We start from the raw sequence: 72,089 nt of genomic DNA on the forward strand, positions 1-72,089 counted from the left end.
CAGTCGTATTTATTTGTGTGTGTGTGTCTTTGATTTTTATTTTTAACTTAGCATTAAAACATTTTCAGTCCTATCGCTACAATGTCTGCAATGTGGCGTTTAATATTGATGTCTAACACTGGAACTAGCACTGGGACAACATTCAGCAGACATATCTTAACACGAATATATTATTACTGAGCGCCTCGCGCGACAGCTGTTAATGCAATTTTGAAAAGGCTTTGGTGTGATTCAGCCGTGGCTCAAACCCGCAACATTCTGCATCCGAGGCGGACGCTCTAACCCCTAGGTCACCGGAGCAGTCAAAGATTCGTAAAGATTGGTCAAATATTTGTTTATCTGTTTGTGCACCGCAGTCGAAGAAATTATTCCGTAGTTCTTCAAATAGATAGCCTTACGCGATAAACAGAGACAATGTGTTTTCATCTGGTTCTGCAATGTTCTTACCAATTTCACTTTCTAGACATGAAATCGTCACATAGAATGTATTTCGAATTCGTCATTCTGAATGTATCGCCAAGCTGAAAAACAGTAATTCCGCTAGACAGATCTCAAAATAGGAATGAATAATTTGAATCTAAATAACCTTGGTTGCATCTTTTGGGGAACAAAAACCTCAATCATCATAATGAATTAATAACCGAGCTATAACAAAGACGTGGCTCTTTACTTAATTATTAGCTAATAATTTAAATCAATATGAACATGTTGCTTAGAAATGATCATTTTCTTAAAATATAATCTAAAATGAATGACTTCAACTAGTTACGACATATCTTGTTTACAAATGGTGATTATATTCTACAAATATGAAAAAATTAGATATGTGATATGATTTTTACAAATTAAAACAGTCAAGAAACTTAAACAAAATTCCTATACACAATATGGAAATGCATAATAAAACTCGCTTCCTTTTCGGTAATGGCACTAGAAATATTACTATTCCAATATGAAGTTATTACGAAAGAAGTCTTAGCACGTATTCCTTATATATTTTCAAAATGATCTTTTCCAGACGAAAGTATATTTAAAAGGTCTATTTTAGATATACATACAGTTTAAGCTTTTGGATAATAACCAGTCTGCTGTGATAAGATGTTTATTGAGAAATCACTATCAAACCATTATTTATGTCATGTTTATAAGGAAAAGCTATTTGCCACTATTTCTTTCAACATTCATATAATGAAATATTCCAGATTACAACACTGAAATACTATCTCGAGCAAAAAACAATATCAAGTGGGGGTAGTAGCTTTATTTCCTCGGGGGTAGCTAGTCCACCTTTGGTCTCCACTTGGCGCTCAACTCTCACCTGTGGCTTCAAAAAGTTGTAGCATGCGGAGGGGCCACACCACGGACAACGGCTTCGACTGGCCGGCCAAACCAGGTTGAGTGTAACTGATGGGTTTCAGACCCCCGGTGATCCAGGGATTGTCTACCATTGCATGTGAAGACTGGAACCGGTGGACTGCGCGGAGGAACCATCAGCTGTTCAACGGGCATAAAGGCGGACCCAGCAAAGCGATGTGGAGCGCTAAGAGCACGGCACGACACGTAGGACGCCTTGGTCATCCACTGCATCCAGTCTTCATTTCAGCCGTCTTGACCACGTCTTGCAACTGGACAAAGTAGAGCCTGGACGAGAGAGTGAGGTTGACGCAGCGGAACTCTTCCTCACTTTAATCCAACTGACGCGCAACTCATTTATGTCATCACCCGTACCCAAGTCATGCGGCGATGGGCGAGCTGCAAAGCGGCAGGTGTGGATACACTGGTAGCCGTAGTGGCGGACGTGTATGCAGGCGGCTCAGGCCATATGGTCGTATTCTATTGATCTGAAGCAGAAATGGATGTCGCAGCCGTCTGAGCGACTAAGCAGACCTCTTCAGGATAGAGCTGCATACCTCCATAGCCTGAGGAAGGGGCTAGAAAATGTGCCCTAAAATATGCCTGCTTCATCTACCCCGACCAGCTTACAGCGGTTGGAAGGAATCCCATTCTTGCGATCGAAATACAAAGAAAACCCAAACTTTTCCGCTCATTCTTGGTGCGTGGAACTTAGGCACTCTATTGGATCGTGCATAGGCTGACAGACCAGAGAGAAGAACTGCCCTGATTGCAAGAGAACTTGCTCGCTACAAGATAGAGATAGCAGCCCTAAGTTAAACTCGCTTGGCCGACGAGGGCCAACTGACTGAAGTTGGAGCTCGTTACACCTTTTAATGGAGTTTTCGTGGCACCGATAAACGTCGGGAGTCTGGAGTTGGATTCGCTGTCCAGTTTAGTTTGGTGAATAAGCTCTCCATCTTACCAAAAGGAATTAATGACCGGCTTATAATGCTGAAACTACCATTACATGGAAAAAAGCGAACCACACTCATTAGTGATTGCGCACCAACCATGACCTACTCGGAGGAAGCCAAAGACAAGTTGTACCAGGATCTGGAAACTGATAGTTTCGGTACCAAAGTCAGACAGGCTGATCATTCTTGGTGATTTTAAAGCCAGAGTTGGAGCGGACCACACCACGTGGAAGGGAGTTATTGGTATACATGAAAGTGGCAACTGCAACAGCAATGGATATTTACTCTTGAGAATGTGCGCAACATTTGAAATACTGGTCACAAACAACATCTTCCGTCTGCCTAACCGCAATAAAACAACTTGGATGCACCCACGGTCTAAGCATTGACATCAGAATGACTACATCTCAGTTCGCAGGAATGACAGTGTGACAAAAGGCCGTATTTTGTGCTGACTGCTAGACAGACCACAGGCTACTGATCTGCAATATGAATATAAAAATTCAACCTCCCAAACGCCCACAGGGAATTAAAGTCCCAAAACCACTCAACGTCCCCACGCTGAAAGTCTGTAACAATGAGCAAGCTGTCTGAAGCTTTGACAAGCCAGCTAGAAATCACAGACTCTGATACCAACGACGTAGAGAAATGCTGGATGGCCTTCAAACATCTGTTGTACTCCACTGCATCTGAAGCCCTTGGCGTCACTGCGCGAAAGCCCCAAGACGAGAAGCATCATCTCCATCGTGCATACAACATCGATCCCAGGTCCGCTGCAAGCTGTGCAGAAGAAACTACGCGAGATGCAGGACAATTGGCTGAGCCGAAAGGCTGATGATATCCAGTCCTTTGCCGACAGACACGACCTGAAGAATTTATATAGTGCTCTTCGTGATGTTTGTGGCCCAGTAACGTCAGACACAGCCCCACTCTTGAACTCCGATGGCAGCACTCTCATAACGGAGAAGGAGAAGATACTGGATCGTTGGGCGGAACACTTTGATGGTATCCTCAACAGAAAATCTTCAATCAACGATGAAGCGATCAACCGTCTACCACAGGTGGAGATCAACGATAGGTTGGCTGACCCTCCAAAAGTGCCTGAAACTCATAAGGCATTTGAGCTCCTGTCTAGTAAAAATGCTCAAGGATCATAGATCTACAAGTCTGGTGGGCCTAAGTTAGTGGGAAGACTAACAGAGATGTTTTGTGGCATGTGGAATATGAAACGCATGCCCCATGAATTCAAAGATGCATCTATCGTTCACCTTTACAAATGCAAAGGAAATCGCCAGTCCTGCGACATCCATAGAGGAATCTCTCTACTCTGCATCGCTGGCAAGATCCTAGCCAGGCTACTGCTGAACAGACTCACATAACACCTTGATCATGGCCTACTGCCAGAAAGGCAGCATGGCTTCAGAAAGGAGAGAGGCACCATCGACATGACTTTTGCTGCCAGGCAGATGCAAGAACAATATATTGAACAAAATGTCCAGCTATACACCACCTTCGTGGACCTGACTAAGGCAGTCGACACTGTCAGCCGCGAAGGCCTTTGGAAGATCATGGCCAAATTTCGATGTCCAGAAGTCTTCATTGAAATGGCGAGACAGTTTCATGATGGCATGTTTGCCAGAGTCCAGGACTAGGGTAACTATTCCAAACCCTTTGCAGTTACGAATGGTGTGAAACAAGCATGCGTCTTAGCCCCTACTCCATTCAGCCTCATCTTCTCCGCAATGTTGATGGATGCTTTCAAGGACAGCAATGTTGGAGTAGGTCTCAGATAGCGTCTGGATGGGAAGTCGCTCAACCGGAGGAGGCTCCAAGCCAAAACCAATGTCCAAGTTGAGAACATTCGCGACCTGCTGTTTGCAGATAACTGTGCCTGTGCACAGAGGCAGGCATACAACATAGAATGTACCTTTTTTCCACAGCGTACTCCAACTTCGGACTCACCATCTCTACCAGCAAGACCGAGGTTCTGCATCAGCCAGCTCCTGGAGAAGATTACGTATAACCATCCATCTCTGTTAATGGCCATTAGCTCAAAAATGTAGACAGGTTCACATACTTCGGTAGCACCCTCTCACAAGCAGTCCACATAGAAGATGAGGTTAACACTAGGATTGCCAAAGACAGCATAGCAGTTGGTAGACTCCGCTCAAATGTCTGAGATAGCAGAGGCATCAAGCTTGCAACCAAACACAAAGTCTACGCAGCGGTTGTTCTCCCCACCCTCCTCTATGCTTGCGAGACATGGACTGTGTATAGTCGCCATGTTAAAAACCTGAACCACTTTCATATGAGCTCCTGATGAAACTACTGAAAATCAGATGGCAGGACAAGGTACGAAACACAGAGATGCTCGCTAAGGTCGGCATGACAAGCATCCACACCAAGCTGTGCAAGGCACAACTCCGATGGGCTAGTCATGTTGTCCACATGCCGGTAGAATTTCCTACCCAAGAAGGTATTTTATGGAGAGATGCAACAAGCAAAAGGTCTCACGGTGGTTAAAAAAGATAAAACATGTACATCATTCCATTAAACACGCCATTTTATGGCCAATACCAAGGTCAAAGAAAAAGTTCAAACTTATCGGCATAGCATAGATTAGGTAGCTATATAACTGCTTTTAAATTATGATGTAAAGTCCCTAGTAGTTCTCAAATCTGAAAATTGTGTTGTGTACCTGATAGATTATGTTGAATCAGAGAAAACGAGACTTATCTTTTAATTGGTAGTAAACGCTATACAAACAATACACATGGAAAAGGAATTGCCATTTAGGTCTGTAGGAATATGTAATTTGTATGTGAGTATATGAATTGTATGTGTGATTTATAAATGTTATTGTAAGTTTTGTCCGTAGCAATTTCGTGTCTGTATTTATCTCAATGTTGATCATCTCAGAAAGGAGGAAAAATACGGAATAAATGAATATATATATATATATATATATATATATATATATATATATATATATATATATATATATATATATATATATATATATATATATATATATATATAAATGAATGAATGAAGATCTATTAATCTATCTATCTGTCTATCTTTGTATGTATCTATCTATATATCTATCCATCGATAGATAGATAGACAGGTATGCATTGTTGACGTTATTTGTGGGTAAAATCTATGCAATTGTAAACTTTAATTCACTGAATTCAATATCATAATTAATCAATGTATCGAAAAGCATGTTTGGAATCCACGACGTTTGTTTAGGAACGAGTACATTGCCTAAACGTCTCAGTACGTCGAGCAATGGTTCACACAACGTTATAAGTAACAAACAATCACTCCCAGAATACCAAAGCGAAAATACACGCACAGACACACACGCAAACATTTCTCGTAAAAGAAACGTAAAATAACAAGAAATGTGCTTAACTTTATTTGACGTTGATGACTGGGTCTGTATTCAAAAGGAATTAAAATTTTTAAAGAAACAAGAGAAATGTACTTTGGACAAGAAATCGTGTAAACGTCAAAGTGACATTTCACATGAAAAACAAGAATAATAGATGTAGACGTTGGATTAGTTATTCAAGCAAATTTAACACAAAATTATATAAATCAACTTACAGTCGACTTACTGTGCTAGAAATTTCTGACGTTATCATTATACTCTAAATAACCGATATAGTCGTAGAATTGCTTTGTCAAGTAATGATTTAGGCTTGCTCTGCATTAGCGTTGTGACGTGACGTGTAACGTAATCAACGTAATGTAACAAAATACGCAGGATTGCGAAATACACTATTATAAGAATGATTATGTATATGGAATGTCATTCAAAGAGGTGGTTGAATTATTCTCACATGACATGAATTCCATCCCGAGATATAATTTGTGTAGGTAAACAATGTTTCTCTTTCTCCTTAAGATGATAAGCGTTATTTGTTTTGAAAAGGAGGATATATTAATAAACATCTTTAAATCTCCCTGCATCTGCATGTACCTTATACTCAAATAAAAGTTTATTTCTTTTTATCGCATTTTGCTTTTCACTATTTCTTCTATAATAAATGCTTGTATATCATTTGCAATAAAATGCTTTCAATGGACTTTATATCTTTTGAGTCATCCGACTACGTACTTTTCATTGTTTAAGTTCAGAACATTCACATTGTATAATAAAAACAGTATCAAACTATGTTGCCTTTAAATACAATGGCAACATCAGCAGCAATAATTTCAAATGTGATATCTAACAGTATAGCATGCAATTGGAATAATGGAATATGGTACACGTTACGTTGAAAACAATCTCCTTACCCAGTCACATAACAGGGAATGAAACATATCGGAGAACAACGGCAGCAAAAGGTGTTGGGGTATTGATATGGGTGAGTAAACGTCGTGCGCAAATTTCCTTGACACATCCCGTATATGTAAACACCACACCCTTAGTGAAATAGTAGTTGTTGTTTCTTACTATGGTCTTTTTGTGTCGTTTTGTGTGGGATGAGTTTTCTTGTTGTAGGTTATGATGTTACTCTTTACAAGACAGCTGTTTTAATAGCTGCCTTCTTTGGTTTTGTGGAAATTATCAAACTCAAATGACGTTATTGTAAAACATAAGGTGAACTAGTATTGGACTACTTTATTTTGCTTGTTAAATATTTGTTTTAGATTTTATCGAATGATCTGAAGCCGTGATGATATAAGAGTGCATGTGCGCATAATATTGCATAACCTTTCAATGTTAGGTTCATTTAAACCAGATATATTTCATTGCGCATATATGTGTACTGGTATTAATGCGGAATAACTTTATATCTAAATACATTGAAGTCAAACTTTTTGCTGATTCGTGCGAAAGAAAATAGAAATGTGACATATGTTGAATCATGAAAATAGAGATTTCTTTTATTTCCTTTGAAATTCAAGATAATGACGACCACAGTTGCTATGTCTTTTCTCCCAGTTTCTATTTATTTTTCCCAACTATTGCAAGGTCCGTAATAACATGTCAGTATATATGATGATGTACGAAATAAAACATTTTTACATGCATCATATCACAACACGGACGCATAATGTATCCACTACATTTCAGATGCGTGAGAGTTAAGGGAATCAGGCTTGTTTTAATTATTTGTAACATAGCAAACGCCAATAAAAATATTTCTATTTCAAGTAACGGACAAATTAACTTGTGAAAACTACATGATGTGACGACAGAAAGCTGTAAATATATGTAATTTAAAAGGACATTGTTCGTTGAACTGGTTTTAGTGCTTCAGATAATCGTGCGACCATGCAAGAAAGAAACTTGCAGCATAGTTTCTGATTCAAATTTGAAACTCGTTTATTTTACCATCTTGAAATTGAATAAGCTTATGATTTTATATCAGGTGTGTAAAAGTTCCACCAGCTCAGTGTCCCATTCAGTCAGTAAATTATACCCAAAAAGATTGGGGGAAATATAATTACGTCGCCATCAAACTTGGAAGGTTGTAGAAGTGCCCTTGATTAAGATGCTGATGGTATTTTACTTCAGGTTGTTGATGTTCTCCTTGTAAATTCTGGTCTACATTATTTATGACTGGTTGGCTGCTTAAGGTCATGTCCTTGTTGACAATTTAGAATGTTCTGGAAATGAAATAACGAATCTGATCCTGATATCTAATTGCGAAGTTGTTTTTATATATGGCAGTGAGCAACATAGTTATTTATTTCGTTTTTAAATATCGGTAGAGGAATCGGTGTTCTGGATGTTTTCAGTTATTGCTTGCGATGATTTTTGAAAATTCTAATTATTCATTTGACTGCCACTGTGTTCATAAAATAACTATGTAATCAATAGGTTGAAACTTACTGTTAATACATTTAAAGTCATAGTTAATTGTGACTTTGTCATACATCAAGACTGTTAGCATATAAACACTGTACAGGGCTGATGTCAAATCAGCACATTTAAGAATGGACTTACATCGGACGAACGCTTGAAGTCTCTTGGGATGTACATATGCTTAAAATTGTGATATCACCTTTAGGACTATTTGGAAATTAATTCACGATACTAGTTAACTTCTAAGTTTTAACTTTGTATTTTAGACAAATACTGTATTTATAATATTCTATAAAACTTTTGGGTATTCCTTTTTCATTTACTTAGTTTACAAACATACATACATACATACATACATACATACATACATACATACATACATACATACGTACAACATACATACATACATGCATACATACATACATACATACATACATACATACATACAACATACATACGTACATACATACGTACATACATACATACATACATACATACATACATACATACATAGATACATACATACGTACATACATACATACATACATACATACATACATACATACATACATACATACATACATACATACATACATACATACATACATACATACATACGTACATACATACATACATACATACATACATACATACATACATGTTTGGTTGCAATTTTGAATTCTGAATTTGACAATCCGGGATGACATCACGAAATAGATAAATTTGAATGCATACCTTATTCATTTAATTAATGCATAGTTAGATGGGTTACTTTGAAAACATGATGATCAGACCAATGTTCTGGTTCTCAAGACTTAGTATCTAATTTGCAGGATACGTAACGCTGAATGTGTGACCTGCCATATATGAACAAATGATATGTGTATAAGATGTACTTCCGTTACAATGTTGGCATTAATAGTCATCAGAGTAAGAGAGATGGATAGATAGATAGATAGATAGATAGATAGATAGATAGATTGATAGATAGATAGATTGATTGATACACACATAGATAGTTATATAGAGATATATAGACAGATAGATCGATAAATAGATAGACAGATCTATAGGTAAATAGATATATATATATATATATATATATATATATATATATATATATATATATATATATATATATATATATATATATATATATATATATATATATATATATATATATATATATATATATATATATATATATATATGTATATATAGATAGATAGATAGATAGATAGATATATAGAGAGATAGATAGATAGATTGATAGATATACACATAGATAGATGGATTGGCATGAAGATTAATATAAGAATTGTAGAATTAAACCAGTTTTAATGAAAAGATACAGAGTTTCTGAACCATTCTCGTGTAAATGATGGTCGAGTGAATTGGTGGAATATAGAGGATTCGTTTGAAACTGAACATATTTAAATAAATTGAAAATCCGTATTCGCATTACGAAATAGAGAGAGGAATGTTGTCGCTTTGATAAATGCATACTACATTGTTTAAATTACCGAAAACTTGAGATAGCCATTGTATGATTGTCAAAGTTTAGTAGGTTCAAATGGGAAGGTCTAAAACTAACATTATTACTTACTCCAGGTGCAGGATTCCAATTTATTGTAACATATGTAGCAGTCGGGTATGGAAGATTTTAATAATCTCCATATACTTGATTACATACTATATTTGATTTGTGTTTAATAGAAAAGTAAAAGTTTGAGCATAGCTAGATGCAGAATTCATATTTATAGTGACATTTGTAGTAAGTGGAATATTGAACTTTCGACCATGATCTGATACAGGATTTCCAGTTATAGCGGCATTTGTATCATTTGGCACTGTGAGAGTATGACCAGTCCAGACTGTACAAATCCGTATTAATGTAGTATTTGAAGGAAATGGAGCATCAAAAGTTACACCACCCCTTGATGGATGAATCCAAATTATTAAGATTTGTCAAACGTGGCACTGTAATATTTTGACCGACTCTACATTCGGGATTCCGAGTTATTGTAGTATTTGTAGGTAGTGGTACAGTAGAAGCTATACTATTCCTAGGCTCAGCATTTGCAGTTGTTCAAAGAATTAGGTAACATTTTCTGCAAGTCGCAAATGCAAATTGCGACCTGATATTTGACTCCGAGTAGAAGCAACGTATATTATCAATGGAACCGAAAACGTTAGACAAGTCCGAGCTTTATAATTCCCAGTTCTTCTAGCATATATGGCAAGTTATACGGTAAAACTACAACCCTCTCCAGATAAAAGAATACAAGATATTCCACCATTTGTGGCTAATTATAAAAGTTCGACCGTCCCAGGACGTATATTTCCAACTTATCTTAGCATATGTTGCAATCGGTAATGAAAGATTATGACCAGCTCCAGATAGAGGATTTTAGATTATAGTAGCATTTATGGGATACACGATTCCGAGCTTTCGAAGAATTATTTAGCTAGTATTATTGTTAGATTCTTTTACATTCGCAGATACAGGAATTCTAGTTATAAAAGCATTTGGTGAAAGTCGAACAGTAAAGGTTTGACCATTCCCAGCCGTAAGATTTGTTGTAGGTGGATCTGAATTATTTGAACAAACTCCGGATGCATTTTTCCTGATAGAGACACAGGTTATACTGACACTTGTCGAAGTGGGAACAATACATTTATCCAGCTCAAGATGTATGATTACGTTCCATTGTAGCATTTGTAGCAGATGGCACTATAAGAAAGAGTTTGTCCTGCTCAAGCTGCGCATGCAGGATTCCGAGAGATTGTGGTATTTTTTAGAAAGTTGAATAACAAAAGTATGACCAGCTCCAGATACAGGATTTATAGTTATATATGCATTCGATGGAATTGGAGGAGTAAACTATAGACCATTCGCAGATGCAGGATTCCGAGTTACTGTTTCTTTGTAGGCGAAGGCATTGTATGAATGCGATCAGGATCAGAAACGGTGCTCATTCGGCTTGTAGTGGGATATCTAGTATATCGAACAGTAGAAGTTTGACCAGAGCCAGATGCAGGATTACGGGATGCAACGGGATTTCTAGTAGGTCTCTCTGTCAAAGCTTTTCCAGCTCCAGCTACAGATGCAGAATTCGTAGATATTGCGGGATTTATAGAACTGGATATAGCAGCATTTGTACTATTTGGCACTCTAAAAGTGTGTCCAACGTCAGTTACAGATCCTGGATTCCGAGATATAGTCTCAATTGGATGAGGCTGAACTGTCACAGATGGACCATTCCTAAATTCTCGAGACGTGGTTGCAGAAGTAAAAGATATATGAGGTATTGTTATAGGTAGAGAGGTCATTGCTGGAGTTATACTGCCAGACGAGTTTGCAGTAGGCCCAGATGTCGATTTGAGCGTTTCATTTGCAGCTCTAACAAGTCTTTTTCCGATACAGTTTCTTACATCTCCGTGGGCTGTGAAAAGGAGACAATCTGAAGAAGAAAAAGAACATTGTTTTTACTAACCTCTTGTTCAGCTGCTTGACAAAAGATAACAGAAGGACATTTACACTCATTTTTCACAATTACCGGTGTCATCGGCATTTGCTCGTCAAATCCTGATGACGACGAAGATTCCTGTCACCATTCAATAGTCCAGTCGAAAAGAAGAACAACACTGACTTATGTAAGATGGACGCGACGTTTTGTAATTTGAGAATCTACTTAATCCGAGGCTAGATCTACCGTAAAAGAGAGACAACCTCCTCCTTGTGTATCACTATGAACAAAATACGCTTGCTTCCGCTAATATGCAGCAGTATCTTAAAGCAAAACCTTTTTGTATATTATAGTATTAAGACAGTTCTGGTGAAAAACATGTTCTTACATTTTAATGTTTTGATGTATCATCCGGTTGGAGACTGAACTGATTTTATCGGATTCAAGACAATTGAAAACAATTCGTTGGAAAACGACACTAAGGCGGAGAAAATACAAGCATTCGTTTTGTCTTCCCTTTAACAATCAGCTTAGTATGCATAGCACTGAGTATATCATATTGTTGAGCTTATAAACAAAATCTAACTAAATAAATTTTAAAACATTGAATCAGAGACTAAATAGTTGTGAACGGTGTCAACACATGTTCTAGGGTACATTGTAGCTAATTGAGCATGTCTTGCAATAGCAAGCATGGAATATGAAGGCACTATTGTTGTTTGATAAATATTGTCACTAGTGCAAAACGTTGCTGCTAGACAAGTTGTTTAAGAACACTAATCTGCTAACGAGTAACAACCAGAACGAATTACCCGATTAAATAAAAGTCGGGAAATTCATGGGTTTTATGCGATGCCTTCCATACTGGCTCGGACACTATGCTCCAACGATGATAATATAGGAGAACAGTTGTACATGAAGACATCAGTAATGGACAGGTATTATATGGTATCAATTACTATTCGTTATTTGCTGGGTTAAACTCACCAAACAAATTGATTAGTGTAGTGAAAAAAGAGAATCATTATGCTAGAACAGTTGACCGAAAATTTGATATTCATTTTTTTCTCGGGGAATGTAATGTTTTCATGGACGAAACTTAATTAACATTTGGAAAACATGTCAAGAAGGCAGTTTACTTGTAGATTGCATTGACAAATAAACATACTACATATCATCAATGATACGAATATATTCGGAACAGCATGATCATATTAAGACTTCCTTCTTAATGTAAATACTGTTTAAATGTTTTTGACGTTATACTTTAATCAAAAGACAAAGAAAAGTGGACACGAGTCTAATTTGCATGAATACAATACGAGGCATTGGCACTAATTTACACCAGGGTGTCTGCTCTTTGCTTATAATAACACTATCAAAAGTCTACTCATTCAGCTTTCTCCAATGATAAATATTCTGCTTAAACTTTAGCATAAAGAAGCTTGAAAGTTATAATTAAAATACAGACATGACATCATTATGTTTGTTTACAATTGTAATTCATAACCTGTTACATGTCCCATAGTGTAAAACTTTGATGCAGACGTGAAGACATCTCTATCGTCTGTCTTAGTATGTTGGCTAATCTGCTGGAATAAAGACCAGTCTATGAATTACATTGAAATATCACTTGCTTAGCAAATAAATCAGTGACCAATTACGTTGACATATTCATATATTTCTATTGTTTCGAAGTTAGCAGCAAATATAATGCCTTGGTTCTGTTACAATACATCATTGGTGAGTTCTAAACAAATGTGGTTTCTTATCTTCAACCGAAAACTGGATTTGTTGATAACGATATTTGAAACATGTTTATCTCTAGGATCTCCTCGCTCCCACCCCTCACAAACTAATCTGGCCAACCTGATCCTTTGTACCTTTGATCAATATTCAGTATAGACATATTATATGAAGGACATATATTCCTAACGCTAGTACAGATAAAGATACAGACAGACGGAAAAAGCAGCCTACTGGAATGCTTACCAAGTGATTTTGCCAGGACCAAACTGGAACTGGTCACCGTCAGAGAGAGGTACACAATGATCAGAGTACGCATTTTTTCTGTTTTTGTCTGAAAATAACAAATCAATAATTTGTTCATATTTGAGTAATATTACATCTTGGAAAAGTGACACTGGCTATTCCGAACAACCCATTCAATGCCTTTAAGCGAGATGCAGTACGTTTGAAGCTGTATCTCTTTGCACAGCCAGTTGTAATCGTAAGTAATATAGTTTGCGTTGTTGCTCAAAACCATTCGAAACCAATTTCTTACCTGCAAATTCAAACCAGATCGGATACATTTCGGCTGACTCACCCAATCCATCTTCTGTCCGAAATTTCACGAACCAAATATAATATCTTCCTAATGCAAAGCCAACTTTGGTGAAATCAGACAGGATATAATTTCCACCAATGTATTTATAATGAAATTACTTCCAAATGAATCAATTATTTATCACTTTCTTCGTAACGAATTTTTAAAAAATATATAATGGCTACTTAAAATGAGCTTGAGTCTATTTATTTTAGAAATAGCATTGTGTATGGCAACGTGCAATGTACTTGTGCTTGGTTATTTCACGGTTACCTGTCTATTATTTATGGAGTTTATGCGTGCAGATCAGCAGAGCGGAGATCACTGTAGCAAATATGCATAATAACTGGTTTCCTATACGATTGCAAGAGCCGGTGGACTGGCGCGTTGTTGATGATTTCGGATCATTTCTATGGAAAATAATTTTGATGATTCCTTAGCTGAGATTCCTTGTCGTGCCATGCCCGTATTGGATTTGATATTTGTGCCTATTCCTTTTATTGTTTTAGGCAATGAATGCGGTGTTGACTAGTAGAACAAATGTGATTTTCCCCGTACTATTTATATTCCATCTATGTAGTGAGAGAGTGAAAGAAAGAGAGAGAGAGAGATTTCACAATAGTTTCTTCGTACATTTAGATTGTTTAATCTAAACTTTAATAAATAACATATTTTAACGTAATAGTAGAATCATAATGCAACTTGTAATTAAACATCTTGGATCATGCAATCTTAATACATTTAAAGTAAGAAAAAGAAACAACAAAATCTTGTATCTACAAATGTACCGATACATTGAAAATGAGCTTTCAGTGTTAATAATAAAAACGGAAACTAGAAATGATATCTAATTAAAGTGAATAACAGATCGGAAGTACAACTATTGCAGCCTATATATAAACTTACATTGATTTTTCAGTCGCTTAGCAGGTGCTTACTTCCACACTACGACGTTCATACTCTCAGACGGAGCTTTTATTTTGTGATCGTAGGGCAAACTGTTACTCGTTAATGACCGTTTTAAACCGATTAAGTTGGTTGGACTGTGACTAATTCATTAGATAATACATGGCTTATGTTTCACTAATTCCAGCTTTGTAAGTCTGACAATGCCAGATTATATAGTACCATCAGGTTACAACACGCAGGACTTGAATGAATCTATTAGTATTTCACTTTGCATGCATATACCTTAGCATTGGACGATATTACATTTTGTTATCAACAAGATCAGTTTAACTCCCATTTACAGATTGTTACGTTATTAAAGTCATTGCTTCAATGGACTAAATCCTTTTGAACTCTCTAGAACATTTGAAATGGTGAAGCTATCTTATCTTTCCTTTCTCTGAATAAAAGAAAGGCGGAAAGAACAAACAGTACATTAAGGAAATACGCTTCGAAATTAACGAAAATGTTAGTTTTTTCCGTTCAGTTTTGAACATTTTCTGATTGTTGTCTCGTAAATGTTAAGGGCAGGAAACATGTCATTGTTTCCGTATGCATACATTCGTGAGTGATTTCTTTTGCATCATAATATTTACATCTGGCTAGCTTACATTTTCTCCAAATATGGCTTACGATATACTTTATTGTGATATATTTGTTATTCTTCCTATTAGCAAATATTGTATTAGAATTGGTTAGAAGAGATATGTAATTATCTTTGTCTATCAGTATTCCTAGTTTTTCCCACGTTGTGTAGTCTCTTCGTTAAATGGGGCCCCGACTGGCCCAGTGGTCTAAAGCGCTCTTCGTTACGGATCACTGCCATCTCACCTCTGTCTTCGTGGGTTCGAGTCTCAGATTCGGAGAATGTGGGTATGTGACAAAGCCTGCTAGTAGCTTCTCGTGGGTCGGTGGTTCTTTCTGGCGGTTTTCCCGGGTTCTTCCTCCACCATCAATACTGGCCGCCATGTATAGCTTATCGTGTGCTGAAAAATGGCGTTAAACTCTTCTTTAAAGCTTCCATCGAGTCTTTACATAGTTTTGCTATGAACATACCTTTCTTATCAGATTTTCACAATCGTTTCTTGACACACTGAGACTCGTACAAACAGATCGGCCGTGAATGAAGACTTTTCTTTCTAGCTTTCATATACGCAATTGAAAGCAGCTTTTTCGTTCCATTAGCTCTTTAAGAAATTGTTTATAGATCACATCTATCATATTTCGTAACTTGTGTGGTGTGGTGTGGCCTTTCTAACAAATTCTCTTTTCTTTAAATAAATGAATTTCGATATGTTGCTCAGCGGTCTAAGTGGAGTAGTAGTTGTTTGCTTTTGCTTCATTACGTGAACTCTTTCCAGATGAATACTAAGGATGTCTGAATCTTTTTCTTATACCCAGGTGGAAGCAGTTTAATTCGTTTCAATACCTATTTTTAGGAAATTGTTCATTGATTCAGTAAGTATTATGTGGTAACTTAAGTGGCCCTTTAATTTACGCGAGCAGGTCCCGTGTGAGAACAGCATTCAAAAAATAAACTTTTAAACAAATTTTATATGATATTGAAGTAAAGGTATTCTTCATTCGCTTTACAATTACTTTCCCTCTATAGATGTGTTTTAAAAAAATTGTTTGGCGCGCTGACCCTGTGAGCGCGGTAAACAATTGGGCCTAATCGGGACAATAGTCTTAATGCCGGCCCTGTGTGTGGTCTTGCCTTTCTTACATGAAAAATAAGGGAATTCTGCTATGGTGGTCAGCGGTCGAAATCGGGCACAAGTTGTTCTCCTGTTTCTTCATTATGTGAAATCTTTTCATATGAATTCCATTAGCACGGATGAATCAATCTTTTTCAAAAAATTTTAGTATGATTACTCTAGTCTTTTATAAATGGTTATTAGTTTCCTTCTCAGCTATACCAGTGAATATTATTGTCACGCATACTTCTTTTGATCATGTATATATAATGTTAATTGTACTTAAATGACGTTAACCGGGAATATCCTTTTTCGCCAGACGACGAGGGGATTTCTAGGCTTGAATATAGTGAATATCTCTCGCCGTCTTTATGGAAATCATTATCATTTATATATAAAATTCAAATATGCAATTTCTGTTTCAAGAACATATTTAATATAAACCAGACAATATATTTTTTTCCTGAAAATTTCTTGGCTTTAAATAATTCGATTGGGTTTGACAATCATGTTTTCTCGACCTAATTCCAAAGCATATCCAGCACATTCTCTTCCTAAATGGGTATCCTCTAAGTAGGAATCAAAATGTTTCTGAAAGCAGTTTATATGATGATATTACGTACCGATGGATGCAAGAACAGACTAAGATTGTTACAATATTGTCTCACTTATGTTAATCTCCCTAGTTTGTTTATCCTTATCTTTGTGTATCGCATAATCCAAAACAATTGTAGGGCGGAATGGCTTAATCCGATTCCTTATCATGCGATTGACAAATGCTGTCCGATAAGCACCGTGTCGTCGTTCTAGATTCAGCCATCTTTCGACGCAAGAGACATTAGAAGTGGGAAGTCGTAGGGCTGAGTCTAGTACAAGTTTTTCTGCTATTCCAACAGGGGTTTTGGCATATGGTTTCCACTATTCCAGTTGGCGTTTGCTATTTGTTACCTGTATGCATATTGTTTAGAAGTTTGCTTAGATTCACTTACGTCTGAAAACCAGATAATACACAAAACGCTTGCAAAATAATTCTTTATTGAAGTAAACGTGTAAGACCAAATGACCTAATAACACTACGTTAAGAATATTTATAATAATATTCATTTCTGATTTTGTTTTGATGGACTGCTAATTGATTTCATAAAAGAAAAGTGGAAAATGTTTTCCTTAATAAAGACTAGGTCAGTCTCATCAGAATGACTGAAAAACTTCTCTTGCACTTGCTTTAGTTAGCCATTAATATTTCTAATCATACAATCAGTGTTAAATTCTTGACCTTTTGTTAAGCCTGTGTTCAGTTGTCCCGTCATATCTTGCTTTCATAATTTTGTTGCTTAATTTAAAAGACGGCCGTGACCTTAATTTGAAGCACGTCAATCGTATAAAATCTGTAACGTATCTAATTTGTTGGATAAATTCTGAGTGCGGTATGTTCATTGGAAAATGATAATGTAAACGATGCCATAGCTCCGGTTCATATCGTTTCCTCAAGATAATTTTCTGGATTATCGGAAAATATCGATTTGATAAATGAAGCAAATGTTTGCAGTCGTATTTATTTGTGTGTGTGTGTCTTTGATTTTTATTTTTAACTTAGCATTAAAACATTTTCAGTCCTATCGCTACAATGTCTGCAATGTGGCGTTTAATATTGATGTCTAACACTGGAACTAGCACTGGGACAACATTCAGCAGACATATCTTAACACGAATATATTATTACGCGCGACAGCTATTACTGCAATTTTGAAAAGGCTTTGGTGTGATTCAGCCGTGGCTCAAACCCGCAACATTCTGCATCCGAGGCGGACGCTCTAACCCCTAGGTCACCGGAGCAGTCAAAGATTCGTAAAGATTGGTCAAATATTTGTTTATCTGTTTGTGCACCGCAGTCGAAGAAATTATTCCGTAGTTCTTCAAATAGATAGCCTTACGCGATAAACAGAGACAATGTGTTTTCATCTGGTTCTGCAATGTTCTTACCAATTTCACTTTCTAGACATGAAATCGTCACATAGAATGTATTTCGAATTCGTCATTCTGAATGTATCGCCAAGCTGAAAAACATTAATTCCACTAGACAGATCTCAAAATAGGAATGAATAATTTGAATCTAAATAACCTTGGTTGCATCTTTTGGGGAACAAAAACCTCAATCATCATAATGAATTAATAACCGAGCTATAACAAAGACGTGGCTCTTTACTTAATTATTAGCTAATAATTTAAATCAATATGAACATGTTGCTTAGAAATGATCATTTTCTTAAAATATAATCTAAAATGAATGACTTCAACTAGTTACGACATATCTTGTTTACAAATGGTGATTATATTCTACAAATATGAAAAAATTAGATATGTGATATGATTTTTACAAATTAAAACAGTCAAGAAACTTAAACAAAATTCCTATACACAATATGGAAATGCATAATAAAACTCGCTTCCTTTTCGGTAAGGGCACTAGAAATATTACTATTCCAATATGAAGTTATTACGAAAGAAGTCTTAGCACGTATTCCTTATATATTTTCAAAATGATCTTTTCCAGACGAAAATATATTTAAAAGGTCTATTTTAGATATACATACAGTTTAAGCTTTTGGATAATAACCAGTCTGCTGTGATAAGATGTTTATTGAGAAATCACTATCAAACCATTATTTATGTCATGTTTATAAGGAAAAGCTATTTGCCACTATTTCTTTCAACATTCATATAATGAAATATTCCAGATTACAACACTGAAATACTATCTCGAGCAAAAAACAATATCAAGTGGGGGTAGTAGCTTTATTTCCTCGGGGGTAGCTAGTCCACCTTTGGTCTCCACTTGGCGCTCAACTCTCACCTGTGGCTTCAAAAAGTTGTAGCATGCGGAGGGGCCACACCACGGACAACGGCTTCGACTGGCCGGCCAAACCAGGTTGAGTGTAACTGATGGGTTTCAGACCCCCTGTGATCCAGGGATTGTCTACCATTGCATGTGAAGACTGGAACCGGTGGACTGCGCGGAGGAACCATCAGCTGTTCAACGGGCATAAAGGCGGACCCAGCAAAGCGATGTGGAGCGCTAAGAGCACGGCACGACACGTAGGACGCCTTGGTCATCCACTGCATCCAGTCTTCATTTCAGCCGTCTTGACCACGTCTTGCAACTGGACAAAGTAGAGCCTGGACGAGAGAGTGAGGCTGACGCAGCGGAACTCTTCCTCACTTTAATCCAACTGACGCGCAACTCATTTATGTCATCACCCGTACCCAAGTCATGCGGCGATGGGCGAGCTGCAAAGCGGCAGGTGTGGATGCACTGGTAGCCGTAGTGGCGGACGTGTATGCAGGCGGCTCAGGCCATATGGTCGTATTCTATTGATCTGAAGCAGAAATGGATGTCGCAGCCGTCTGAGCGACTAAGCAGACCTCTTCAGGATAGAGCTGCATACCTCCATAGCCTGAGGAAGGGGCTAGAAAATGTGCCCTAAAATATGCCTGCTTCATCTACCCCGACCAGCTTACAGCGGTTGGAAGGAATCCCATTCTTGCGATCGAAATACAAAGAAAACCCAAACTTTTCCGCTCATTCTTGGTGCGTGGAACTTAGGCACTCTATTGGATCGTGCATAGGCTGACAGACCAGAGAGAAGAACTGCCCTGATTGCAAGAGAACTTGCTCGCTACAAGATAGAGATAGCAGCCCTAAGTTAAACTCGCTTGGCCGACGAGGGCCAACTGACTGAAGTTGGAGCTCGTTACACCTTTTTCTGGAGTTTTCGTGGCACCGATAAACGTCGGGAGTCTGGAGTTGGATTCGCTGTCCACTTTAGTTTGGTGAATAAGCTCTCCATCTTACCAAAAGGAATTAATGACCGGCTTATAATGCTGAAGCTACCATTACATGGAAAAAAGCGAACCACACTCATTAGTGATTGCGCACCAACCATGACCTACTCGGAGGAAGCCAAAGACAAGTTGTACCAGGATCTGGAAACTGATAGTTTCGGTACCAAAGTCAGACAGGCTGATCATTCTTGGTGATTTTAACGCCAGAGTTGGAGCGGACCACACCACGTGGAAGGGAGTTATTGGTATACATGAAAGTGGCAACTGCAACAGCAATGGATATTTACTCTTGAGAATGTGCGCAACATTTGAAATACTGGTCACAAACAACATCTTCCGTCTGCCTAACCGCAATAAAACAACTTGGATGCACCCACGGTCTAAGCATTGGCATCAGAATGACTACATCTCAGTTCGTAGGAATGACAGTGTGACAAAAGGCCGTATGTTGTGCTGACTGCTAGACAGACCACAGGCTACTGATCTGCAATATGAATATAAAAATTCAACGTCCCAAACGCCCACAGGGAATTAAAGTCCCAAAACCACTCTACGTCCCTACGCTGAAAGTCTGTAACATTGAGCAAGCTGTCTGAAGCTTTGATAAGCCAGCTAGAAATCACAGACTCTGATACCAACGACGTAGAGAAATGCTGGATGGCCTTCAAACATCTGTTGTACTCCACTGCATCTGAAGCCCTTGGCGTCACTGCGCGAAAGCCCCAAGACGAGAAGCATCATCTCCATCGTGCATACAACATCGATCCCAGGTCCGCTGCAAGCTGTGCAGAAGAAACTACGCGAGATGCAGGACAATTGGCTGAGCCGAAAGGCTGATGATATCCAGTCCTTTGCCGACAGACACGACCTGAAGAATTTATATAGTGCTCTTCGTGATGTTTGTGGCCCAGTAACGTCAGACACAGCCCCACTCTTGAACTCCGATGGCAGCACTCTCATAACGGAGAAGGAGAAGATACTGGATCGTTGGGCGGAACACTTTGATGGTATCCTCAACAGAAAATCTTCAATCAACGATGAAGCGATCAACCGTCTACCACAGGTGGAGATCAACGATAGGTTGGCTGACCCTCCAAAAGTGCCTGAAACTCATAAGGCATTTGAGCTCCTGTCTAGTAAAAATGCTCAAGGATCATAGATCTACAAGTCTGGTGGGCCTAAGTTAGTGGGAAGACTAACAGAGATGTTTTGTGGCATGTGGAATATGAAACGCATGCCCCATGAATTCAAAGATGCATCTATCGTTCACCTTTACAAATGCAAAGGAAATCGCCAGTCCTGCGACATCCATAGAGGAATCTCTCTACTCTGCATCGCTGGCAAGATCCTAGCCAGGCTACTGCTGAACAGACTCACATAACACCTTGATCATGGCCTACTGCCAGAAAGGCAGCATGGCTTCAGAAAGGAGAGAGGCACCATCGACATGACTTTTGCTGCCAGGCAGATGCAAGAACAATATATTGAACAAAATGTCCAGCTATACACCACCTTCGTGGACCTGACTAAGGCAGTCGACACTGTCAGCCGCGAAGGCCTTTGGAAGATCATGGCCAAATTTCGATGTCCAGAAGTCTTCATTGAAATGGCGAGACAGTTTCATGATGGCATGTTTGCCAGAGTCCAGGACTAGGGTAACTATTCCAAACCCTTTGCAGTTACGAATGGTGTGAAACAAGCATGCGTCTTAGCCCCTACTCCATTCAGCCTCATCTTCTCCGCAATGTTGATGGATGCTTTCAAGGACAGCAATGTTGGAGTAGGTCTCAGATAGCGTCTGGATGGGAAGTCGCTCAACCGGAGGAGGCTCCAAGCCAAAACCAATGTCCAAGTTGAGAACATTCGCGACCTGCTGTTTGCAGATAACTGTGCCTGTGCACAGAGGCAGGCATACAACATAGAATGTACCTTTTTTCCACAGCGTACTCCAACTTCGGACTCACCATCTCTACCAGCAAGACCGAGGTTCTGCATCAGCCAGCTCCTGGAGAAGATTACGTATAACCATCCATCTCTGTTAATGGCCATTAGCTCAAAAATGTAGACAGGTTCACATACTTCGGTAGCACCCTCTCACAAGCAGTCCACATAGAAGATGAGGTTAACACTAGGATTGCCAAAGACAGCATAGCAGTTGGTAGACTCCGCTCAAATGTCTGAGATAGCAGAGGCATCAAGCTTGCAACCAAACACAAAGTCTACGCAGCGGTTGTTCTCCCCACCCTCCTCTATGCTTGCGAGACATGGACTGTGTATAGTCGCCATGTTAAAAACCTGAACCACTTTCATATGAGCTCCTGATGAAACTACTGAAAATCAGATGGCAGGACAAGGTACGAAACACAGAGATGCTCGCTAAGGTCGGCATGACAAGCATCCACACCAAGCTGTGCAAGGCACAACTCCGATGGGCTAGTCATGTTGTCCACATGCCGGTAGAATTTCCTACCCAAGAAGGTATTTTATGGAGAGATGCAACAAGCAAAAGGTCTCACGGTGGTTAAAAAAGATAAAACATGTACATCATTCCATTAAACACGCCATTTTATGGCCAATACCAAGGTCAAAGAAAAAGTTCAAACTTATCGGCATAGCATAGATTAGGTAGCTATATAACTGCTTTTAAATTATGATGTAAAGTCCCTAGTAGTTCTCAAATCTGAAAATTGTGTTGTGTACCTGATAGATTATGTTGAATCAGAGAAAACGAGACTTATCTTTTAATTGGTAGTAAACGCTATACAAACAATACACATGGAAAAGGAATTGCCATTTAGGTCTGTAGGAATATGTAATTTGTATGTGAGTATATGAATTGTATGTGTGATTTATAAATGTTATTGTAAGTTTTGTCCGTAGCAATTTCGTGTCTGTATTTATCTCAATGTTGATCATCTCAGAAAGGAGGAAAAATACGGAATAAATGAATATATATATATATATATATATATATATATATATATATATATATATATATATATATATATATATATATATATATATATATATATATAAATGAATGAATGAAGATCTATTAATCTATCTATCTGTCTATCTTTGTATGTATCTATCTATATATCTATCCATCGATAGATAGATAGACAGGTATGCATTGTTGACGTTATTTGTGGGTAAAATCTATGCAATTGTAAACTTTAATTCACTGAATTCAATATCATAATTAATCAATGTATCGAAAAGCATGTTTGGAATCCACGACGTTTGTTTAGGAACGAGTACATTGCCTAAACGTCTCAGTACGTCGAGCAATGGTTCACACAACGTTATAAGTAACAAACAATCACTCCCAGAATACCAAAGCGAAAATACACGCACAGACACACACGCAAACATTTCTCGTAAAAGAAACGTAAAATAACAAGAAATGTGCTTAACTTTATTTGACGTTGATGACTGGGTCTGTATTCAAAAGGAATTAAAATTTTTAAAGAAACAAGAGAAATGTACTTTGGACAAGAAATCGTGTAAACGTCAAAGTGACATTTCACATGAAAAACAAGAATAATAGATGTAGACGTTGGATTAGTTATTCAAGCAAATTTAACACAAAATTATATAAATCAACTTACAGTCGACTTACTGTGCTAGAAATTTCTGACGTTATCATTATACTCTAAATAACCGATATAGTCGTAGAATTGCTTTGTCAAGTAATGATTTAGGCTTGCTCTGCATTAGCGTTGTGACGTGACGTGTAACGTAATCAACGTAATGTAACAAAATACGCAGGATTGCGAAATACACTATTATAAGAATGATTATGTATATGGAATGTCATTCAAAGAGGTGGTTGAATTATTCTCACATGACATGAATTCCATCCCGAGATATAATTTGTGTAGGTAAACAATGTTTCTCTTTCTCCTTAAGATGATAAGCGTTATTTGTTTTGAAAAGGAGGATATATTAATAAACATCTTTAAATCTCCCTGCATCTGCATGTACCTTATACTCAAATAAAAGTTTATTTCTTTTTATCGCATTTTGCTTTTCACTATTTCTTCTATAATAAATGCTTGTATATCATTTGCAATAAAATGCTTTCAATGGACTTTATATCTTTTGAGTCATCCGACTACGTACTTTTCATTGTTTAAGTTCAGAACATTCACATTGTATAATAAAAACAGTATCAAACTATGTTGCCTTTAAATACAATGGCAACATCAGCAGCAATAATTTCAAATGTGATATCTAACAGTATAGCATGCAATTGGAATAATGGAATATGGTACACGTTACGTTGAAAACAATCTCCTTACCCAGTCACATAACAGGGAATGAAACATATCGGAGAACAACGGCAGCAAAAGGTGTTGGGGTATTGATATGGGTGAGTAAACGTCGTGCGCAAATTTCCTTGACACATCCCGTATATGTAAACACCACACCCTTAGTGAAATAGTAGTTGTTGTTTCTTACTATGGTCTTTTTGTGTCGTTTTGTGTGGGATGAGTTTTCTTGTTGTAGGTTATGATGTTACTCTTTACAAGACAGCTGTTTTAATAGCTGCCTTCTTTGGTTTTGTGGAAATTATCAAACTCAAATGACGTTATTGTAAAACATAAGGTGAACTAGTATTGGACTACTTTATTTTGCTTGTTAAATATTTGTTTTAGATTTTATCGAATGATCTGAAGCCGTGATGATATAAGAGTGCATGTGCGCATAATATTGCATAACCTTTCAATGTTAGGTTCATTTAAACCAGATATATTTCATTGCGCATATATGTGTACTGGTATTAATGCGGAATAACTTTATATCTAAATACATTGAAGTCAAACTTTTTGCTGATTCGTGCGAAAGAAAATAGAAATGTGACATATGTTGAATCATGAAAATAGAGATTTCTTTTATTTCCTTTGAAATTCAAGATAATGACGACCACAGTTGCTATGTCTTTTCTCCCAGTTTCTATTTATTTTTCCCAACTATTGCAAGGTCCGTAATAACATGTCAGTATATATGATGATGTACGAAATAAAACATTTTTACATGCATCATATCACAACACGGACGCATAATGTATCCACTACATTTCAGATGCGTGAGAGTTAAGGGAATCAGGCTTGTTTTAATTATTTGTAACATAGCAAACGCCAATAAAAATATTTCTATTTCAAGTAACGGACAAATTAACTTGTGAAAACTACATGATGTGACGACAGAAAGCTGTAAATATATGTAATTTAAAAGGACATTGTTCGTTGAACTGGTTTTAGTGCTTCAGATAATCGTGCGACCATGCAAGAAAGAAACTTGCAGCATAGTTTCTGATTCAAATTTGAAACTCGTTTATTTTACCATCTTGAAATTGAATAAACTTATGATTTTATATCAGGTGTGTAAAAGTTCCACCAGCTCAGTGTCCCATTCAGTCAGTAAATTATACCCAAAAAGATTGGGGGAAATATAATTACGTCGCCATCAAACTTGGAAGGTTGTAGAAGTGCCCTTGATTAAGATGCTGATGGTATTTTACTTCAGGTTGTTGATGTTCTCCTTGTAAATTCTGGTCTACATTATTTATGACTGGTTGGCTGCTTAAGGTCATGTCCTTGTTGACAATTTAGAATGTTCTGGAAATGAAATAACGAATCTGATCCTGATATCTAATTGCGAAGTTGTTTTTATATATGGCAGTGAGCAACATAGTTATTTATTTCGTTTTTAAATATCGGTAGAGGAATCGGTGTTCTGGATGTTTTCAGTTATTGCTTGCGATGATTTTTGAAAATTCTAATTATTCATTTGACTGCCACTGTGTTCATAAAATAACTATGTAATCACTAGGTTGAAACTTACTGTTAATACATTTAAAGTCATAGTTAATTGTGACTTTGTCATACATCAAGACTGTTAGCATATAAACACTGTACAGGGCTGATGTCAAATCAGCACATTTAAGAATGGACTTACATCGGACGAACGCTTGAAGTCTCTTGGGATGTACATATGCTTAAAATTGTGATATCACCTTTAGGACTATTTGGAAATTAATTCACGATACTAGTTAACTTCTAAGTTTTAACTTTGTATTTTAGACAAATACTGTATTTATAATATTCTATAAAACTTTTGGGTATTCCTTTTTCATTTACTTAGTTTACAAACATACATACATACATACATACATACATACATACATACATACATACATACATACGTACAACATACATACATACATGCATACATACATACATACATACATACATACATACATACAACATACATACGTACATACATACGTACATACATACATACATACATACATACATACATACATACATACATACATACATACATAGATACATACATACGTACATACATACATACATACATACATACATACATACATACATACATACATACATACATACATACATACATACATACATACGTACATACATACATACATACATACATACATACATGTTTGGTTGCAATTTTGAATTCTGAATTTGACAATCCGGGATGACATCACGAAATAGATAAATTTGAATGCATACCTTATTCATTTAATTAATGCATAGTTAGATGGGTTACTTTGAAAACATGATGATCAGACCAATGTTCTGGTTCTCAAGACTTAGTATCTAATTTGCAGGATACGTAACGCTGAATGTGTGACCTGCCATATATGAACAAATGATATGTGTATAAGATATACTTCCGTTACAATGTTGGCATTAATAGTCATCAGAGTAAGAGAGATGGATAGATAGATAGATAGATAGATAGATAGATAGATTGATAGATAGATAGATTGATTGATACACACATAGATAGTTATATAGAGATATATAGACAGATAGATCGATAAATAGATAGACAGATCTATAGGTAAATAGATATATATATATATATATATATATATATATATATATATATATATATATATATATATATATATATATATATATATATATATATATATATATATGTATATATAGATAGATAGATAGATAGATATATAGAGAGATAGATAGATAGATTGATAGATATACACATAGATAGATGGATTGGCATGAAGATTAATATAAGAATTGTAGAATTAAACCAGTTTTAATGAAAAGATACAGAGTTTCTGAACCATTCTCGTGTAAATGATGGTCGAGTGAATTGGTGGAATATAGAGGATTCGTTTGAAACTGAACATATTTAAATAAATTGAAAATCCGTATTCGCATTACGAAATAGAGAGAGGAATGTTGTCGCTTTGATAAATGCATACTACATTGTTTAAATTACCGAAAACTTGAGATAGCCATTGTATGATTGTCAAAGTTTAGTAGGTTCAAATGGGAAGGTCTAAAACTAACATTATTACTTACTCCAGGTGCAGGATTCCAATTTATTGTAACATATGTAGCAGTCGGGTATGGAAGATTTTAATAATCTCCATATACTTGATTACATACTATATTTGATTTGTGTTTAATAGAAAAGTAAAAGTTTGAGCATAGCTAGATGCAGAATTCATATTTATAGTGACATTTGTAGTAAGTGGAATATTGAACTTTCGACCATGATCTGATACAGGATTTCCAGTTATAGCGGCATTTGTATCATTTGGCACTGTGAGAGTATGACCAGTCCAGACTGTACAAATCCGTATTAATGTAGTATTTGAAGGAAATGGAGCATCAAAAGTTACACCACCCCTTGATGGATGAATCCAAATTATTAAGATTTGTCAAACGTGGCACTGTAATATTTTGACCGACTCTACATTCGGGATTCCGAGTTATTGTAGTATTTGTAGGTAGTGGTACAGTAGAAGCTATACTATTCCTAGGCTCAGCATTTGCAGTTGTTCAAAGAATTAGGTAACATTTTCTGCAAGTCGCAAATGCAAATTGCGACCTGATATTTGACTCCGAGTAGAAGCAACGTATATTATCAATGGAACCGAAAACGTTAGACAAGTCCGAGCTTTATAATTCCCAGTTCTTCTAGCATATATGGCAAGTTATACGGTAAAACTACAACCCTCTCCAGATAAAAGAATACAAGATATTCCACCATTTGTGGCTAATTATAAAAGTTCGACCGTCCCAGGACGTATATTTCCAACTTATCTTAGCATATGTTGCAATCGGTAATGAAAGATTATGACCAGCTCCAGATAGAGGATTTTAGATTATAGTAGCATTTATGGGATACACGATTCCGAGCTTTCGAAGAATTATTTAGCTAGTATTATTGTTAGATTCTTTTACATTCGCAGATACAGGAATTCTAGTTATAAAAGCATTTGGTGAAAGTCGAACAGTAAAGGTTTGACCATTCCCAGCCGTAAGATTTGTTGTAGGTGGATCTGAATTATTTGAACAAACTCCGGATGCATTTTTCCTGATAGAGACACAGGTTATACTGACACTTGTCGAAGTGGGAACAATACATTTATCCAGCTCAAGATGTATGATTACGTTCCATTGTAGCATTTGTAGCAGATGGCACTATAAGAAAGAGTTTGTCCTGCTCAAGCTGCGCATGCAGGATTCCGAGAGATTGTGGTATTTTTTAGAAAGTTGAATAACAAAAGTATGACCAGCTCCAGATACAGGATTTATAGTTATATATGCATTCGATGGAATTGGAGGAGTAAACTATAGACCATTCGCAGATGCAGGATTCCGAGTTACTGTTTCTTTGTAGGCGAAGGCATTGTATGAATGCGATCAGGATCAGAAACGGTGCTCATTCGGCTTGTAGTGGGATATCTAGTATATCGAACAGTAGAAGTTTGACCAGAGCCAGATGCAGGATTACGGGATGCAACGGGATTTCTAGTAGGTCTCTCTGTCAAAGCTTTTCCAGCTCCAGCTACAGATGCAGAATTCGTAGATATTGCGGGATTTATAGAACTGGATATAGCAGCATTTGTACTATTTGGCACTCTAAAAGTGTGTCCAACGTCAGTTACAGATCCTGGATTCCGAGATATAGTCTCAATTGGATGAGGCTGAACTGTCACAGATGGACCATTCCTAAATTCTCGAGACGTGGTTGCAGAAGTAAAAGATATATGAGGTATTGTTATAGGTAGAGAGGTCATTGCTGGAGTTATACTGCCAGACGAGTTTGCAGTAGGCCCAGATGTCGATTTGAGCGTTTCATTTGCAGCTCTAACAAGTCTTTTTCCGATACAGTTTCTTACATCTCCGTGGGCTGTGAAAAGGAGACAATCTGAAGAAGAAAAAGAACATTGTTTTTACTAACCTCTTGTTCAGCTGCTTGACAAAAGATAACAGAAGGACATTTACACTCATTTTTCACAATTACCGGTGTCATCGGCATTTGCTCGTCAAATCCTGATGACGACGAAGATTCCTGTCACCATTCAATAGTCCAGTCGAAAAGAAGAACAACACTGACTTATGTAAGATGGACGCGACGTTTTGTAATTTGAGAATCTACTTAATCCGAGGCTAGATCTACCGTAAAAGAGAGACAACCTCCTCCTTGTGTATCACTATGAACAAAATACGCTTGCTTCCGCTAATATGCAGCACTATCTTAAAGCAAAACCTTTTTGTATATTATAGTATTAAGACAGTTCTGGTGAAAAACATGTTCTTACATTTTAATGTTTTGATGTATCATCCGGTTGGAGACTGAACTGATTTTATCGGATTCAAGACAATTGAAAACAATTCGTTGGAAAACGACACTAAGGCGGAGAAAATACAAGCATTCGTTTTGTCTTCCCTTTAACAATCAGCTTAGTATGCATAGCACTGAGTATATCATATTGTTGAGCTTATAAACAAAATCTAACTAAATAAATTTTAAAACATTGAATCAGAGACTAAATAGTTGTGAACGGTGTCAACACATGTTCTAGGGTACATTGTAGCTAATTGAGCATGTCTTGCAATAGCAAGCATGGAATATGAAGGCACTATTGTTGTTTGATAAATATTGTCACTAGTGCAAAACGTTGCTGCTAGACAAGTTGTTTAAGAACACTAATCTGCTAACGAGTAACAACCAGAACGAATTACCCGATTAAATAAAAGTCGGGAAATTCATGGGTTTTATGCGATGCCTTCCATACTGGCTCGGACACTATGCTCCAACGATGATAATATAGGAGAACAGTTGTACATGAAGACATCAGTAATGGACAGGTATTATATGGTATCAATTACTATTCGTTATTTGCTGGGTTAAACTCACCAAACAAATTGATTAGTGTAGTGAAAAAAGAGAATCATTATGCTAGAACAGTTGACCGAAAATTTGATATTCATTTTTTTCTCGGGGAATGTAATGTTTTCATGGACGAAACTTAATTAACATTTGGAAAACATGTCAAGAAGGCAGTTTACTTGTAGATTGCATTGACAAATAAACATACTACATATCATCAATGATACGAATATATTCGGAACAGCATGATCATATTAAGACTTCCTTCTTAATGTAAATACTGTTTAAATGTTTTTGACGTTATACTTTAATCAAAAGACAAAGAAAAGTGGACACGAGTCTAATTTGCATGAATACAATACGAGGCATTGGCACTAATTTACACCAGGGTGTCTGCTCTTTGCTTATAATAACACTATCAAAAGTCTACTCATTCAGCTTTCTCCAATGATAAATATTCTGCTTAAACTTTAGCATAAAGAAGCTTGAAAGTTATAATTAAAATACAGACATGACATCATTATGTTTGTTTACAATTGTAATTCATAACCTGTTACATGTCCCATAGTGTAAAACTTTGATGCAGACGTGAAGACATCTCTATCGTCTGTCTTAGTATGTTGGCTAATCTGCTGGAATAAAGACCAGTCTATGAATTACATTGAAATATCACTTGCTTAGCAAATAAATCAGTGACCAATTACGTTGACATATTCATATATTTCTATTGTTTCGAAGTTAGCAGCAAATATAATGCCTTGGTTCTGTTACAATACATCATTGGTGAGTTCTAAACAAATGTGGTTTCTTATCTTCAACCGAAAACTGGATTTGTTGATAACGATATTTGAAACATGTTTATCTCTAGGATCTCCTCGCTCCCACCCCTCACAAACTAATCTGGCCAACCTGATCCTTTGTACCTTTGATCAATATTCAGTATAGACATATTATATGAAGGACATATATTCCTAACGCTAGTACAGATAAAGATACAGACAGACGGAAAAAGCAGCCTACTGGAATGCTTACCAAGTGATTTTGCCAGGACCAAACTGGAACTGGTCACCGTCAGAGAGAGGTACACAATGATCAGAGTACGCATTTTTTCTGTTTTTGTCTGAAAATAACAAATCAATAATTTGTTCATATTTGAGTAATATTACATCTTGGAAAAGTGACACTGGCTATTCCGAACAACCCATTCAATGCCTTTAAGCGAGATGCAGTACGTTTGAAGCTGTATCTCTTTGCACAGCCAGTTGTAATCGTAAGTAATATAGTTTGCGTTGTTGCTCAAAACCATTCGAAACCAATTTCTTACCTGCAAATTCAAACCAGATCGGATACATTTCGGCTGACTCACCCAATCCATCTTCTGTCCGAAATTTCACGAACCAAATATAATATCTTCCTAATGCAAAGCCAACTTTGGTGAAATCAGACAGGATATAATTTCCACCAATGTATTTATAATGAAATTACTTCCAAATGAATCAATTATTTATCACTTTCTTCGTAACGAATTTTTAAAAAATATATAATGGCTACTTAAAATGAGCTTGAGTCTATTTATTTTAGAAATAGCATTGTGTATGGCAACGTGCAATGTACTTGTGCTTGGTTATTTCACGGTTACCTGTCTATTATTTATGGAGTTTATGCGTGCAGATCAGCAGAGCGGAGATCACTGTAGCAAATATGCATAATAACTGGTTTCCTATACGATTGCAAGAGCCGGTGGACTGGCGCGTTGTTGATGATTTCGGATCATTTCTATGGAAAATAATTTTGATGATTCCTTAGCTGAGATTCCTTGTCGTGCCATGCCCGTATTGGATTTGATATTTGTGCCTATTCCTTTTATTGTTTTAGGCAATGAATGCGGTGTTGACTAGTAGAACAAATGTGATTTTCCCCGTACTATTTATATTCCATCTATGTAGTGAGAGAGTGAAAGAAAGAGAGAGAGAGAGATTTCACAATAGTTTCTTCGTACATTTAGATTGTTTAATCTAAACTTTAATAAATAACATATTTTAACGTAATAGTAGAATCATAATGCAACTTGTAATTAAACATCTTGGATCATGCAATCTTAATACATTTAAAGTAAGAAAAAGAAACAACAAAATCTTGTATCTACAAATGTACCGATACATTGAAAATGAGCTTTCAGTGTTAATAATAAAAACGGAAACTAGAAATGATATCTAATTAAAGTGAATAACAGATCGGAAGTACAACTATTGCAGCCTATATATAAACTTACATTGATTTTTCAGTCGCTTAGCAGGTGCTTACTTCCACACTACGACGTTCATACTCTCAGACGGAGCTTTTATTTTGTGATCGTAGGGCAAACTGTTACTCGTTAATGACCGTTTTAAACCGATTAAGTTGGTTGGACTGTGACTAATTCATTAGATAATACATGGCTTATGTTTCACTAATTCCAGCTTTGTAAGTCTGACAATGCCAGATTATATAGTACCATCAGGTTACAACACGCAGGACTTGAATGAATCTATTAGTATTTCACTTTGCATGCATATACCTTAGCATTGGACGATATTACATTTTGTTATCAACAAGATCAGTTTAACTCCCATTTACAGATTGTTACGTTATTAAAGTCATTGCTTCAATGGACTAAATCCTTTTGAACTCTCTAGAACATTTGAAATGGTGAAGCTATCTTATCTTTCCTTTCTCTGAATAAAAGAAAGGCGGAAAGAACAAACAGTACATTAAGGAAATACGCTTCGAAATTAACGAAAATGTTAGTTTTTTCCGTTCAGTTTTGAACATTTTCTGATTGTTGTCTCGTAAATGTTAAGGGCAGGAAACATGTCATTGTTTCCGTATGCATACATTCGTGAGTGATTTCTTTTGCATCATAATATTTACATCTGGCTAGCTTACATTTTCTCCAAATATGGCTTACGATATACTTTATTGTGATATATTTGTTATTCTTCCTATTAGCAAATATTGTATTAGAATTGGTTAGAAGAGATATGTAATTATCTTTGTCTATCAGTATTCCTAGTTTTTCCCACGTTGTGTAGTCTCTTCGTTAAATGGGGCCCCGACTGGCCCAGTGGTCTAAAGCGCTCTTCGTTACGGATCACTGCCATCTCACCTCTGTCTTCGTGGGTTCGAGTCTCAGATTCGGAGAATGTGGGTATGTGACAAAGCCTGCTAGTAGCTTCTCGTGGGTCGGTGGTTCTTTCTGGCGGTTTTCCCGGGTTCTTCCTCCACCATCAATACTGGCCGCCATGTATAGCTTATCGTGTGCTGAAAAATGGCGTTAAACTCTTCTTTAAAGCTTCCATCGAGTCTTTACATAGTTTTGCTATGAACATACCTTTCTTATCAGATTTTCACAATCGTTTCTTGACACACTGAGACTCGTACAAACAGATCGGCCGTGAATGAAGACTTTTCTTTCTAGCTTTCATATACGCAATTGAAAGCAGCTTTTTCGTTCCATTAGCTCTTTAAGAAATTGTTTATAGATCACATCTATCATATTTCGTAACTTGTGTGGTGTGGTGTGGCCTTTCTAACAAATTCTCTTTTCTTTAAATAAATGAATTTCGATATGTTGCTCAGCGGTCTAAGTGGAGTAGTAGTTGTTTGCTTTTGCTTCATTACGTGAACTCTTTCCAGATGAATACTAAGGATGTCTGAATCTTTTTCTTATACCCAGGTGGAAGCAGTTTAATTCGTTTCAATACCTATTTTTAGGAAATTGTTCATTGATTCAGTAAGTATTATGTGGTAACTTAAGTGGCCCTTTAATTTACGCGAGCAGGTCCCGTGTGAGAACAGCATTCAAAAAATAAACTTTTAAACAAATTTTATATGATATTGAAGTAAAGGTATTCTTCATTCGCTTTACAATTACTTTCCCTCTATAGATGTGTTTTAAAAAAATTGTTTGGCGCGCTGACCCTGTGAGCGCGGTAAACAATTGGGCCTAATCGGGACAATAGTCTTAATGCCGGCCCTGTGTGTGGTCTTGCCTTTCTTACATGAAAAATAAGGGAATTCTGCTATGGTGGTCAGCGGTCGAAATCGGGCACAAGTTGTTCTCCTGTTTCTTCATTATGTGAAATCTTTTCATATGAATTCCATTAGCACGGATGAATAAATCTTTTTCAAAAAATTTTAGTATGATTACTCTAGTCTTTTATAAATGGTTATTAGTTTCCTTCTCAGCTATACCAGTGAATATTATTGTCACGCATACTTCTTTTGATCATGTATATATAATGTTAATTGTACTTAAATGACGTTAACCGGGAATATCCTTTTTCGCCAGACGACGAGGGGATTTCTAGGCTTGAATATAGTGAATATCTCTCGCCGTCTTTATGGAAATCATTATCATTTATATATAAAATTCAAATATGCAATTTCTGTTTCAAGAACATATTTAATATAAACCAGACAATATATTTTTTTCCTGAAAATTTCTTGGCTTTAAATAATTCGATTGGGTTTGACAATCATGTTTTCTCGACCTAATTCCAAAGCATATCCAGCACATTCTCTTCCTAAATGGGTATCCTCTAAGTAGGAATCAAAATGTTTCTGAAAGCAGTTTATATGATGATATTACGTACCGATGGATGCAAGAACAGACTAAGATTGTTACAATATTGTCTCACTTATGTTAATCTCCCTAGTTTGTTTATCCTTATCTTTGTGTATCGCATAATCCAAAACAATTGTAGGGCGGAATGGCTTAATCCGATTCCTTATCATGCGATTGACAAATGCTGTCCGATAAGCACCGTGTCGTCGTTCTAGATTCAGCCATCTTTCGACGCAAGAGACATTAGAAGTGGGAAGTCGTAGGGCTGAGTCTAGTACAAGTTTTTCTGCTATTCCAACAGGGGTTTTGGCATATGGTTTCCACTATTCCAGTTGGCGTTTGCTATTTGTTACCTGTATGCATATTGTTTAGAAGTTTGCTTAGATTCACTTACGTCTGAAAACCAGATAATACACAAAACGCTTGCAAAATAATTCTTTATTGAAGTAAACGTGTAAGACCAAATGACCTAATAACACTACGTTAAGAATATTTATAATAATATTCATTTCTGATTTTGTTTTGATGGACTGCTAATTGATTTCATAAAAGAAAAGTGGAAAATGTTTTCCTTAATAAAGACTAGGTCAGTCTCATCAGAATGACTGAAAAACTTCTCTTGCACTTGCTTTAGTTAGCCATTAATATTTCTAATCATACAATCAGTGTTAAATTCTTGACCTTTTGTTAAGCCTGTGTTCAGTTGTCCCGTCATATCTTGCTTTCATAATTTTGTTGCTTAATTTAAAAGACGGCCGTGACCTTAATTTGAAGCACGTCAATCGTATAAAATCTGTAACGTATCTAATTTGTTGGATAAATTCTGAGTGCGGTATGTTCATTGGAAAATGATAATGTAAACGATGCCATAGCTCCGGTTCATATCGTTTCCTCAAGATAATTTTCTGGATTATCGGAAAATATCGATTTGATAAATGAAGCAAATGTTTGCAGTCGTATTTATTTGTGTGTGTGTGTCTTTGATTTTTATTTTTAACTTAGCATTAAAACATTTTCAGTCCTATCGCTACAATGTCTGCAATGTGGCGTTTAATATTGATGTCTAACACTGGAACTAGCACTGGGACAACATTCAGCAGACATATCTTAACACGAATATATTATTACGCGCGACAGCTATTACTGCAATTTTGAAAAGGCTTTGGTGTGATTCAGCCGTGGCTCAAACCCGCAACATTCTGCATCCGAGGCGGACGCTCTAACCCCTAGGTCACCGGAGCAGTCAAAGATTCGTAAAGATTGGTCAAATATTTGTTTATCTGTTTGTGCACCGCAGTCGAAGAAATTATTCCGTAGTTCTTCAAATAGATAGCCTTACGCGATAAACAGAGACAATGTGTTTTCATCTGGTTCTGCAATGTTCTTACCAATTTCACTTTCTAGACATGAAATCGTCACATAGAATGTATTTCGAATTCGTCATTCTGAATGTATCGCCAAGCTGAAAAACATTAATTCCACTAGACAGATCTCAAAATAGGAATGAATAATTTGAATCTAAATAACCTTGGTTGCATCTTTTGGGGAACAAAAACCTCAATCATCATAATGAATTAATAACCGAGCTATAACAAAGACGTGGCTCTTTACTTAATTATTAGCTAATAATTTAAATCAATATGAACATGTTGCTTAGAAATGATCATTTTCTTAAAATATAATCTAAAATGAATGACTTCAACTAGTTACGACATATCTTGTTTACAAATGGTGATTATATTCTACAAATATGAAAAAATTAGATATGTGATATGATTTTTACAAATTAAAACAGTCAAGAAACTTAAACAAAATTCCTATACACAATATGGAAATGCATAATAAAACTCGCTTCCTTTTCGGTAAGGGCACTAGAAATATTACTATTCCAATATGAAGTTATTACGAAAGAAGTCTTAGCACGTATTCCTTATATATTTTCAAAATGATCTTTTCCAGACGAAAGTATATTTAAAAGGTCTATTTTAGATATACATACAGTTTAAGCTTTTGGATAATAACCAGTCTGCTGTGATAAGATGTTTATTGAGAAATCACTATCAAACCATTATTTATGTCATGTTTATAAGGAAAAGCTATTTGCCACTATTTCTTTCAACATTCATATAATGAAATATTCCAGATTACAACACTGAAATACTATCTCGAGCAAAAAACAATATCAAGTGGGGGTAGTAGCTTTATTTCCTCGGGGGTAGCTAGTCCACCTTTGGTCTCCACTTGGCGCTCAACTCTCACCTGTGGCTTCAAAAAGTTGTAGCATGCGGAGGGGCCACACCACGGACAACGGCTTCGACTGGCCGGCCAAACCAGGTTGAGTGTAACTGATGGGTTTCAGACCCCCTGTGATCCAGGGATTGTCTACCATTGCATGTGAAGACTGGAACCGGTGGACTGCGCGGAGGAACCATCAGCTGTTCAACGGGCATAAAGGCGGACCCAGCAAAGCGATGTGGAGCGCTAAGAGCACGGCACGACACGTAGGACGCCTTGGTCATCCACTGCATCCAGTCTTCATTTCAGCCGTCTTGACCACGTCTTGCAACTGGACAAAGTAGAGCCTGGACGAGAGAGTGAGGCTGACGCAGCGGAACTCTTCCTCACTTTAATCCAACTGACGCGCAACTCATTTATGTCATCACCCGTACCCAAGTCATGCGGCGATGGGCGAGCTGCAAAGCGGCAGGTGTGGATGCACTGGTAGCCGTAGTGGCGGACGTGTATGCAGGCGGCTCAGGCCATATGGTCGTATTCTATTGATCTGAAGCAGAAATGGATGTCGCAGCCGTCTGAGCGACTAAGCAGACCTCTTCAGGATAGAGCTGCATACCTCCATAGCCTGAGGAAGGGGCTAGAAAATGTGCCCTAAAATATGCCTGCTTCATCTACCCCGACCAGCTTACAGCGGTTGGAAGGAATCCCATTCTTGCGATCGAAATACAAAGAAAACCCAAACTTTTCCGCTCATTCTTGGTGCGTGGAACTTAGGCACTCTATTGGATCGTGCATAGGCTGACAGACCAGAGAGAAGAACTGCCCTGATTGCAAGAGAACTTGCTCGCTACAAGATAGAGATAGCAGCCCTAAGTTAAACTCGCTTGGCCGACGAGGGCCAACTGACTGAAGTTGGAGCTCGTTACACCTTTTTCTGGAGTTTTCGTGGCACCGATAAACGTCGGGAGTCTGGAGTTGGATTCGCTGTCCACTTTAGTTTGGTGAATAAGCTCTCCATCTTACCAAAAGGAATTAATGACCGGCTTATAATGCTGAAGCTACCATTACATGGAAAAAAGCGAACCACACTCATTAGTGATTGCGCACCAACCATGACCTACTCGGAGGAAGCCAAAGACAAGTTGTACCAGGATCTGGAAACTGATAGTTTCGGTACCAAAGTCAGACAGGCTGATCATTCTTGGTGATTTTAACGCCAGAGTTGGAGCGGACCACACCACGTGGAAGGGAGTTATTGGTATACATGAAAGTGGCAACTGCAACAGCAATGGATATTTACTCTTGAGAATGTGCGCAACATTTGAAATACTGGTCACAAACAACATCTTCCGTCTGCCTAACCGCAATAAAACAACTTGGATGCACCCACGGTCTAAGCATTGGCATCAGAATGACTACATCTCAGTTCGTAGGAATGACAGTGTGACAAAAGGCCGTATGTTGTGCTGACTGCTAGACAGACCACAGGCTACTGATCTGCAATATGAATATAAAAATTCAACGTCCCAAACGCCCACAGGGAATTAAAGTCCCAAAACCACTCTACGTCCCTACGCTGAAAGTCTGTAACATTGAGCAAGCTGTCTGAAGCTTTGATAAGCCAGCTAGAAATCACAGACTCTGATACCAACGACGTAGAGAAATGCTGGATGGCCTTCAAACATCTGTTGTACTCCACTGCATCTGAAGCCCTTGGCGTCACTGCGCGAAAGCCCCAAGACGAGAAGCATCATCTCCATCGTGCATACAACATCGATCCCAGGTCCGCTGCAAGCTGTGCAGAAGAAACTACGCGAGATGCAGGACAATTGGCTGAGCCGAAAGGCTGATGATATCCAGTCCTTTGCCGACAGACACGACCTGAAGAATTTATATAGTGCTCTTCGTGATGTTTGTGGCCCAGTAACGTCAGACACAGCCCCACTCTTGAACTCCGATGGCAGCACTCTCATAACGGAGAAGGAGAAGATACTGGATCGTTGGGCGGAACACTTTGATGGTATCCTCAACAGAAAATCTTCAATCAACGATGAAGCGATCAACCGTCTACCACAGGTGGAGATCAACGATAGGTTGGCTGACCCTCCAAAAGTGCCTGAAACTCATAAGGCATTTGAGCTCCTGTCTAGTAAAAATGCTCAAGGATCATAGATCTACAAGTCTGGTGGGCCTAAGTTAGTGGGAAGACTAACAGAGATGTTTTGTGGCATGTGGAATATGAAACGCATGCCCCATGAATTCAAAGATGCATCTATCGTTCACCTTTACAAATGCAAAGGAAATCGCCAGTCCTGCGACATCCATAGAGGAATCTCTCTACTCTGCATCGCTGGCAAGATCCTAGCCAGGCTACTGCTGAACAGACTCACATAACACCTTGATCATGGCCTACTGCCAGAAAGGCAGCATGGCTTCAGAAAGGAGAGAGGCACCATCGACATGACTTTTGCTGCCAGGCAGATGCAAGAACAATATATTGAACAAAATGTCCAGCTATACACCACCTTCGTGGACCTGACTAAGGCAGTCGACACTGTCAGCCGCGAAGGCCTTTGGAAGATCATGGCCAAATTTCGATGTCCAGAAGTCTTCATTGAAATGGCGAGACAGTTTCATGATGGCATGTTTGCCAGAGTCCAGGACTAGGGTAACTATTCCAAACCCTTTGCAGTTACGAATGGTGTGAAACAAGCATGCGTCTTAGCCCCTACTCCATTCAGCCTCATCTTCTCCGCAATGTTGATGGATGCTTTCAAGGACAGCAATGTTGGAGTAGGTCTCAGATAGCGTCTGGATGGGAAGTCGCTCAACCGGAGGAGGCTCCAAGCCAAAACCAATGTCCAAGTTGAGAACATTCGCGACCTGCTGTTTGCAGATAACTGTGCCTGTGCACAGAGGCAGGCATACAACATAGAATGTACCTTTTTTCCACAGCGTACTCCAACTTCGGACTCACCATCTCTACCAGCAAGACCGAGGTTCTGCATCAGCCAGCTCCTGGAGAAGATTACGTATAACCATCCATCTCTGTTAATGGCCATTAGCTCAAAAATGTAGACAGGTTCACATACTTCGGTAGCACCCTCTCACAAGCAGTCCACATAGAAGATGAGGTTAACACTAGGATTGCCAAAGACAGCATAGCAGTTGGTAGACTCCGCTCAAATGTCTGAGATAGCAGAGGCATCAAGCTTGCAACCAAACACAAAGTCTACGCAGCGGTTGTTCTCCCCACCCTCCTCTATGCTTGCGAGACATGGACTGTGTATAGTCGCCATGTTAAAAACCTGAACCACTTTCATATGAGCTCCTGATGAAACTACTGAAAATCAGATGGCAGGACAAGGTACGAAACACAGAGATGCTCGCTAAGGTCGGCATGACAAGCATCCACACCAAGCTGTGCAAGGCACAACTCCGATGGGCTAGTCATGTTGTCCACATGCCGGTAGAATTTCCTACCCAAGAAGGTATTTTATGGAGAGATGCAACAAGCAAAAGGTCTCACGGTGGTTAAAAAAGATAAAACATGTACATCATTCCATTAAACACGCCATTTTATGGCCAATACCAAGGTCAAAGAAAAAGTTCAAACTTATCGGCATAGCATAGATTAGGTAGCTATATAACTGCTTTTAAATTATGATGTAAAGTCCCTAGTAGTTCTCAAATCTGAAAATTGTGTTGTGTACCTGATAGATTATGTTGAATCAGAGAAAACGAGACTTATCTTTTAATTGGTAGTAAACGCTATACAAACAATACACATGGAAAAGGAATTGCCATTTAGGTCTGTAGGAATATGTAATTTGTATGTGAGTATATGAATTGTATGTGTGATTTATAAATGTTATTGTAAGTTTTGTCCGTAGCAATTTCGTGTCTGTATTTATCTCAATGTTGATCATCTCAGAAAGGAGGAAAAATACGGAATAAATGAATATATATATATATATATATATATATATATATATATATATATATATATATATATATATATATATATATATATATATATATATATATATATATATATAAATGAATGAATGAAGATCTATTAATCTATCTATCTGTCTATCTTTGTATGTATCTATCTATATATCTATCCATCGATAGATAGATAGACAGGTATGCATTGTTGACGTTATTTGTGGGTAAAATCTATGCAATTGTAAACTTTAATTCACTGAATTCAATATCATAATTAATCAATGTATCGAAAAGCATGTTTGGAATCCACGACGTTTGTTTAGGAACGAGTACATTGCCTAAACGTCTCAGTACGTCGAGCAATGGTTCACACAACGTTATAAGTAACAAACAATCACTCCCAGAATACCAAAGCGAAAATACACGCACAGACACACACGCAAACATTTCTCGTAAAAGAAACGTAAAATAACAAGAAATGTGCTTAACTTTATTTGACGTTGATGACTGGGTCTGTATTCAAAAGGAATTAAAATTTTTAAAGAAACAAGAGAAATGTACTTTGGACAAGAAATCGTGTAAACGTCAAAGTGACATTTCACATGAAAAACAAGAATAATAGATGTAGACGTTGGATTAGTTATTCAAGCAAATTTAACACAACATTATATAAATCAACTTACAGTCGACTTACTGTGCTAGAAATTTCTGACGTTATCATTATACTCTAAATAACCGATATAGTCGTAGAATTGCTTTGTCAAGTAATGATTTAGGCTTGCTCTGCATTAGCGTTGTGACGTGACGTGTAACGTAATCAACGTAATGTAACAAAATACGCAGGATTGCGAAATACACTATTATAAGAATGATTATGTATATGGAATGTCATTCAAAGAGGTGGTTGAATTATTCTCACATGACATGAATTCCATCCCGAGATATAATTTGTGTAGGTAAACAATGTTTCTCTTTCTCCTTAAGATGATAAGCGTTATTTGTTTTGAAAAGGAGGATATATTAATAAACATCTTTAAATCTCCCTGCATCTGCATGTACCTTATACTCAAATAAAAGTTTATTTCTTTTTATCGCATTTTGCTTTTCACTATTTCTTCTATAATAAATGCTTGTATATCATTTGCAATAAAATGCTTTCAATGGACTTTATATCTTTTGAGTCATCCGACTACGTACTTTTCATTGTTTAAGTTCAGAACATTCACATTGTATAATAAAAACAGTATCAAACTATGTTGCCTTTAAATACAATGGCAACATCAGCAGCAATAATTTCAAATGTGATATCTAACAGTATAGCATGCAATTGGAATAATGGAATATGGTACACGTTACGTTGAAAACAATCTCCTTACCCAGTCACATAACAGGGAATGAAACATATCGGAGAACAACGGCAGCAAAAGGTGTTGGGGTATTGATATGGGTGAGTAAACGTCGTGCGCAAATTTCCTTGACACATCCCGTATATGTAAACACCACACCCTTAGTGAAATAGTAGTTGTTGTTTCTTACTATGGTCTTTTTGTGTCGTTTTGTGTGGGATGAGTTTTCTTGTTGTAGGTTATGATGTTACTCTTTACAAGACAGCTGTTTTAATAGCTGCCTTCTTTGGTTTTGTGGAAATTATCAAACTCAAATGACGTTATTGTAAAACATAAGGTGAACTAGTATTGGACTACTTTATTTTGCTTGTTAAATATTTGTTTTAGATTTTATCGAATGATCTGAAGCCGTGATGATATAAGAGTGCATGTGCGCATAATATTGCATAACCTTTCAATGTTAGGTTCATTTAAACCAGATATATTTCATTGCGCATATATGTGTACTGGTATTAATGCGGAATAACTTTATATCTAAATACATTGAAGTCAAACTTTTTGCTGATTCGTGCGAAAGAAAATAGAAATGTGACATATGTTGAATCATGAAAATAGAGATTTCTTTTATTTCCTTTGAAATTCAAGATAATGACGACCACAGTTGCTATGTCTTTTCTCCCAGTTTCTATTTATTTTTCCCAACTATTGCAAGGTCCGTAATAACATGTCAGTATATATGATGATGTACGAAATAAAACATTTTTACATGCATCATATCACAACACGGACGCATAATGTATCCACTACATTTCAGATGCGTGAGAGTTAAGGGAATCAGGCTTGTTTTAATTATTTGTAACATAGCAAACGCCAATAAAAATATTTCTATTTCAAGTAACGGACAAATTAACTTGTGAAAACTACATGATGTGACGACAGAAAGCTGTAAATATATGTAATTTAAAAGGACATTGTTCGTTGAACTGGTTTTAGTGCTTCAGATAATCGTGCGACCATGCAAGAAAGAAACTTGCAGCATAGTTTCTGATTCAAATTTGAAACTCGTTTATTTTACCATCTTGAAATTGAATAAGCTTATGATTTTATATCAGGTGTGTAAAAGTTCCACCAGCTCAGTGTCCCATTCAGTCAGTAAATTATACCCAAAAAGATTGGGGGAAATATAATTACGTCGCCATCAAACTTGGAAGGTTGTAGAAGTGCCCTTGATTAAGATGCTGATGGTATTTTACTTCAGGTTGTTGATGTTCTCCTTGTAAATTCTGGTCTACATTATTTATGACTGGTTGGCTGCTTAAGGTCATGTCCTTGTTGACAATTTAGAATGTTCTGGAAATGAAATAACGAATCTGATCCTGATATCTAATTGCGAAGTTGTTTTTATATATGGCAGTGAGCAACATAGTTATTTATTTCGTTTTTAAATATCGGTAGAGGAATCGGTGTTCTGGATGTTTTCAGTTATTGCTTGCGATGATTTTTGAAAATTCTAATTATTCATTTGACTGCCACTGTGTTCATAAAATAACTATGTAATCACTAGGTTGAAACTTACTGTTAATACATTTAAAGTCATAGTTAATTGTGACTTTGTCATACATCAAGACTGTTAGCATATAAACACTGTACAGGGCTGATGTCAAATCAGCACATTTAAGAATGGACTTACATCGGACGAACGCTTGAAGTCTCTTGGGATGTACATATGCTTAAAATTGTGATATCACCTTTAGGACTATTTGGAAATTAATTCACGATACTAGTTAACTTCTAAGTTTTAACTTTGTATTTTAGACAAATACTGTATTTATAATATTCTATAAAACTTTTGGGTATTCCTTTTTCATTTACTTAGTTTACAAACATACATACATACATACATACATACATACATACATACATACATACATACATACGTACAACATACATACATACATGCATACATACATACATACATACATACATACATACATACATACATACAACATACATACGTACATACATACGTACATACATACATACATACATACATACATACATACATACATACATACATACATACATACATAGATACATACATACGTACATACATACATACATACATACATACATACATACATACATACATACATACATACATACATACATACATACATACATACATACATACGTACATACATACATACATACATACATACATACATGTTTGGTTGCAATTTTGAATTCTGAATTTGACAATCCGGGATGACATCACGAAATAGATAAATTTGAATGCATACCTTATTCATTTAATTAATGCATAGTTAGATGGGTTACTTTGAAAACATGATGATCAGACCAATGTTCTGGTTCTCAAGACTTAGTATCTAATTTGCAGGATACGTAACGCTGAATGTGTGACCTGCCATATATGAACAAATGATATGTGTATAAGATATACTTCCGTTACAATGTTGGCATTAATAGTCATCAGAGTAAGAGAGATGGATAGATAGATAGATAGATAGATAGATAGATAGATTGATAGATAGATAGATTGATTGATACACACATAGATAGTTATATAGAGATATATAGACAGATAGATCGATAAATAGATAGACAGATCTATAGGTAAATAGATATATATATATATATATATATATATATATATATATATATATATATATATATATATATATATATATATATATATATATGTATATATAGATAGATATATAGAGAGATAGATAGATAGATTGATAGATATACACATAGATAGATGGATTGGCATGAAGATTAATATAAGAATTGTAGAATTAAACCAGTTTTAATGAAAAGATACAGAGTTTCTGAACCATTCTCGTGTAAATGATGGTCGAGTGAATTGGTGGAATATAGAGGATTCGTTTGAAACTGAACATATTTAAATAAATTGAAAATCCGTATTCGCATTACGAAATAGAGAGAGGAATGTTGTCGCTTTGATAAATGCATACTACATTGTTTAAATTACCGAAAACTTGAGATAGCCATTGTATGATTGTCAAAGTTTAGTAGGTTCAAATGGGAAGGTCTAAAACTAACATTATTACTTACTCCAGGTGCAGGATTCCAATTTATTGTAACATATGTAGCAGTCGGGTATGGAAGATTTTAATAATCTCCATATACTTGATTACATACTATATTTGATTTGTGTTTAATAGAAAAGTAAAAGTTTGAGCATAGCTAGATGCAGAATTCATATTTATAGTGACATTTGTAGTAAGTGGAATATTGAACTTTCGACCATGATCTGATACAGGATTTCCAGTTATAGCGGCATTTGTATCATTTGGCACTGTGAGAGTATGACCAGTCCAGACTGTACAAATCCGTATTAATGTAGTATTTGAAGGAAATGGAGCATCAAAAGTTACACCACCCCTTGATGGATGAATCCAAATTATTAAGATTTGTCAAACGTGGCACTGTAATATTTTGACCGACTCTACATTCGGGATTCCGAGTTATTGTAGTATTTGTAGGTAGTGGTACAGTAGAAGCTATACTATTCCTAGGCTCAGCATTTGCAGTTGTTCAAAGAATTAGGTAACATTTTCTGCAAGTCGCAAATGCAAATTGCGACCTGATATTTGACTCCGAGTAGAAGCAACGTATATTATCAATGGAACCGAAAACGTTAGACAAGTCCGAGCTTTATAATTCCCAGTTCTTCTAGCATATATGGCAAGTTATACGGTAAAACTACAACCCTCTCCAGATAAAAGAATACAAGATATTCCACCATTTGTGGCTAATTATAAAAGTTCGACCGTCCCAGGACGTATATTTCCAACTTATCTTAGCATATGTTGCAATCGGTAATGAAAGATTATGACCAGCTCCAGATAGAGGATTTTAGATTATAGTAGCATTTATGGGATACACGATTCCGAGCTTTCGAAGAATTATTTAGCTAGTATTATTGTTAGATTCTTTTACATTCGCAGATACAGGAATTCTAGTTATAAAAGCATTTGGTGAAAGTCGAACAGTAAAGGTTTGACCATTCCCAGCCGTAAGATTTGTTGTAGGTGGATCTGAATTATTTGAACAAACTCCGGATGCATTTTTCCTGATAGAGACACAGGTTATACTGACACTTGTCGAAGTGGGAACAATACATTTATCCAGCTCAAGATGTATGATTACGTTCCATTGTAGCATTTGTAGCAGATGGCACTATAAGAAAGAGTTTGTCCTGCTCAAGCTGCGCATGCAGGATTCCGAGAGATTGTGGTATTTTTTAGAAAGTTGAATAACAAAAGTATGACCAGCTCCAGATACAGGATTTATAGTTATATATGCATTCGATGGAATTGGAGGAGTAAACTATAGACCATTCGCAGATGCAGGATTCCGAGTTACTGTTTCTTTGTAGGCGAAGGCATTGTATGAATGCGATCAGGATCAGAAACGGTGCTCATTCGGCTTGTAGTGGGATATCTAGTATATCGAACAGTAGAAGTTTGACCAGAGCCAGATGCAGGATTACGGGATGCAACGGGATTTCTAGTAGGTCTCTCTGTCAAAGCTTTTCCAGCTCCAGCTACAGATGCAGAATTCGTAGATATTGCGGGATTTATAGAACTGGATATAGCAGCATTTGTACTATTTGGCACTCTAAAAGTGTGTCCAACGTCAGTTACAGATCCTGGATTCCGAGATATAGTCTCAATTGGATGAGGCTGAACTGTCACAGATGGACCATTCCTAAATTCTCGAGACGTGGTTGCAGAAGTAAAAGATATATGAGGTATTGTTATAGGTAGAGAGGTCATTGCTGGAGTTATACTGCCAGACGAGTTTGCAGTAGGCCCAGATGTCGATTTGAGCGTTTCATTTGCAGCTCTAACAAGTCTTTTTCCGATACAGTTTCTTACATCTCCGTGGGCTGTGAAAAGGAGACAATCTGAAGAAGAAAAAGAACATTGTTTTTACTAACCTCTTGTTCAGCTGCTTGACAAAAGATAACAGAAGGACATTTACACTCATTTTTCACAATTACCGGTGTCATCGGCATTTGCTCGTCAAATCCTGATGACGACGAAGATTCCTGTCACCATTCAATAGTCCAGTCGAAAAGAAGAACAACACTGACTTATGTAAGATGGACGCGACGTTTTGTAATTTGAGAATCTACTTAATCCGAGGCTAGATCTACCGTAAAAGAGAGACAACCTCCTCCTTGTGTATCACTATGAACAAAATACGCTTGCTTCCGCTAATATGCAGCACTATCTTAAAGCAAAACCTTTTTGTATATTATAGTATTAAGACAGTTCTGGTGAAAAACATGTTCTTACATTTTAATGTTTTGATGTATCATCCGGTTGGAGACTGAACTGATTTTATCGGATTCAAGACAATTGAAAACAATTCGTTGGAAAACGACACTAAGGCGGAGAAAATACAAGCATTCGTTTTGTCTTCCCTTTAACAATCAGCTTAGTATGCATAGCACTGAGTATATCATATTGTTGAGCTTATAAACAAAATCTAACTAAATAAATTTTAAAACATTGAATCAGAGACTAAATAGTTGTGAACGGTGTCAACACATGTTCTAGGGTACATTGTAGCTAATTGAGCATGTCTTGCAATAGCAAGCATGGAATATGAAGGCACTATTGTTGTTTGATAAATATTGTCACTAGTGCAAAACGTTGCTGCTAGACAAGTTGTTTAAGAACACTAATCTGCTAACGAGTAACAACCAGAACGAATTACCCGATTAAATAAAAGTCGGGAAATTCATGGGTTTTATGCGATGCCTTCCATACTGGCTCGGACACTATGCTCCAACGATGATAATATAGGAGAACAGTTGTACATGAAGACATCAGTAATGGTCAGGTATTATATGGTATCAATTACTATTCGTTATTTGCTGGGTTAAACTCACCAAACAAATTGATTAGTGTAGTGAAAAAAGAGAATCATTATGCTAGAACAGTTGACCGAAAATTTGATATTCATTTTTTTCTCGGGGAATGTAATGTTTTCATGGACGAAACTTAATTAACATTTGGAAAACATGTCAAGAAGGCAGTTTACTTGTAGATTGCATTGACAAATAAACATACTACATATCATCAATGATACGAATATATTCGGAACAGCATGATCATATTAAGACTTCCTTCTTAATGTAAATACTGTTTAAATGTTTTTGACGTTATACTTTAATCAAAAGACAAAGAAAAGTGGACACGAGTCTAATTTGCATGAATACAATACGAGGCATTGGCACTAATTTACACCAGGGTGTCTGCTCTTTGCTTATAATAACACTATCAAAAGTCTACTCATTCAGCTTTCTCCAATGATAAATATTCTGCTTAAACTTTAGCATAAAGAAGCTTGAAAGTTATAATTAAAATACAGACATGACATCATTATGTTTGTTTACAATTGTAATTCATAACCTGTTACATGTCCCATAGTGTAAAACTTTGATGCAGACGTGAAGACATCTCTATCGTCTGTCTTAGTATGTTGGCTAATCTGCTGGAATAAAGACCAGTCTATGAATTACATTGAAATATCACTTGCTTAGCAAATAAATCAGTGACCAATTACGTTGACATATTCATATATTTCTATTGTTTCGAAGTTAGCAGCAAATATAATGCCTTGGTTCTGTTACAATACATCATTGGTGAGTTCTAAACAAATGTGGTTTCTTATCTTCAACCGAAAACTGGATTTGTTGATAACGATATTTGAAACATGTTTATCTCTAGGATCTCCTCGCTCCCACCCCTCACAAACTAATCTGGCCAACCTGATCCTTTGTACCTTTGATCAATATTCAGTATAGACATATTATATGAAGGACATATATTCCTAACGCTAGTACAGATAAAGATACAGACAGACGGAAAAAGCAGCCTACTGGAATGCTTACCAAGTGATTTTGCCAGGACCAAACTGGAACTGGTCACCGTCAGAGAGAGGTACACAATGATCAGAGTACGCATTTTTTCTGTTTTTGTCTGAAAATAACAAATCAATAATTTGTTCATATTTGAGTAATATTACATCTTGGAAAAGTGACACTGGCTATTCCGAACAACCCATTCAATGCCTTTAAGCGAGATGCAGTACGTTTGAAGCTGTATCTCTTTGCACAGCCAGTTGTAATCGTAAGTAATATAGTTTGCGTTGTTGCTCAAAACCATTCGAAACCAATTTCTTACCTGCAAATTCAAACCAGATCGGATACATTTCGGCTGACTCACCCAATCCATCTTCTGTCCGAAATTTCACGAACCAAATATAATATCTTCCTAATGCAAAGCCAACTTTGGTGAAATCAGACAGGATATAATTTCCACCAATGTATTTATAATGAAATTACTTCCAAATGAATCAATTATTTATCACTTTCTTCGTAACGAATTTTTAAAAAATATATAATGGCTACTTAAAATGAGCTTGAGTCTATTTATTTTAGAAATAGCATTGTGTATGGCAACGTGCAATGTACTTGTGCTTGGTTATTTCACGGTTACCTGTCTATTATTTATGGAGTTTATGCGTGCAGATCAGCAGAGCGGAGATCACTGTAGCAAATATGCATAATAACTGGTTTCCTATACGATTGCAAGAGCCGGTGGACTGGCGCGTTGTTGATGATTTCGGATCATTTCTATGGAAAATAATTTTGATGATTCCTTAGCTGAGATTCCTTGTCGTGCCATGCCCGTATTGGATTTGATATTTGTGCCTATTCCTTTTATTGTTTTAGGCAATGAATGCGGTGTTGACTAGTAGAACAAATGTGATTTTCCCCGTACTATTTATATTCCATCTATGTAGTGAGAGAGTGAAAGAAAGAGAGAGAGAGAGATTTCACAATAGTTTCTTCGTACATTTAGATTGTTTAATCTAAACTTTAATAAATAACATATTTTAACGTAATAGTAGAATCATAATGCAACTTGTAATTAAACATCTTGGATCATGCAATCTTAATACATTTAAAGTAAGAAAAAGAAACAACAAAATCTTGTATCTACAAATGTACCGATACATTGAAAATGAGCTTTCAGTGTTAATAATAAAAACGGAAACTAGAAATGATATCTAATTAAAGTGAATAACAGATCGGAAGTACAACTATTGCAGCCTATATATAAACTTACATTGATTTTTCAGTCGCTTAGCAGGTGCTTACTTCCACACTACGACGTTCATACTCTCAGACGGAGCTTTTATTTTGTGATCGTAGGGCAAACTGTTACTCGTTAATGACCGTTTTAAACCGATTAAGTTGGTTGGACTGTGACTAATTCATTAGATAATACATGGCTTATGTTTCACTAATTCCAGCTTTGTAAGTCTGACAATGCCAGATTATATAGTACCATCAGGTTACAACACGCAGGACTTGAATGAATCTATTAGTATTTCACTTTGCATGCATATACCTTAGCATTGGACGATATTACATTTTGTTATCAACAAGATCAGTTTAACTCCCATTTACAGATTGTTACGTTATTAAAGTCATTGCTTCAATGGACTAAATCCTTTTGAACTCTCTAGAACATTTGAAATGGTGAAGCTATCTTATCTTTCCTTTCTCTGAATAAAAGAAAGGCGGAAAGAACAAACAGTACATTAAGGAAATACGCTTCGAAATTAACGAAAATGTTAGTTTTTTCCGTTCAGTTTTGAACATTTTCTGATTGTTGTCTCGTAAATGTTAAGGGCAGGAAACATGTCATTGTTTCCGTATGCATACATTCGTGAGTGATTTCTTTTGCATCATAATATTTACATCTGGCTAGCTTACATTTTCTCCAAATATGGCTTACGATATACTTTATTGTGATATATTTGTTATTCTTCCTATTAGCAAATATTGTATTAGAATTGGTTAGAAGAGATATGTAATTATCTTTGTCTATCAGTATTCCTAGTTTTTCCCACGTTGTGTAGTCTCTTCGTTAAATGGGGCCCCGACTGGCCCAGTGGTCTAAAGCGCTCTTCGTTACGGATCACTGCCATCTCACCTCTGTCTTCGTGGGTTCGAGTCTCAGATTCGGAGAATGTGGGTATGTGACAAAGCCTGCTAGTAGCTTCTCGTGGGTCGGTGGTTCTTTCTGGCGGTTTTCCCGGGTTCTTCCTCCACCATCAATACTGGCCGCCATGTATAGCTTATCGTGTGCTGAAAAATGGCGTTAAACTCTTCTTTAAAGCTTCCATCGAGTCTTTACATAGTTTTGCTATGAACATACCTTTCTTATCAGATTTTCACAATCGTTTCTTGACACACTGAGACTCGTACAAACAGATCGGCCGTGAATGAAGACTTTTCTTTCTAGCTTTCATATACGCAATTGAAAGCAGCTTTTTCGTTCCATTAGCTCTTTAAGAAATTGTTTATAGATCACATCTATCATATTTCGTAACTTGTGTGGTGTGGTGTGGCCTTTCTAACAAATTCTCTTTTCTTTAAATAAATGAATTTCGATATGTTGCTCAGCGGTCTAAGTGGAGTAGTAGTTGTTTGCTTTTGCTTCATTACGTGAACTCTTTCCAGATGAATACTAAGGATGTCTGAATCTTTTTCTTATACCCAGGTGGAAGCAGTTTAATTCGTTTCAATACCTATTTTTAGGAAATTGTTCATTGATTCAGTAAGTATTATGTGGTAACTTAAGTGGCCCTTTAATTTACGCGAGCAGGTCCCGTGTGAGAACAGCATTCAAAAAATAAACTTTTAAACAAATTTTATATGATATTGAAGTAAAGGTATTCTTCATTCGCTTTACAATTACTTTCCCTCTATAGATGTGTTTTAAAAAAATTGTTTGGCGCGCTGACCCTGTGAGCGCGGTAAACAATTGGGCCTAATCGGGACAATAGTCTTAATGCCGGCCCTGTGTGTGGTCTTGCCTTTCTTACATGAAAAATAAGGGAATTCTGCTATGGTGGTCAGCGGTCGAAATCGGGCACAAGTTGTTCTCCTGTTTCTTCATTATGTGAAATCTTTTCATATGAATTCCATTAGCACGGATGAATAAATCTTTTTCAAAAAATTTTAGTATGATTACTCTAGTCTTTTATAAATGGTTATTAGTTTCCTTCTCAGCTATACCAGTGAATATTATTGTCACGCATACTTCTTTTGATCATGTATATATAATGTTAATTGTACTTAAATGACGTTAACCGGGAATATCCTTTTTCGCCAGACGACGAGGGGATTTCTAGGCTTGAATATAGTGAATATCTCTCGCCGTCTTTATGGAAATCATTATCATTTATATATAAAATTCAAATATGCAATTTCTGTTTCAAGAACATATTTAATATAAACCAGACAATATATTTTTTTCCTGAAAATTTCTTGGCTTTAAATAATTCGATTGGGTTTGACAATCATGTTTTCTCGACCTAATTCCAAAGCATATCCAGCACATTCTCTTCCTAAATGGGTATCCTCTAAGTAGGAATCAAAATGTTTCTGAAAGCAGTTTATATGATGATATTACGTACCGATGGATGCAAGAACAGACTAAGATTGTTACAATATTGTCTCACTTATGTTAATCTCCCTAGTTTGTTTATCCTTATCTTTGTGTATCGCATAATCCAAAACAATTGTAGGGCGGAATGGCTTAATCCGATTCCTTATCATGCGATTGACAAATGCTGTCCGATAAGCACCGTGTCGTCGTTCTAGATTCAGCCATCTTTCGACGCAAGAGACATTAGAAGTGGGAAGTCGTAGGGCTGAGTCTAGTACAAGTTTTTCTGCTATTCCAACAGGGGTTTTGGCATATGGTTTCCACTATTCCAGTTGGCGTTTGCTATTTGTTACCTGTATGCATATTGTTTAGAAGTTTGCTTAGATTCACTTACGTCTGAAAACCAGATAATACACAAAACGCTTGCAAAATAATTCTTTATTGAAGTAAACGTGTAAGACCAAATGACCTAATAACACTACGTTAAGAATATTTATAATAATATTCATTTCTGATTTTGTTTTGATGGACTGCTAATTGATTTCATAAAAGAAAAGTGGAAAATGTTTTCCTTAATAAAGACTAGGTCAGTCTCATCAGAATGACTGAAAAACTTCTCTTGCACTTGCTTTAGTTAGCCATTAATATTTCTAATCATACAATCAGTGTTAAATTCTTGACCTTTTGTTAAGCCTGTGTTCAGTTGTCCCGTCATATCTTGCTTTCATAATTTTGTTGCTTAATTTAAAAGACGGCCGTGACCTTAATTTGAAGCACGTCAATCGTATAAAATCTGTAACGTATCTAATTTGTTGGATAAATTCTGAGTGCGGTATGTTCATTGGAAAATGATAATGTAAACGATGCCATAGCTCCGGTTCATATCGTTTCCTCAAGATAATTTTCTGGATTATCGGAAAATATCGATTTGATAAATGAAGCAAATGTTTGCAGTCGTATTTATTTGTGTGTGTGTGTCTTTGATTTTTATTTTTAACTTAGCATTAAAACATTTTCAGTCCTATCGCTACAATGTCTGCAATGTGGCGTTTAATATTGATGTCTAACACTGGAACTAGCACTGGGACAACATTCAGCAGACATATCTTAACACGAATATATTATTACGCGCGACAGCTATTACTGCAATTTTGAAAAGGCTTTGGTGTGATTCAGCCGTGGCTCAAACCCGCAACATTCTGCATCCGAGGCGGACGCTCTAACCCCTAGGTCACCGGAGCAGTCAAAGATTCGTAAAGATTGGTCAAATATTTGTTTATCTGTTTGTGCACCGCAGTCGAAGAAATTATTCCGTAGTTCTTCAAATAGATAGCCTTACGCGATAAACAGAGACAATGTGTTTTCATCTGGTTCTGCAATGTTCTTACCAATTTCACTTTCTAGACATGAAATCGTCACATAGAATGTATTTCGAATTCGTCATTCTGAATGTATCGCCAAGCTGAAAAACATTAATTCCACTAGACAGATCTCAAAATAGGAATGAATAATTTGAATCTAAATAACCTTGGTTGCATCTTTTGGGGAACAAAAACCTCAATCATCATAATGAATTAATAACCGAGCTATAACAAAGACGTGGCTCTTTACTTAATTATTAGCTAATAATTTAAATCAATATGAACATGTTGCTTAGAAATGATCATTTTCTTAAAATATAATCTAAAATGAATGACTTCAACTAGTTACGACATATCTTGTTTACAAATGGTGATTATATTCTACAAATATGAAAAAATTAGATATGTGATATGATTTTTACAAATTAAAACAGTCAAGAAACTTAAACAAAATTCCTATACACAATATGGAAATGCATAATAAAACTCGCTTCCTTTTCGGTAATGGCACTAGAAATATTACTATTCCAATATGAAGTTATTACGAAAGAAGTCTTAGCACGTATTCCTTATATATTTTCAAAATGATCTTTTCCAGACGAAAGTATATTTAAAAGGTCTATTTTAGATATACATACAGTTTAAGCTTTTGGATAATAACCAGTCTGCTGTGATAAGATGTTTATTGAGAAATCACTATCAAACCATTATTTATGTCATGTTTATAAGGAAAAGCTATTTGCCACTATTTCTTTCAACATTCATATAATGAAATATTCCAGATTACAACACTGAAATACTATCTCGAGCAAAAAACAATATCAAGTGGGGGTAGTAGCTTTATTTCCTCGGGGGTAGCTAGTCCACCTTTGGTCTCCACTTGGCGCTCAACTCTCACCTGTGGCTTCAAAAAGTTGTAGCATGCGGAGGGGCCACACCACGGACAACGGCTTCGACTGGCCGGCCAAACCAGGTTGAGTGTAACTGATGGGTTTCAGACCCCCTGTGATCCAGGGATTGTCTACCATTGCATGTGAAGACTGGAACCGGTGGACTGCGCGGAGGAACCATCAGCTGTTCAACGGGCATAAAGGCGGACCCAGCAAAGCGATGTGGAGCGCTAAGAGCACGGCACGACACGTAGGACGCCTTGGTCATCCACTGCATCCAGTCTTCATTTCAGCCGTCTTGACCACGTCTTGCAACTGGACAAAGTAGAGCCTGGACGAGAGAGTGAGGCTGACGCAGCGGAACTCTTCCTCACTTTAATCCAACTGACGCGCAACTCATTTATGTCATCACCCGTACCCAAGTCATGCGGCGATGGGCGAGCTGCAAAGCGGCAGGTGTGGATGCACTGGTAGCCGTAGTGGCGGACGTGTATGCAGGCGGCTCAGGCCATATGGTCGTATTCTATTGATCTGAAGCAGAAATGGATGTCGCAGCCGTCTGAGCGACTAAGCAGACCTCTTCAGGATAGAGCTGCATACCTCCATAGCCTGAGGAAGGGGCTAGAAAATGTGCCCTAAAATATGCCTGCTTCATCTACCCCGACCAGCTTACAGCGGTTGGAAGGAATCCCATTCTTGCGATCGAAATACAAAGAAAACCCAAACTTTTCCGCTCATTCTTGGTGCGTGGAACTTAGGCACTCTATTGGATCGTGCATAGGCTGACAGACCAGAGAGAAGAACTGCCCTGATTGCAAGAGAACTTGCTCGCTACAAGATAGAGATAGCAGCCCTAAGTTAAACTCGCTTGGCCGACGAGGGCCAACTGACTGAAGTTGGAGCTCGTTACACCTTTTTCTGGAGTTTTCGTGGCACCGATAAACGTCGGGAGTCTGGAGTTGGATTCGCTGTCCACTTTAGTTTGGTGAATAAGCTCTCCATCTTACCAAAAGGAATTAATGACCGGCTTATAATGCTGAAGCTACCATTACATGGAAAAAAGCGAACCACACTCATTAGTGATTGCGCACCAACCATGACCTACTCGGAGGAAGCCAAAGACAAGTTGTACCAGGATCTGGAAACTGATAGTTTCGGTACCAAAGTCAGACAGGCTGATCATTCTTGGTGATTTTAACGCCAGAGTTGGAGCGGACCACACCACGTGGAAGGGAGTTATTGGTATACATGAAAGTGGCAACTGCAACAGCAATGGATATTTACTCTTGAGAATGTGCGCAACATTTGAAATACTGGTCACAAACAACATCTTCCGTCTGCCTAACCGCAATAAAACAACTTGGATGCACCCACGGTCTAAGCATTGGCATCAGAATGACTACATCTCAGTTCGTAGGAATGACAGTGTGACAAAAGGCCGTATGTTGTGCTGACTGCTAGACAGACCACAGGCTACTGATCTGCAATATGAATATAAAAATTCAACGTCCCAAACGCCCACAGGGAATTAAAGTCCCAAAACCACTCTACGTCCCTACGCTGAAAGTCTGTAACATTGAGCAAGCTGTCTGAAGCTTTGATAAGCCAGCTAGAAATCACAGACTCTGATACCAACGACGTAGAGAAATGCTGGATGGCCTTCAAACATCTGTTGTACTCCACTGCATCTGAAGCCCTTGGCGTCACTGCGCGAAAGCCCCAAGACGAGAAGCATCATCTCCATCGTGCATACAACATCGATCCCAGGTCCGCTGCAAGCTGTGCAGAAGAAACTACGCGAGATGCAGGACAATTGGCTGAGCCGAAAGGCTGATGATATCCAGTCCTTTGCCGACAGACACGACCTGAAGAATTTATATAGTGCTCTTCGTGATGTTTGTGGCCCAGTAACGTCAGACACAGCCCCACTCTTGAACTCCGATGGCAGCACTCTCATAACGGAGAAGGAGAAGATACTGGATCGTTGGGCGGAACACTTTGATGGTATCCTCAACAGAAAATCTTCAATCAACGATGAAGCGATCAACCGTCTACCACAGGTGGAGATCAACGATAGGTTGGCTGACCCTCCAAAAGTGCCTGAAACTCATAAGGCATTTGAGCTCCTGTCTAGTAAAAATGCTCAAGGATCATAGATCTACAAGTCTGGTGGGCCTAAGTTAGTGGGAAGACTAACAGAGATGTTTTGTGGCATGTGGAATATGAAACGCATGCCCCATGAATTCAAAGATGCATCTATCGTTCACCTTTACAAATGCAAAGGAAATCGCCAGTCCTGCGACATCCATAGAGGAATCTCTCTACTCTGCATCGCTGGCAAGATCCTAGCCAGGCTACTGCTGAACAGACTCACATAACACCTTGATCATGGCCTACTGCCAGAAAGGCAGCATGGCTTCAGAAAGGAGAGAGGCACCATCGACATGACTTTTGCTGCCAGGCAGATGCAAGAACAATATATTGAACAAAATGTCCAGCTATACACCACCTTCGTGGACCTGACTAAGGCAGTCGACACTGTCAGCCGCGAAGGCCTTTGGAAGATCATGGCCAAATTTCGATGTCCAGAAGTCTTCATTGAAATGGCGAGACAGTTTCATGATGGCATGTTTGCCAGAGTCCAGGACTAGGGTAACTATTCCAAACCCTTTGCAGTTACGAATGGTGTGAAACAAGCATGCGTCTTAGCCCCTACTCCATTCAGCCTCATCTTCTCCGCAATGTTGATGGATGCTTTCAAGGACAGCAATGTTGGAGTAGGTCTCAGATAGCGTCTGGATGGGAAGTCGCTCAACCGGAGGAGGCTCCAAGCCAAAACCAATGTCCAAGTTGAGAACATTCGCGACCTGCTGTTTGCAGATAACTGTGCCTGTGCACAGAGGCAGGCATACAACATAGAATGTACCTTTTTTCCACAGCGTACTCCAACTTCGGACTCACCATCTCTACCAGCAAGACCGAGGTTCTGCATCAGCCAGCTCCTGGAGAAGATTACGTATAACCATCCATCTCTGTTAATGGCCATTAGCTCAAAAATGTAGACAGGTTCACATACTTCGGTAGCACCCTCTCACAAGCAGTCCACATAGAAGATGAGGTTAACACTAGGATTGCCAAAGACAGCATAGCAGTTGGTAGACTCCGCTCAAATGTCTGAGATAGCAGAGGCATCAAGCTTGCAACCAAACACAAAGTCTACGCAGCGGTTGTTCTCCCCACCCTCCTCTATGCTTGCGAGACATGGACTGTGTATAGTCGCCATGTTAAAAACCTGAACCACTTTCATATGAGCTCCTGATGAAACTACTGAAAATCAGATGGCAGGACAAGGTACGAAACACAGAGATGCTCGCTAAGGTCGGCATGACAAGCATCCACACCAAGCTGTGCAAGGCACAACTCCGATGGGCTAGTCATGTTGTCCACATGCCGGTAGAATTTCCTACCCAAGAAGGTATTTTATGGAGAGATGCAACAAGCAAAAGGTCTCACGGTGGTTAAAAAAGATAAAACATGTACATCATTCCATTAAACACGCCATTTTATGGCCAATACCAAGGTCAAAGAAAAAGTTCAAACTTATCGGCATAGCATAGATTAGGTAGCTATATAACTGCTTTTAAATTATGATGTAAAGTCCCTAGTAGTTCTCAAATCTGAAAATTGTGTTGTGTACCTGATAGATTATGTTGAATCAGAGAAAACGAGACTTATCTTTTAATTGGTAGTAAACGCTATACAAACAATACACATGGAAAAGGAATTGCCATTTAGGTCTGTAGGAATATGTAATTTGTATGTGAGTATATGAATTGTATGTGTGATTTATAAATGTTATTGTAAGTTTTGTCCGTAGCAATTTCGTGTCTGTATTTATCTCAATGTTGATCATCTCAGAAAGGAGGAAAAATACGGAATAAATGAATATATATATATATATATATATATATATATATATATATATATATATATATATATATATATATATATATATATATATATAAATGAATGAATGAAGATCTATTAATCTATCTATCTGTCTATCTTTGTATGTATCTATCTATATATCTATCCATCGATAGATAGATAGACAGGTATGCATTGTTGACGTTATTTGTGGGTAAAATCTATGCAATTGTAAACTTTAATTCACTGAATTCAATATCATAATTAATCAATGTATCGAAAAGCATGTTTGGAATCCACGACGTTTGTTTAGGAACGAGTACATTGCCTAAACGTCTCAGTACGTCGAGCAATGGTTCACACAACGTTATAAGTAACAAACAATCACTCCCAGAATACCAAAGCGAAAATACACGCACAGACACACACGCAAACATTTCTCGTAAAAGAAACGTAAAATAACAAGAAATGTGCTTAACTTTATTTGACGTTGATGACTGGGTCTGTATTCAAAAGGAATTAAAATTTTTAAAGAAACAAGAGAAATGTACTTTGGACAAGAAATCGTGTAAACGTCAAAGTGACATTTCACATGAAAAACAAGAATAATAGATGTAGACGTTGGATTAGTTATTCAAGCAAATTTAACACAACATTATATAAATCAACTTACAGTCGACTTACTGTGCTAGAAATTTCTGACGTTATCATTATACTCTAAATAACCGATATAGTCGTAGAATTGCTTTGTCAAGTAATGATTTAGGCTTGCTCTGCATTAGCGTTGTGACGTGACGTGTAACGTAATCAACGTAATGTAACAAAATACGCAGGATTGCGAAATACACTATTATAAGAATGATTATGTATATGGAATGTCATTCAAAGAGGTGGTTGAATTATTCTCACATGACATGAATTCCATCCCGAGATATAATTTGTGTAGGTAAACAATGTTTCTCTTTCTCCTTAAGATGATAAGCGTTATTTGTTTTGAAAAGGAGGATATATTAATAAACATCTTTAAATCTCCCTGCATCTGCATGTACCTTATACTCAAATAAAAGTTTATTTCTTTTTATCGCATTTTGCTTTTCACTATTTCTTCTATAATAAATGCTTGTATATCATTTGCAATAAAATGCTTTCAATGGACTTTATATCTTTTGAGTCATCCGACTACGTACTTTTCATTGTTTAAGTTCAGAACATTCACATTGTATAATAAAAACAGTATCAAACTATGTTGCCTTTAAATACAATGGCAACATCAGCAGCAATAATTTCAAATGTGATATCTAACAGTATAGCATGCAATTGGAATAATGGAATATGGTACACGTTACGTTGAAAACAATCTCCTTACCCAGTCACATAACAGGGAATGAAACATATCGGAGAACAACGGCAGCAAAAGGTGTTGGGGTATTGATATGGGTGAGTAAACGTCGTGCGCAAATTTCCTTGACACATCCCGTATATGTAAACACCACACCCTTAGTGAAATAGTAGTTGTTGTTTCTTACTATGGTCTTTTTGTGTCGTTTTGTGTGGGATGAGTTTTCTTGTTGTAGGTTATGATGTTACTCTTTACAAGACAGCTGTTTTAATAGCTGCCTTCTTTGGTTTTGTGGAAATTATCAAACTCAAATGACGTTATTGTAAAACATAAGGTGAACTAGTATTGGACTACTTTATTTTGCTTGTTAAATATTTGTTTTAGATTTTATCGAATGATCTGAAGCCGTGATGATATAAGAGTGCATGTGCGCATAATATTGCATAACCTTTCAATGTTAGGTTCATTTAAACCAGATATATTTCATTGCGCATATATGTGTACTGGTATTAATGCGGAATAACTTTATATCTAAATACATTGAAGTCAAACTTTTTGCTGATTCGTGCGAAAGAAAATAGAAATGTGACATATGTTGAATCATGAAAATAGAGATTTCTTTTATTTCCTTTGAAATTCAAGATAATGACGACCACAGTTGCTATGTCTTTTCTCCCAGTTTCTATTTATTTTTCCCAACTATTGCAAGGTCCGTAATAACATGTCAGTATATATGATGATGTACGAAATAAAACATTTTTACATGCATCATATCACAACACGGACGCATAATGTATCCACTACATTTCAGATGCGTGAGAGTTAAGGGAATCAGGCTTGTTTTAATTATTTGTAACATAGCAAACGCCAATAAAAATATTTCTATTTCAAGTAACGGACAAATTAACTTGTGAAAACTACATGATGTGACGACAGAAAGCTGTAAATATATGTAATTTAAAAGGACATTGTTCGTTGAACTGGTTTTAGTGCTTCAGATAATCGTGCGACCATGCAAGAAAGAAACTTGCAGCATAGTTTCTGATTCAAATTTGAAACTCGTTTATTTTACCATCTTGAAATTGAATAAGCTTATGATTTTATATCAGGTGTGTAAAAGTTCCACCAGCTCAGTGTCCCATTCAGTCAGTAAATTATACCCAAAAAGATTGGGGGAAATATAATTACGTCGCCATCAAACTTGGAAGGTTGTAGAAGTGCCCTTGATTAAGATGCTGATGGTATTTTACTTCAGGTTGTTGATGTTCTCCTTGTAAATTCTGGTCTACATTATTTATGACTGGTTGGCTGCTTAAGGTCATGTCCTTGTTGACAATTTAGAATGTTCTGGAAATGAAATAACGAATCTGATCCTGATATCTAATTGCGAAGTTGTTTTTATATATGGCAGTGAGCAACATAGTTATTTATTTCGTTTTTAAATATCGGTAGAGGAATCGGTGTTCTGGATGTTTTCAGTTATTGCTTGCGATGATTTTTGAAAATTCTAATTATTCATTTGACTGCCACTGTGTTCATAAAATAACTATGTAATCACTAGGTTGAAACTTACTGTTAATACATTTAAAGTCATAGTTAATTGTGACTTTGTCATACATCAAGACTGTTAGCATATAAACACTGTACAGGGCTGATGTCAAATCAGCACATTTAAGAATGGACTTACATCGGACGAACGCTTGAAGTCTCTTGGGATGTACATATGCTTAAAATTGTGATATCACCTTTAGGACTATTTGGAAATTAATTCACGATACTAGTTAACTTCTAAGTTTTAACTTTGTATTTTAGACAAATACTGTATTTATAATATTCTATAAAACTTTTGGGTATTCCTTTTTCATTTACTTAGTTTACAAACATACATACATACATACATACATACATACATACATACATACATACGTACAACATACATACATACATGCATACATACATACATACATACATACATACATACATACAACATACATACGTACATACATACGTACATACATACATACATACATACATACATACATACATACATACATACATACATACATACATAGATACATACATACGTACATACATACATACATACATACATACATACATACATACATGTTTGGTTGCAATTTTGAATTCTGAATTTGACAATCCGGGATGACATCACGAAATAGATAAATTTGAATGCATACCTTATTCATTTAATTAATGCATAGTTAGATGGGTTACTTTGAAAACATGATGATCAGACCAATGTTCTGGTTCTCAAGACTTAGTATCTAATTTGCAGGATACGTAACGCTGAATGTGTGACCTGCCATATATGAACAAATGATATGTGTATAAGATATACTTCCGTTACAATGTTGGCATTAATAGTCATCAGAGTAAGAGAGATGGATAGATAGATAGATAGATAGATAGATAGATAGATTGATAGATAGATAGATTGATTGATACACACATAGATAGTTATATAGAGATATATAGACAGATAGATCGATAAATAGATAGACAGATCTATAGGTAAATAGATATATATATATATATATATATATATATATATATATATATATATATATATATATATATATATATATATATATATGTATATATAGATAGATAGATAGATAGATATATAGAGAGATAGATAGATAGATTGATAGATATACACATAGATAGATGGATTGGCATGAAGATTAATATAAGAATTGTAGAATTAAACCAGTTTTAATGAAAAGATACAGAGTTTCTGAACCATTCTCGTGTAAATGATGGTCGAGTGAATTGGTGGAATATAGAGGATTCGTTTGAAACTGAACATATTTAAATAAATTGAAAATCCGTATTCGCATTACGAAATAGAGAGAGGAATGTTGTCGCTTTGATAAATGCATACTACATTGTTTAAATTACCGAAAACTTGAGATAGCCATTGTATGATTGTCAAAGTTTAGTAGGTTCAAATGGGAAGGTCTAAAACTAACATTATTACTTACTCCAGGTGCAGGATTCCAATTTATTGTAACATATGTAGCAGTCGGGTATGGAAGATTTTAATAATCTCCATATACTTGATTACATACTATATTTGATTTGTGTTTAATAGAAAAGTAAAAGTTTGAGCATAGCTAGATGCAGAATTCATATTTATAGTGACATTTGTAGTAAGTGGAATATTGAACTTTCGACCATGATCTGATACAGGATTTCCAGTTATAGCGGCATTTGTATCATTTGGCACTGTGAGAGTATGACCAGTCCAGACTGTACAAATCCGTATTAATGTAGTATTTGAAGGAAATGGAGCATCAAAAGTTACACCACCCCTTGATGGATGAATCCAAATTATTAAGATTTGTCAAACGTGGCACTGTAATATTTTGACCGACTCTACATTCGGGATTCCGAGTTATTGTAGTATTTGTAGGTAGTGGTACAGTAGAAGCTATACTATTCCTAGGCTCAGCATTTGCAGTTGTTCAAAGAATTAGGTAACATTTTCTGCAAGTCGCAAATGCAAATTGCGACCTGATATTTGACTCCGAGTAGAAGCAACGTATATTATCAATGGAACCGAAAACGTTAGACAAGTCCGAGCTTTATAATTCCCAGTTCTTCTAGCATATATGGCAAGTTATACGGTAAAACTACACCCCTCTCCAGATAAAAGAATACAAGATATTCCACCATTTGTGGCTAATTATAAAAGTTCGACCGTCCCAGGACGTATATTTCCAACTTATCTTAGCATATGTTGCAATCGGTAATGAAAGATTATGACCAGCTCCAGATAGAGGATTTTAGATTATAGTAGCATTTATGGGATACACGATTCCGAGCTTTCGAAGAATTATTTAGCTAGTATTATTGTTAGATTCTTTTACATTCGCAGATACAGGAATTCTAGTTATAAAAGCATTTGGTGAAAGTCGAACAGTAAAGGTTTGACCATTCCCAGCCGTAAGATTTGTTGTAGGTGGATCTGAATTATTTGAACAAACTCCGGATGCATTTTTCCTGATAGAGACACAGGTTATACTGACACTTGTCGAAGTGGGAACAATACATTTATCCAGCTCAAGATGTATGATTACGTTCCATTGTAGCATTTGTAGCAGATGGCACTATAAGAAAGAGTTTGTCCTGCTCAAGCTGCGCATGCAGGATTCCGAGAGATTGTGGTATTTTTTAGAAAGTTGAATAACAAAAGTATGACCAGCTCCAGATACAGGATTTATAGTTATATATGCATTCGATGGAATTGGAGGAGTAAACTATAGACCATTCGCAGATGCAGGATTCCGAGTTACTGTTTCTTTGTAGGCGAAGGCATTGTATGAATGCGATCAGGATCAGAAACGGTGCTCATTCGGCTTGTAGTGGGATATCTAGTATATCGAACAGTAGAAGTTTGACCAGAGCCAGATGCAGGATTACGGGATGCAACGGGATTTCTAGTAGGTCTCTCTGTCAAAGCTTTTCCAGCTCCAGCTACAGATGCAGAATTCGTAGATATTGCGGGATTTATAGAACTGGATATAGCAGCATTTGTACTATTTGGCACTCTAAAAGTGTGTCCAACGTCAGTTACAGATCCTGGATTCCGAGATATAGTCTCAATTGGATGAGGCTGAACTGTCACAGATGGACCATTCCTAAATTCTCGAGACGTGGTTGCAGAAGTAAAAGATATATGAGGTATTGTTATAGGTAGAGAGGTCATTGCTGGAGTTATACTGCCAGACGAGTTTGCAGTAGGCCCAGATGTCGATTTGAGCGTTTCATTTGCAGCTCTAACAAGTCTTTTTCCGATACAGTTTCTTACATCTCCGTGGGCTGTGAAAAGGAGACAATCTGAAGAAGAAAAAGAACATTGTTTTTACTAACCTCTTGTTCAGCTGCTTGACAAAAGATAACAGAAGGACATTTACACTCATTTTTCACAATTACCGGTGTCATCGGCATTTGCTCGTCAAATCCTGATGACGACGAAGATTCCTGTCACCATTCAATAGTCCAGTCGAAAAGAAGAACAACACTGACTTATGTAAGATGGACGCGACGTTTTGTAATTTGAGAATCTACTTAATCCGAGGCTAGATCTACCGTAAAAGAGAGACAACCTCCTCCTTGTGTATCACTATGAACAAAATACGCTTGCTTCCGCTAATATGCAGCAGTATCTTAAAGCAAAACCTTTTTGTATATTATAGTATTAAGACAGTTCTGGTGAAAAACATGTTCTTACATTTTAATGTTTTGATGTATCATCCGGTTGGAGACTGAACTGATTTTATCGGATTCAAGACAATTGAAAACAATTCGTTGGAAAACGACACTAAGGCGGAGAAAATACAAGCATTCGTTTTGTCTTCCCTTTAACAATCAGCTTAGTATGCATAGCACTGAGTATATCATATTGTTGAGCTTATAAACAAAATCTAACTAAATAAATTTTAAAACATTGAATCAGAGACTAAATAGTTGTGAACGGTGTCAACACATGTTCTAGGGTACATTGTAGCTAATTGAGCATGTCTTGCAATAGCAAGCATGGAATATGAAGGCACTATTGTTGTTTGATAAATATTGTCACTAGTGCAAAACGTTGCTGCTAGACAAGTTGTTTAAGAACACTAATCTGCTAACGAGTAACAACCAGAACGAATTACCCGATTAAATAAAAGTCGGGAAATTCATGGGTTTTATGCGATGCCTTCCATACTGGCTCGGACACTATGCTCCAACGATGATAATATAGGAGAACAGTTGTACATGAAGACATCAGTAATGGTCAGGTATTATATGGTATCAATTACTATTCGTTATTTGCTGGGTTAAACTCACCAAACAAATTGATTAGTGTAGTGAAAAAAGAGAATCATTATGCTAGAACAGTTGACCGAAAATTTGATATTCATTTTTTTCTCGGGGAATGTAATGTTTTCATGGACGAAACTTAATTAACATTTGGAAAACATGTCAAGAAGGCAGTTTACTTGTAGATTGCATTGACAAATAAACATACTACATATCATCAATGATACGAATATATTCGGAACAGCATGATCATATTAAGACTTCCTTCTTAATGTAAATACTGTTTAAATGTTTTTGACGTTATACTTTAATCAAAAGACAAAGAAAAGTGGACACGAGTCTAATTTGCATGAATACAATACGAGGCATTGGCACTAATTTACACCAGGGTGTCTGCTCTTTGCTTATAATAACACTATCAAAAGTCTACTCATTCAGCTTTCTCCAATGATAAATATTCTGCTTAAACTTTAGCATAAAGAAGCTTGAAAGTTATAATTAAAATACAGACATGACATCATTATGTTTGTTTACAATTGTAATTCATAACCTGTTACATGTCCCATAGTGTAAAACTTTGATGCAGACGTGAAGACATCTCTATCGTCTGTCTTAGTATGTTGGCTAATCTGCTGGAATAAAGACCAGTCTATGAATTACATTGAAATATCACTTGCTTAGCAAATAAATCAGTGACCAATTACGTTGACATATTCATATATTTCTATTGTTTCGAAGTTAGCAGCAAATATAATGCCTTGGTTCTGTTACAATACATCATTGGTGAGTTCTAAACAAATGTGGTTTCTTATCTTCAACCGAAAACTGGATTTGTTGATAACGATATTTGAAACATGTTTATCTCTAGGATCTCCTCGCTCCCACCCCTCACAAACTAATCTGGCCAACCTGATCCTTTGTACCTTTGATCAATATTCAGTATAGACATATTATATGAAGGACATATATTCCTAACGCTAGTACAGATAAAGATACAGACAGACGGAAAAAGCAGCCTACTGGAATGCTTACCAAGTGATTTTGCCAGGACCAAACTGGAACTGGTCACCGTCAGAGAGAGGTACACAATGATCAGAGTACGCATTTTTTCTGTTTTTGTCTGAAAATAACAAATCAATAATTTGTTCATATTTGAGTAATATTACATCTTGGAAAAGTGACACTGGCTATTCCGAACAACCCATTCAATGCCTTTAAGCGAGATGCAGTACGTTTGAAGCTGTATCTCTTTGCACAGCCAGTTGTAATCGTAAGTAATATAGTTTGCGTTGTTGCTCAAAACCATTCGAAACCAATTTCTTACCTGCAAATTCAAACCAGATCGGATACATTTCGGCTGACTCACCCAATCCATCTTCTGTCCGAAATTTCACGAACCAAATATAATATCTTCCTAATGCAAAGCCAACTTTGGTGAAATCAGACAGGATATAATTTCCACCAATGTATTTATAATGAAATTACTTCCAAATGAATCAATTATTTATCACTTTCTTCGTAACGAATTTTTAAAAAATATATAATGGCTACTTAAAATGAGCTTGAGTCTATTTATTTTAGAAATAGCATTGTGTATGGCAACGTGCAATGTACTTGTGCTTGGTTATTTCACGGTTACCTGTCTATTATTTATGGAGTTTATGCGTGCAGATCAGCAGAGCGGAGATCACTGTAGCAAATATGCATAATAACTGGTTTCCTATACGATTGCAAGAGCCGGTGGACTGGCGCGTTGTTGATGATTTCGGATCATTTCTATGGAAAATAATTTTGATGATTCCTTAGCTGAGATTCCTTGTCGTGCCATGCCCGTATTGGATTTGATATTTGTGCCTATTCCTTTTATTGTTTTAGGCAATGAATGCGGTGTTGACTAGTAGAACAAATGTGATTTTCCCCGTACTATTTATATTCCATCTATGTAGTGAGAGAGTGAAAGAAAGAGAGAGAGAGAGATTTCACAATAGTTTCTTCGTACATTTAGATTGTTTAATCTAAACTTTAATAAATAACATATTTTAACGTAATAGTAGAATCATAATGCAACTTGTAATTAAACATCTTGGATCATGCAATCTTAATACATTTAAAGTAAGAAAAAGAAACAACAAAATCTTGTATCTACAAATGTACCGATACATTGAAAATGAGCTTTCAGTGTTAATAATAAAAACGGAAACTAGAAATGATATCTAATTAAAGTGAATAACAGATCGGAAGTACAACTATTGCAGCCTATATATAAACTTACATTGATTTTTCAGTCGCTTAGCAGGTGCTTACTTCCACACTACGACGTTCATACTCTCAGACGGAGCTTTTATTTTGTGATCGTAGGGCAAACTGTTACTCGTTAATGACCGTTTTAAACCGATTAAGTTGGTTGGACTGTGACTAATTCATTAGATAATACATGGCTTATGTTTCACTAATTCCAGCTTTGTAAGTCTGACAATGCCAGATTATATAGTACCATCAGGTTACAACACGCAGGACTTGAATGAATCTATTAGTATTTCACTTTGCATGCATATACCTTAGCATTGGACGATATTACATTTTGTTATCAACAAGATCAGTTTAACTCCCATTTACAGATTGTTACGTTATTAAAGTCATTGCTTCAATGGACTAAATCCTTTTGAACTCTCTAGAACATTTGAAATGGTGAAGCTATCTTATCTTTCCTTTCTCTGAATAAAAGAAAGGCGGAAAGAACAAACAGTACATTAAGGAAATACGCTTCGAAATTAACGAAAATGTTAGTTTTTTCCGTTCAGTTTTGAACATTTTCTGATTGTTGTCTCGTAAATGTTAAGGGCAGGAAACATGTCATTGTTTCCGTATGCATACATTCGTGAGTGATTTCTTTTGCATCATAATATTTACATCTGGCTAGCTTACATTTTCTCCAAATATGGCTTACGATATACTTTATTGTGATATATTTGTTATTCTTCCTATTAGCAAATATTGTATTAGAATTGGTTAGAAGAGATATGTAATTATCTTTGTCTATCAGTATTCCTAGTTTTTCCCACGTTGTGTAGTCTCTTCGTTAAATGGGGCCCCGAGTGGCCCAGTGGTCTAAAGCGCTCTTCGTTACGGATCACTGCCATCTCACCTCTGTCTTCGTGGGTTCGAGTCTCAGATTCGGAGAATGTGGGTATGTGACAAAGCCTGCTAGTAGCTTCTCGTGGGTCGGTGGTTCTTTCTGGCGGTTTTCCCGGGTTCTTCCTCCACCATCAATACTGGCCGCCATGTATAGCTTATCGTGTGCTGAAAAATGGCGTTAAACTCTTCTTTAAAGCTTCCATCGAGTCTTTACATAGTTTTGCTATGAACATACCTTTCTTATCAGATTTTCACAATCGTTTCTTGACACACTGAGACTCGGGCAAACAGATCGGCCGTGAATGAAGACTTTTCTTTCTAGCTTTCATATACGCAATTGAAAGCAGCTTTTTCGTTCCATTAGCTCTTTAAGAAATTGTTTATAGATCACATCTATCATATTTCGTAACTTGTGTGGTGTGGTGTGGCCTTTCTAACAAATTCTCTTTTCTTTAAATAAATGAATTTCGATATGTTGCTCAGCGGTCTAAGTGGAGTAGTAGTTGTTTGCTTTTGCTTCATTACGTGAACTCTTTCCAGATGAATACTAAGGATGTCTGAATCTTTTTCTTATACCCAGGTGGAAGCAGTTTAATTCGTTTCAATACCTATTTTTAGGAAATTGTTCATTGATTCAGTAAGTATTATGTGGTAACTTAAGTGGCCCTTTAATTTACGCGAGCAGGTCCCGTGTGAGAACAGCATTCAAAAAATAAACTTTTAAACAAATTTTATATGATATTGAAGTAAAGGTATTCTTCATTCGCTTTACAATTACTTTCCCTCTACAGATGTGTTTTAAAAAAATTGTTTGGCGCGCTGACCCTGTGAGCGCGGTAAACAATTGGGCCTAATCGGGACAATAGTCTTAATGCCGGCCCTGTGTGTGGTCTTGCCTTTCTTACATGAAAAATAAGGGAATTCTGCTATGGTGGTCAGCGGTCGAAATCGGGCACAAGTTGTTCTCCTGTTTCTTCATTATGTGAAATCTTTTCATATGAATTCCATTAGCACGGATGAATAAATCTTTTTCAAAAAATTTTAGTATGATTACTCTAGTCTTTTATAAATGGTTATTAGTTTCCTTCTCAGCTATACCAGTGAATATTATTGTCACGCATACTTCTTTTGATCATGTATATATAATGTTAATTGTACTTAAATGACGTTAACCGGGAATATCCTTTTTCGCCAGACGACGAGGGGATTTCTAGGCTTGAATATAGTGAATATCTCTCGCCGTCTTTATGGAAATCATTATCATTTATATATAAAATTCAAATATGCAATTTCTGTTTCAAGAACATATTTAATATAAACCAGACAATATATTTTTTTCCTGAAAATTTCTTGGCTTTAAATAATTCGATTGGGTTTGACAATCATGTTTTCTCGACCTAATTCCAAAGCATATCCAGCACATTCTCTTCCTAAATGGGTATCCTCTAAGTAGGAATCAAAATGTTTCTGAAAGCAGTTTATATGATGATATTACGTACCGATGGATGCAAGAACAGACTAAGATTGTTACAATATTGTCTCACTTATGTTAATCTCCCTAGTTTGTTTATCCTTATCTTTGTGTATCGCATAATCCAAAACAATTGTAGGGCGGAATGGCTTAATCCGATTCCTTATCATGCGATTGACAAATGCTGTCCGATAAGCACCGTGTCGTCGTTCTAGATTCAGCCATCTTTCGACGCAAGAGACATTAGAAGTGGGAAGTCGTAGGGCTGAGTCTAGTACAAGTTTTTCTGCTATTCCAACAGGGGTTTTGGCATATGGTTTCCACTATTCCAGTTGGCGTTTGCTATTTGTTACCTGTATGCATATTGTTTAGAAGTTTGCTTAGATTCACTTACGTCTGAAAACCAGATAATACACAAAACGCTTGCAAAATAATTCTTTATTGAAGTAAACGTGTAAGACCAAATGACCTAATAACACTACGTTAAGAATATTTATAATAATATTCATTTCTGATTTTGTTTTGATGGACTGCTAATTGATTTCATAAAAGAAAAGTGGAAAATGTTTTCCTTAATAAAGACTAGGTCAGTCTCATCAGAATGACTGAAAAACTTCTCTTGCACTTGCTTTAGTTAGCCATTAATATTTCTAATCATACAATCAGTGTTAAATTCTTGACCTTTTGTTAAGCCTGTGTTCAGTTGTCCCGTCATATCTTGCTTTCATAATTTTGTTGCTTAATTTAAAAGACGGCCGTGACCTTAATTTGAAGCACGTCAATCGTATAAAATCTGTAACGTATCTAATTTGTTGGATAAATTCTGAGTGCGGTATGTTCATTG

Source organism: Sinohyriopsis cumingii, chromosome 10 (assembly GCF_028554795.1).
Source record: "Sinohyriopsis cumingii isolate HCF-2022 chromosome 10, ASM2855479v2, whole genome shotgun sequence".
NCBI classification, from domain to species: Eukaryota; Metazoa; Mollusca; class Bivalvia; order Unionida; family Unionidae; genus Sinohyriopsis; species Sinohyriopsis cumingii.